A 72,089-nucleotide genomic window follows, 5' to 3' on the forward strand; every position below is an offset into this window, starting at 1 on the left:
TTTTTTTTTTTAATTCAGACAGAAAGTCACAAAAATTATACTCATCCTCATCAGTTCACTCAGTCCCATGTAATTAATTTTTTTTTTCATCTTGATCTTTTGTTAGCACTTTTATGAGTTCATCAGTTTTTCATTAGAGTTCTGAAAATGCTTATTCATTCAGTTCAGCAGTACAGTCAGTTACCAGAAACCTGTACTTGTCAGAGTCTTTTCCATGAGTTTCTTGAAGATGAAACCCTTTTATAGGAACATATTTGCAAAAGCATCAGAGTACACCCAGAACTGTCTGTAAATGACAAAAGACTTAAAAATGACCACAGTTAAAGATTTGATGAAAGATCATAATAATGCAGTTGACAAGAAAATTAGTTATTTCTGAGATATACATTTTAAAGTAGTAACTAGGATTATTACTTATAACATTATACCAGAACATATAAGATTTTTAGAAATTTCATGTAATGTCTGAAACATTTATATTAACATATTTCCATACATATTTCCATGCAAATACAAATATAAGATTTTTAGAAATTTCATGTAATGTCTGAAACATTTATATTAACATATTTCCATAAAAATAACCCAATGAAAGTTTAGTATTAGTTGCTTTGTTTATTTGTTTGTTTACACTGCAGGTTCTTATTAGGCATCAATTTTATACACATCAGTGTATACATGTCAATCCCAATCGCCCAATTCAGCACACCACCATCCCCACCCCACCGCAGTTTTCCCCCCTTGGTGTCCATATGTCCATTCTCTACATCTGTGTCTCAACTTCTGCCCTGCAAACCGGCTCACCTGTACCATTTTTCTAGGTTCCACATACATGCATTAATATACGATATTTGTTTTTCTCTTTCTGACTTACTTCACTGTGTATGACAGTCTCTAGATCCATCCACTTCTCAACAAATGACTCAATTTCGTTCCTTTTTATGGCTGAGTAATATTCCATTGTATATATGTACCATGACTTCTTTATCCATTCGTCTATTGATGGGCATTTAGGTTGCTTCCATGACCTGGCTATTGTAAATAGTGCTGCAATGAACATTCGGGTGCATGTGTCTTTTTGAATTACGGTTTTCTCTAGGTATATGCCCAGGAGTGGGATTGCTGGGTCATATGGTAATTCTATTTTAGGTTTCTTAAGGAACCTCCATATTGTTCTCCATAGTGGCTGTATCAATTTACATTCCCACCAACAGTGCAAGAGGGTTCCCTTTTCTCCACACCCTCTCCAGCATTTGTTGTTTGTAGATTTTCTGATGATGCCCATTCTAACAGGAGTGAAGTGATACCTCATTGTAGTTTTGATTTGCATTTCTCTAATAATTAGTGATGTTGAGCATCTTTTCATGTGCTTCGTGGCCGTCTGTATGTCTTCTTTGGAGAAATGTCTATTTAGGTCTTCTGCCCATTTTTTGATTGGGGTGTTTGTTTCTTTAATATTGAGCTGAATGAGCTGTTTATATATTTTGGAGATTAATCCTTTGTCCGTTGATTCGTTTGCAAATATTTTCTCCCATTCTGAGGGTTGTCTTTTCGTCTTGTTTATGGTTTCCTTTGCTGTGCAAAAGCTTTTAAGTTTCATTAGGTCCCATTTGTTTATTTTTGTTTTTATTTCCATTACTCTAGGAGGTGGATCAAAAAAGATCTTGCTGTGATTTATGTCAAAGAGTGTTCTTCCTATGTTTTCCTCTAAGAGTTTTATAGTGTCCAGTCTTATATTTAGGTCTCGAATCCATTTTGAGTTTATTTTTGTGTATGGTGTTAGGGAGTATTCTAATTTCATTCTTTTACATGTAGCTGTCCAGTTTTCCCAGCACCACTTATTGAATAGACTGTCTTTTCTCCATTGTATATCTTTGCCTCCTTTGTCATAGATTAGTTGACCATAGGTGCGTGGGTTAATCTCTGGGCTTTCTATCTTGTTCCATTGATCTATGTTTCTGTTTTTGTGCCAGTACCATATTGTCTTGATTACTGTAGCTTTGTAGTATAGTCTGAAGTCAGGGAGTCTGATTCCTCCAGCTCCATTTTTTTCCCTCAAGACTGCTTTGGCTATTTGGGGTCTTTTGTGTCTCCATACAAATTTGAAGATGATTTGTTCTAGCTCCGTAAAAAATGCCATTGGTAATTTGATAGGGATTGCATTGAATCTGTAGATTGCTTTGGGTAGTATACTCATTTTCACAATGTTGATTCTTCCAATCCAAGAACATGGTATATCTCTCCATCTGTTGGTATCATCTTTAATTTCTTTCATCAGTGTCTTATAGTTTTCTGCATACAGGTCTTTTGTCTCCCTCAGTAGGTTTATTCCTAGGTATTTTATTCTTTTTCTTGCAATGGTAAATGGGAGTGTTTCCATAATTTCTCTTTCAGATTTTTCATCATTAGTGTATAGGAATGCAAGAGATTTCTGTGCATTCATTTTGTATCCTGCAACTTTACCATATCCATTAATTAGCTCTAGCAGTTTTCTGGTGGCAGTTTTAGGATTCTCTATGTATAGTATCATGTCATCTGCAAACAGTGACAGTTTTACTTCTTCTTTTCCAATTTGGATTCCTTTTATTTCTTTTTCTTCTCTGATTGCCGTGGCTAGGACTTCCAGAACTATGTTGAATAATAGTGGTGAGAGTGGACATCCTTGTCTCATTCCTGATCTTAGAGGAAATGCTTTCAGTTTTTCACCATTGAGAATGATGTTTGCCGTGGGTTTGTCATATATGGCCTTTATTATGTTGAGGTAGGTTCCCTCTATGCCCACTTTCTGGAGAGTTTTTATCAGAAATGGGTGTTGAATTTTGTCAAAAGCTTTTTCTGCATCTATTGAGATGATCATATGGTTTTTATTCTTCAATTTGTTAATATGGTGTATCACATTGATTGATTTGCGTATATTGAAGAATCCTTGCATCCCTGGGATAAATCCCACTTGATCGTGGTATATGATCCTTTTAATGTGTTGTTGGATTCTGTTTGCTAGTATTTCGTTGAGGATTTTTGCATCTATATTCATCAGTGATATTGGTCTGTAATTTTCTTTTTTTGTAGTGTCTTTGTCTGGTTTTGGTATCAGGGTGATGGTGGCCTCATAGAATGAGTTTGGGAGTGTTCCTTCCTCTGCAATTTTTTGGAAGAGTTTGAGAAGGATAGGTGTTAGCTCTTCTCTAAATGATTCATAGAATTCACCTGTGAAGCCATCTGGTCCTGGACTTTTGTTTGCTGGAAGACTTTTAATCACAGTTTCAATTTCATTACTTGTGATTGGTCTGTTCATATTTTCTGTTTCTTCCTGGTTCAGTCTTGGAAGGTTATACCTTTCTAAAAATTTGTCCATTTCTTCCAGGTTGTCCATTTTATTGGCATACAGTTGCTTGTAGTAGTCTCTTAGGATGCTTTGTATTTCTGCCGTGTCTGTTGTAACTTCTCCTTTTTCATTTCTGATTTTATTGATTTGAGTCCTCTCCCTCTTTTTCTTGATGAGTCTGGCTAATGGCTTATCAATTTTGTTTATCTTCTCAAAGAACCAACTTTTAGTTTTATTGATCTTTGCTATTGTTTTCTTTGTTTCTATTTCATTTATTTCTGCTCTGATCTTTATGATTTCTTTCCTTCTGCTAACTTTGGGTTTTGTTTGTTCTTCTTTCTCTAGTTTCTTTAGGTGTAAGGTTAGATTGTTTACTTGAGATTTTTCTTGTTTCTTTAGGTAGGCTTGTATAGCTATAAACTTCCCTCTTAGAACTGCTTTTGCTGCATCCCATAGGTTTTGGGTCGTCGTGTTTTCATTGTCATTTGTCTCTAGGTATTTTTTGATTTCCTCTTTGATTTCTTCAGTGATCTCTTGGTTATTTAGTAACGTAGTGTTTAGCCTCCATGTGTTTGTCTTTTTTACGTTTTTTTCCCTGTAATTCATTTCTAATCTCATAGCGTTGTGGTCAGAAAAGATGCTTGATATGATTTCAATTTTCTTAAATTTACTGAGGCTTGATTTGTGACCCAATATGTGATCTATCCTGGAGAATGTTCCGTGCACACTTGAGAAGTGGAATGTCCTATATATATCAATTAAATCTATCTGGTCTATTGTGTCATTTAAAGCTTCTGTTTCCTTATTTATTTTCATTTTGGATGATCTGTCCATTGGTGTAAGTGAGGTGTTAAAGTCCCCCACTATTATTGTGTTACTGTCAATTTCCTCTTTTATAGCTGTTAGCAGTTGCCTTATGTATTGAGGTGTTCCTATGTTGGGTGCATATATATTTATAATTGTTATATCTTCTTCTTGGATTGATCCCTTGATCATTATGTAGTGACCTTCCTTGTCTCTTGTAACATTCTTTATTTTAAAGTCTATTTTATCTGATATGAGTATAGCTACTCCAGCTTTCTTTTGATTTCCATTTGCATGGAATATCTTTTTCCATCCCCTCACTCTCAGTCTGTATGTGTCCCTACGTCTAAAGTGGGTCTCTTGTAGACAGCATATATATGGGTCTTGTTTTTGTATCCATTCAGCCAGTCTATGTCTTTTGGTTGGGGCATTTAATCCATTCACGTTTAAGGTAATTATCGATATGTATGTTCCTATGACCATTTTCTTAATTGTTTTGGGTTTGTTTTTGTAGGTCCTTTTCTTCTCTTGTGTTTCCCACTTAGAGAAGTTCCTTTAGCATTTGTTTTAGAGCTGGTTTGGTGGTGCTGAATTCTCTTAGCTTTTGCTTGTCTGTAAAGCTTTTGATTTCTCCATCAAATCTAAATGAGATCCTTGCCGGGTAGAGTAATCTTGGTTGTAGGTTCTTCCCTTTCATCACTTTAAGTATATCATGCCACTCCCTTCTGGCTTGCAGAGTTTCTGCTGAGAAATCAGCTGTTAACCTAATGGGAGTTCCCTTGTATGTTATTTGTCGTTTTTCCCTTGCTGCTTTCAATAATTTTTCTTTGTCTTTAATTTTTGCCACTTTGATTACTATGTGTCTCGGCGTGTTTCTCCTTGGGTTTATCCTGTATGGGACTCTCTGCGCTTCCTGGACTTGGGTGGCTATTTCCTTTCCCATGTTAGGGAAGTTTTCGATTATAATCTTTTCAAATATTTTCTCTGGTCCTTTCTCTCTCTCTTCTCCTTCTGGGACCCCTATAATGCGAATGTTGTTGCGTTTAATGTTGTCCCAGAGGTCTCTTAGGCTGTCTTCATTTCTTTTCATTCTTTTTTCTTTAGTCTGTTCCGCAGCAGTGAATTCCACCATTCTGTCTTCCAGGTCACTTACCCGTTCTTCTGCCTCAGTTATTCTGCTATTGATTCCTTCTAGTGTAGTTTTCATTTCAGTTATTGTATTGGTTATCTCTGTTTGTTTGTTCTTTAATTCTTCTAGGTCTTTGTTAATCGTTTCTTGCATCTTCTCAATCTTTGCCTCCATTCTTATTCCGAGGTCCTGGATCATCTTCACTATCATTATTCTGAATTCTTTTTCTGGAAGGTTGCCTATCTCCACTTCATTTAGTTGTTTTTCTGGGGTTTTTTCTTGTTCCTTCATCTGGTACATAGCCCTCTGCCTTTTCATCTTGTCTATCTTTCTGTAACTGTGGTTTTTGGTCCCCAGGCTGCAGGGTTGTAGTTTTCCTTGCTTCTGCTGTCTGCCCTCTGGTGGTGGAGGCTATCTAAGAGGCTTGATGGGAGGCTCTGGTGGTGGGTAGAGCTGACTGTTGCTGTGGCAGTCAGAGCTCAGTAAAACTTTAATCCACTTGACTGTTGATGGGTGGGGCTGGGTTCCCTCCCTGTTGGTTGTTTTGCCTGAGGTAACCCAACACTGGAGCCTACCTGGGCTCTTTGGTGGGGTTAATGGCAGACTCTGGGAGGGCTCACGCCAAGGAGCACTTCCCAGAACCTCCGCTGCCAGTGTCCTTGTCCCCACGGTGAAACAGAGCCACCACCCACCTCTGCAGGAGACCCCCCAACACCAGCAGGTAGGTCTGGTTCAGTGTCCCCCAGGGTCACTGCTCCTTCCCCTGGGTCCTGATGCGCACACTACTTTGTGTGTGCCCTCCAAGAGTGGGGTCTCTGTTTCCCCCAGTCCTGTCGAAGTCCTGCAATCAATTCCCACTAGGCTTCAAAGTCTGATTCTCTAGGAATTCCTCCTCCCGTTGCCGGACCCCCAGGTTGGGAAGCCTGACGTGGGGCTCAGAACCTTCACTCCAGTGGGTGGACTTCTGTGGTATAAGTGTTCGCCAGTCTGTGAGTCACCCACCCAGCAGTTATGGGATTTGATTTTACTCTGATTGCGCCCCTCCTACCGTCTCACTGTGGCTTCTCCTGTGTCCTTGGACGTGGGGTATCCTCCTTGGTGAAGTCCAGGGTCTTCCTGTCAATGATTGTCCAGCAGCCAGTTGTGATTCTGGTGCTCTCGCAAGAGGGAGTGAGAGCACGTCCTTCTACTCTGCCATCTTGGTTAATCCCTCGGGACTATTCACAAAATATATTTTTGAAATAAATAAAAGGATAGAGTGTGAAATAAACAATCAGTCAGTTCTTATTGAAGTACTTTCACATAAAAGACCCTCAATTAAAAAACAAGCCAATGAATGAATTCTGAGGCAGTTGTGTTGAACATGACCGTGTCTGCTCTTGCCTTCAATAGAATGCCATTGACCTGTGCCGCTCTGGAGTGCTGTGAACAAATATATCCTTAAAACCACAGAATTTTCAATTATTTGCTTTACTAACTAACTAATTTGACAAGTATTTATTCAGTGTCAACTATGTCTCTGGCACTTTCTCAGCCCTGGGAATGCTGTGGTGAACAAAACAGAAAGGGCATGTGCTTGAAGGAAACGCCTAAGAAAGTACAATTGGGCTGAACACGTACTCTCTACCTGCTATTCACCTCATGCTGACCCTTTTGTAAAAGAAAAGACTAATCTCAAGTTAAGTGCAAAATGATATATAAAGAGTGTTCTATAAGGATGAAAAATCACCGACTAAAATTCATGTGTTAAATTCTGAAACGGACCTAGGGACAGGAAACTCACTGTTTTGTGAGATCACTTCACTTAGAACATATTTGCCCTTGGCTTCTTTGACAGTCATGTCTCCTGGTTTTCCTGTTTTCTTCTTCCCTTGCTGACTGGGTCTGTGCATTCTTGTTGCCTGGATTCCTCTGCTCGACCTGACTTCTAAATATTGCCACACACAGACACATTTGCACTTTTTCAGATCTGTGCTCGAGAGGCTCCTTCTACCATGGGTGTTTTGTATATGCTCTTCCCTTACCTGGAACTTTCTTCTGTCTCTGGCCTGGCCCGTCCTATAAATAGCAACTTTTATTTTCTCTCCCACCAGGTCAAATCCCTCTCTGATCAGGTCAAATCTTCCTCATTAAATAGCTGCCTGTTCTTTAGAGCACTTGTCACAATTACAATGTTAAATTTGAGTAATTATTTGATTAATATTTGTTTTTCACCAAAGACCATACATTTTCATGACTGCACTTGACCATTTTTGGTTCTCCCTGTATCCCCGGCACTAACCAGCATGAATCCTGGCACATCGTAGATGCCTAATAAATAATTGTTAAATGAGTGAGTAAATGAATAAATGCATGAATGACTCCTGGGAGGTTTTTTTGGTAAGTAATTCTTTGTTTTTCTAATTTTAATGTTTATTGGCCTACTAAAATGATGTCTTGAGTCAAATTTAGCAGGGTGAGTGTTCCTAATATGATCTCAAACATAATGGACATGTATTAGTATATTTGTTAAAATGTGAGCTGGGCCTACCAAGAATTTCTAGTATGGTTTTTACACAAGAACAGACAAATAGGCTAAAGAGTTTTAAAATTCAGAAAAAGACCAGTGCAGAAATAGGAACTTAATATATGATAAAATTGTGGACAGCACACACCACTGAAAAAAGAAGAAATTATTTAGTGGTGTCGTTAGGAAAACTGATTCTTTATTAGAGAAAAACAGAACTGATTGCCTACTTAACATCATGTACAGAGTGGCCTCCAGATGGGATAAACTTCCTGTGGTGACAAAGACATAAGTTAATGGAAGACAATATAGAACATCTATATGACCCAGGGGTAGAGAAAGATTTTTAAAATAACACCCAAAAAGCATATACCATAAAGAAAATTTTAAAAGATACATTTGATTACATTAAAATTCAGGCTTTGTATTCAACAAAGGACAACATGAATAAAGATAATAGGCGATAGATTGGAAGAATACATTAGTTATGACTAAAACAGACAAGGGAATAATATCTAGAATGTGCAAAGAATTCTTACACATGACAGGAACCACAATAGAAAAAAATGGGCAAAGGGTATGACCAGGCATTTTACAATAAAGGAATCCCAAAGCCTACAAAGTATATTTTAAGAAGCCAGAGAAGTGCATTTTAAAATCATAAAATATCCTTTACACCTGTTGGACTGACAAAAATTAGGAAGCTGATGCTTCCTTGTCAAAGTGACTCCCTGATTAAATCTAACTCTCCACCCTCCCAGCTGCTACACACTCACAGGTGAATGTGGTTGCAGATAAAACTCATATCCAAGTTCAGGAGTTCCACTTTAAGGCCATGATCAGTATCTTAAGTAGGCCCAGCAGTCTCACTCTATTTGCTTAGTCCATTCACTTCCCTTTTCTCACTGGCAATATTTTCATATCTCCTTTTTTCTGCTCAAACCTCCCAAACACCCTCCTTTATCCTTAGTTTCCTTTACTGATTTAGCTTTCTATTTCACGTACAAAATAGAAATTATCAAGGAACACTACAAGCTTCCCCACACCTACCCACCTGTCTGCATCTGTGCCATATACATTATACATGGGCATTTCTTCTATACTGTGGAAGAACTGCCTCTGTTCATGGCTAAGTTCAGCTTGTATACTTGGGCATTCATTCCCACCTCCTCCCACCTACTTGAGAACATTGCTCTAGCAATCCTGTTCCTTCTCTCCTATGTCATCATTTAATCCATCTCTATCTTCCCCAAGTGTATATAAACAAAACAAATTCCTAATTACAACATTGATTTGTAATTACAGGCATGGAAATGTAATTGCAGTTCATAGAGACAATTCTATGTAACTCACTCCAAAGAAAGTAATAGCAAGAAAAGTAATAGTAATAGTAATTTATTTAACTGTGGTTAATTTTTTCATCTATTTGGTTTTGGGGAAGCCAGCTAAAAAATATAGATATAGAGATAGATAGATACATAGATAGATAGATGATAGATACATAGATACATAGAGCTATAGATCTATATAGATATCTTGATGAAGATTAAAATGTGGTTACCAGGGGGTCTGGGAGGTAGGAAAATAGGGAAATCTGGTCAAAGGGTGCAAGCCTTCTTAAGTATATGAATTGATGGATGTGTTAATTAACTTAATTCTAATAATCATGTCATAAAATATACAGATATTAAATCATCACATTGTACACTTTATGCACACCAATTTTGTCAATAATACCTCAATAAAACTGAAAACAAAAACAAATCCAGTCATTCCCCAAACATTTACCTGGCTAGCTACCATGTCAGTGTTCTTAGCCTATGCCAACCCCGGTCCAGTCCCAGCAGAGTGGGCTTTCTAGGAAACACAGTCCAAAAAAAAGAAAACCTGTTCAAGTACTTCAAACCTTTTCCAGTGTTGAGGCTCAGGGCAGGCCATCCCCAAATATGCCACCATGGCGTAGTGATTATTTTGAGTTAAAGTTATTGAAGAAATGGCCAATGCAAGAGGGACACTCTAACCCTCCTTTCTGTCTCCCTGAAAGCAGGAAATAAATCTCCTGTGACAGGTGCCCTCCCGCATCTGGAGGTAGAAGGACACCCCTATCGCCAGAGACAGGGAATTTGGGCCGAGATCCTGTATAAACCAACCTTGTTACTTCTTTAATTTACTATCCCAAGCCCAAATTCCGTTTAGATTCTTTACTAATTAAGCACCCAAAACCTAAGTTTCTTTGTCCTGTCAATTCCTCACAAATGTATTGTTTCTTTCCCTAAAAAGTATAAAAGCTTTGGCCACTTCTTAGGTCCATTTCTATGACACTTCTGTGCATACAAATTAAAATATGTTTCTCTTTCTCCTGTTAATCTGTCATGTGTCAATTTTGTTATTAGTCTGGCGCAAGAACTCAAGAGGGTAAAGTGGAAATTGCCTTCTCCCCGACGCTAGCCTTTTCAGGGGGTATTCTTAATACCTAGTAACCGTCTTAAAAATGTTTTCTTCCCATGGCTAACATTCTGAGTGCCCTTTATACAGTTTGCTGCTGTTTCCTGAAAATTTAAAGGTACCTTTTTCCTACTTCTCACTTTCTACTCCTCAACAACCATCGCCACATAAATAAAATAAACCACCTCCTCATTCTCTGAGCTCTCCTTCTTTTTCATTTCTTTTCTTTCTTTTTTTAATAACAAATTTATCCAGGTATAATTCACATCTTTTCTCACATTCATTTTATTTCACCCAATAGAGTGGGGGATTGAGAGGGAGAGAAGGAAAGAGGTGTAAGGGGGATGTCTAGCCAGTTCTCACTGAGCAGAGAAAAGAAAAGATGCTTTGAATATTCATGTGGAAAAAAACTATTTATACCACTAGTTACTTAGATAGAAAGCCAAAGAAAAAGTGTTCCCTGCACTAAATGAACTTCCAGTATTTGGGGATGGATAACATGGGTATTAAGTAATAAAGAGTGGGAGGAGGAGGTGGAGAGCATCGAGTGTGTTCTTTCTTTCCAAATTTGAAACCAGAATACCTTCCTGGAACTCCCATAAATACCTCAAGTTCAGAATATCCCAAACTGAAGCCATTATCTTTCCATAACAAAACTGCTTTGCTTCTCTCCTCATTGTGGTTAATGGTTTCATGATCCTTGCATTTACTCAAGAAAGAAACCAGGGAGTCGTCCTAGACACCCTCTCACCTTCACATCACATCAGTCTCCAGGTTCATTGCTGTGTTTAATCCCTCATCTCTCATCTGGGCCATCATCAATGGTCTTCCAGCTCTACAACCCCTCCAATCCAAGCTCCCTAAGAGTGGTTTTTAAATTGTGTTGTTTGGAACTTTAGTAGATCTCATTTTTTGCTTGTTTTGTTTTGCGTTTGGTTGGTTGTTTTGGCTTTGTTTGGCTTGGGAAGCCTTACTTCCACTCCACCTAGAACGTCTTCTGCTTTGCTCAGGGAGCCTTCCCTACCTCCCCATGGAGGGGAAGCATTTCGAGTCTTCTGTGTATGTAGCAGCTTTCATATGTGCCTCTGTAATTGGTTCTCTGACCAAAGTGTTGTAATTATTCCATTTATAAATCTGTCTCCTCTGGAGTGCATTAAACTTCTATTCTTTATATACTCAGATAACTGCAGAATTCTGGGTTTGATTTATGTTTGGACAAAGAGTGTACTGTATTGTTAGTAACAAAGGTAGGAACAGCAGGAAAGCGCTAGTTTGTGCAGGAGTTAAATAATTTGCTTTTGAAGATACTGAGTTTGAGATTTCTGTGAGCCATCAGGCTGGAATAATTAGTAAGCAATATGGATGTGGAATTCAAAAGAGACATCCAACCTGAAGATGCAAACTTGATCTTTATCAGGATATGGATAGTTAGGGCAACTCCAAATGAAAGTCATCTGTCTGTTTAAATCATTGATTCTGCTGTGGAGAGAATGGCTCTAATGTGAGGAAGACTCTGTGTGTCTTCCACCTTCCCACAGAAATGTACCAGCTGAAGATTGAAATTTACATTGTAGAAGGATGTATGTAAAATATTTAACACAGATTCATAGGAAGTATTTTTTTCTTTTAGGATTGATAAGCTAAAAACACTTTCCATTGTAGTATGGACCTGAGAAGGCCATTTCAGGAGAAATGTTCAGGGGGTAATCACTGGTCAGCCTTACATTTAAATCCTTGCTCTACGAAAACCTAGCAGTCTGATCTTGTTTAAGTCAAGTAACCTCTCCCAGCCTCAGTTTTCTTATTGGTAAAAGGACTAATAAACACCTAAACTTAGAAGTATGTTATTAATATTTTCAATGAGATAACATTTGTGAAAGTATCCTGTAATGCTTGCACATAGTAGGTGCTCAGTAAATGTCTTCAACAAGCATTTACTGAGTTTCCTCCATGTTCCAGGCACTGTTTTAAGCACAAAGATCCCTGCCCTCATGGAGCTTACACTCAAATGTGAGGAGGGGAGAGAAAACAATGAACATAATGAAGAAGCAAATTATATTGTACACCAAATGGCAACATAATCCATTTTATATTGAAAATTCATGTAGTGTAAGTAGCCATAGCCTTTAACACCTGCAGGGTCCAGGAAAGTAATCAAAATAAATAAGTTAGGTTGGTTGAAAAGAGCAGCCCTTTTTATTATTCTGCTTTTGTGAAGATAAGAGCACAAAAAATACATCTCTTTTCTTTCCTACATCTACCTTCAGAAAACAATAGTACAAGTGTCATGATAAATGGCAATTGACAGCCTTCTTATCTGAGACATAAATGGCAAGCCTCATAGGGCTCTGGCACTGGCAGAGACCCTGGGAAAGTCACTTGTCACTTCCAAGCAATTGGTGGTCTTTGGGAATATGGACTCAGTGTTGCCAGACCCGCCAGTTTTTCAAGGGAAGTCACAAATTTGCATTTGGGGTGAAATATCCTGATTTTTAATATAACAGTTTATTCATAATTTTTTCAACTGTAAAAGATTCTCCTCTGCTCCCCCAAAACCCCCCAAAATTTGCAGGCCACATATGGCTTAAGGATGTAATCAGGTTTAAATCTCTGAAAAAAACTGAGGTTTTATTTATGTCACTTTTAAAATAAGCTTTAGCTCTGCACTATTTTATAAAACTTGGCATGTGAAAGAGTGTAAGCCACTCAAACTACTATATAGTCCACTAACTATTTTTTTTTATTGGAGTATAGTTGCTTTAGAATGTTGTGTTAGTTTCTGCTGTACAACGAAGTGAATCAGCTATATGTGTACATATATCTCTTCCCTCTTAGACCTCCCTCCAACCCCCCATCCCACCCATCTATGTCATCACAGAGCACTGAGCTGAGCTCCCTGTGCTATACAGCAGGTTCCCACTGGCTGCAAATCTTTATATAAGGAATAAATATTTTGCTAAGAATCTTACTGACCTGGAGCAGGGAACACTGGTTAAGAATAAGAAACAATATTTCTCCTGCATATTTGCCCCCAGATTACCTCCTATCATTATTAAATGTCTTCCTTAGTTACAGTGCCCTGATTTTGTTCAGCTGATAAACCACATTTTTCACTCTCTCTTGCAGCTAGGGATGGACAAGTGACTAAGTTCTCCCAAGGGTATGTAGGCAGGAGTTGTTGGAGGGAGCTTCTGGAAACGCTCCCTAAAAAGAATGTCTTCCTCCTTCCTCTTTTTTTCTGCCTCAGACTCAGATGTGATAGCTGGAGTTGCATGAGCCATCTTGTGATTGTGAAGCAATTTGTACAAAGGATAGTTGAGCAGAAAAAGTGAAGGCTCCTGGGACATTGATGATATTAAGAAGCCCCTGTAAGTCCAAGACTCTGAACTTGTTTTACATTAGTGAAAATGGACTTTTACCTATTTAAACCACTTTATAAGAAATTGATTCTTTACAAGAAATTGATTGAATTAAGAGATAATTAAGAGGTAGAGTGAACTACTTGTAGTTCTATGTGGGATGTTGGATGGGGGAGGGCAGAGGGGGAGGAGTCAAGGGTGATGCCTGGGGTTCTGGCTTTGGCTACTGGGAGACAATGTGCCCTGAGCAGGCAGGATCATGTGGCTCATGATGTCTAAATAAATAAATAAACTACTTTATTTCTGTCACCAAGTAGTCTAATACAAGTCCTGAGATCATTTTTAAAATACCTTTTTATATAGCCTCTAATGTGGAAGAGCAGAATTCCAACTAAGTCAATAGGCATGTGGAATCACCATTTGTCATACAGCAAAACCATAAAATTGTCTTCTTTGTCACCTGCTGAAACCTCCTCAACTTCCTGTGTTTGTTAAACTCATCTTTACTCATTTTGAAGTCTAGTTGAATTGGCATAAGAAATATTTTAGATTGTGATGTAATTTGTTGGATTAATAGGAAAATAAATTGTATTTGCTTTTACTTACCTATATATTAATTAACTGAAAAATGAGATCATGCCTCAGGCTATTAGAATGCAACCAAACATTGAATCCCTCAGACTTAAGGGAACACATCCATTTGATCACACAATTTATAGGGACAGAGACTGAAGCAGTGGAAATAGTATGCTAAATCTTAAAAGGTGTGTTTTAAAATTAGGGAAGATGTTTTCATTTAAGTTTTTAATTTAATGCATCAATTAAATACTAAATGCCATGCATATATACTATTGACACCCACAAAATAAACAAACAAACAAAAACTCTTGTCAAGCACAGGTGTAAGGGAGAGCACAGTGATGACTGAAACATAATCGCTGCATTGAAGAACGTCAGTTTGGCTTATAAAACCAACAAATAAAAACCTTTTTATAGTTGAGGGGATTGAAGTAAATGAGCTTCAATGACTTTTTAAAGATCATACAACAGGTTAATAGAAAAATCCAGACTGCCTCACTCCTAGAGCCATGCCTTCTGACAAAGTCAGGCTTCTGACAAAGTTAGGCTTCTGACTTTAGGGAGAACAGAAAAGAGTGTTTTCAAGTGAAGAAAAGGTACACCTTTTTGACTTCCATTAAATAATTAATATTTCATTTTGCCTTGAGACTGTTTAGAGAACACAGAACTATCTTCAAGAACAACCATTTTTGAAATCTTAGCCAAAAGAAAATGAGTTCCCAAGGCAGATTAAGTTGATTGAATCATGACTTAAGGAAAACAATTATTTCCATCCAGTCTCTGTTCTCTCCTTATATCAGATCAGACTAGCTACATTTAACAGAAAATCTAAAATTTCATTGCTTAAACACAGAAAGGTTTAGTCACTCAAGTGGACAGGTCCAGAGGCAGGAAGACCAGGGCAGGTTTGGAGGCTCCACAAAGTCACAAGGGATTTAGGCGCCTTCTATCTTGTTGCTCCACCATTCTCAACAAGTGGCTCATGGTTTCCAATCTGAAACATCATAAGATGGCTGCTTGAGCACCAGGCATCACATCTGTGTTCTAGAAGTCATGAAATTCAATTGAGGGATGTAAAAAACAAAATAAAACAGAACAAAAGCAAACAAAAAACCCTAAAAATCTCTTCCAGCTGAATCAGCTACTTTAAAACACCTACTCAGAAATTTCATACACAGCAATTCACTTGCTTCTCATTGACCAGAATCTAGGACACGTCACACTTAGTTCAAGGGATTGGGAAATAATGGTCTCTTAGTGAGGCCCATAGCCATTCTGAATGAAATCAAGGTCCATCTCTAAGAAATAGCTAGGTTAGGGGATAGTTGGTAAACAACCACAAGTCTCTGTCACAACTGTCACAAAATATCAAGGGACATGTGTTTGTTAGTGGCAAGTGTCCCCTTGATATTTAACTTCAAATGTATTTAATATTAAAGCATCAATACCAAATTCATATTTAATTTTAATAATTTGTTATCTATTTAATATTAATAACACATAAATATTAGATTAAAATATTAAAGTAACTCTGAAAATTTGTCTTCATTTCCTTCTGCCTGATTTCCCAGTCTGAAATGAAAAGAAATAATCGTGACAGAGTATGGTTACTCAGTAAAACACAACTGGTTCTGACAGCTTCCTAGCCACACCTATGATATTCAAAGTCAGCTACACCCAGAAAAATAAAAGCTTAAAAAAGTACATGGTGATGAACTGGCTCAGTATGAAAAGAATACGTCAAGTCACCTATTTGCCAAAATGATCTCAGGATACTGCGAGTGTGTTGCTTACACTATCCAGGTTATTCAGGTTGGTTTTTAAACATAATTTGGTAAATTTGTTGGATAGACCCTGACCAAAAATAATGTCAAAATGTGATTTTTTTTCCCTCAATTATGGGTTGGCAAAATATATTCACTAAGTAAAGTGGCAGTGAGTATGCCATGTACCTAAATTTGGTTACCCTATGTGCCATTGTATACCCTCCAATATATGGCACCATAAGGTACAAAGTATACAGAGAGTCAGTTATTCAGGTACAGAAGAACACAGAGTAGGGTGGGAGATTCTGCTGTGTGGGTGGACAGAAGAGATGTGGCCTTGAATTGGGGTCACCAGGTGAGCCGGGACAAATTTCCTTACCATCTGGCAGCCGTAGACCTGCTGCCTGAGACTACCAGTGTACTCACTCTAATTGGCTAATTGTGTTGTTCATCTATTAGTTTTTGCAGGTTCTAACCAAGGGATCATCTATGCAGTGCTTGTCAAATTTCATGTACAAAGGGATCTCCTGGGAGAGCTTGTTGAAATGCAGATTCTGATTCAATAGGTCTGGGGTGGGGCCTGAATCCACTTTCTTCACCTGCTGTCAGGTGTTATGAACAGCACTGAGTAGCAAAGACCTAGTACAGAGGTGAACTTGTACACTGGGAACACCTGCAGGGCCTCCCCCACAGAGTGTTTTCTTCAGTGGATCTGAGAAGGGACCCAAGAATTAGCATTTCTGGCACATTCCCAGGTCATGCTGATGCCTCTGGTCCAGGAATCACACTTCAAGAACCACTGATCTAGAATTTCATTATGGATCGCAAAGAGGTGAGAAATACGGTGGATGTAGAATAGTAACCTAGCTCCCTTACAGAATGCCTACTATGGACGAAAGGTCTTTGTGAAGTTGGATTTTAAATTTTATGTAAATGAACCATATAAATGTCATCCACTCTTTTTTTTTTAAGTTTTTTTTTTAAAATTTTATTTATTTATTTATGGCTGTGTTGAGTCTTCGTTGCTGTGCGAGGGCTTTCTCTAGTTGCAGCAAGCGGGGTCCACTCTTCATCGCGGTGCGCGGGCCTCTCACTATCGCGGCCTCTCTTGTTGCGGAGCACAGGCTCCAGACGCGCAGGCTCAGTAATTGTGGCTCACGGGCCCAGCTGCTCCGCGGCATGTGGGATCCTCCCAGACCAGGGCTCGAACCCGTGTCCCCCGCACTGGCAGGCAGACTCCCAACCACTGCGCCACCAGGGAAGCCCTTTTTTAAATTTTTATTGGCATATAGTTGCTTTATCCATTCTTAATAGTGCTTTCTCCTGCTATACGTAGTACTCTTTTCTTTAACCTAATTATGTAGAAAGACAAAGGCAGTTTCTGGTCAAATGAAATGTTCCTTCACATTTATTAGAAAAGCAGATAAAAGAGACCAGAAACATGTAGCAATATACATAATTTGTTTCATTACCCTAATCTAATTGAGGATTTTCAACTAGTACAGGACTTTTATAACTAACGCACACCAAAATGGAGTTAGCTTTTCCTCTATGATAATAAAAATCCTCAACTCTAGAACACCTATTGTGAACATTTTCCAAATAACATAGCATATTCCATTTTCTACAAGTAAACATATGCATAGATACCAAATTTTACAAAATATTTTTAATAAACCTAGGAGGAATTAAAAGCTCAGCAAAGTTAAGGAAGTATTTAACAAAGCTCATTTATAACAATTATATCAATTTTCATCTGTCTTGGTGTTTCCATGGAATTTTTTCACATGAAATAGTTTGAGATCTTGATCAAGATAGGAAAGTTTAATTGTACATTTTCTCTAACTATAGATTTAGTTCTTGAAAACAATTCAGAATGATTAACTTACTGACAATTAATTAACAATTAACTTACATGAAATAATCCATAAAATACAATGTTCTATTAACAAAGTAAATTTGTAAACAGTCCAGTAGAGTTTCATAAATTTCATCAATCATACAATTAACATTTCATTTTGAGTGTAAATAAAGAATGACTTTGAATTTCCTAAATAAACCAAAAGGCGTCATAGTTCCTCTGTGAGATAAATTTTAACGATATTTTGAAAACATTTTAAAATAGTCAAAACTGCTTAATACAAATTCATTTCCCACATTTTCTAATAATTTTGGTTATAGTTTTACAGTGTCTTCTCTTGCTGATTGAGAAATCAGCCTTTGGCCTTTAATTGTATTTTATGTTCAGATACAAATTTTCTCTTTCATTCTTAAATTTAAGAAATATGAAGACATAAACAAACATGTAAGTTAATGTTCGACTAGTGATTTTTAATTGCTTAGCAAGCATACTGCATCTACATTCAAGAATATAACAACACATTATTATTATATATTTCCAAAATTTTAATATTATATTTTAAAATTTCAAAACTGGTATCATTGTCAGAGTAACATGTACATCAAATAACAGATATCCAGAAATTGCATTACTCTCCAAAATTATTTTACTGACAATGGCTATAAAAATGGACACCTTTTAAAATATAATCTTACTTATTAAAACTACTTTGTTTTTCTGCTCTAATATCCAACTTCATATCAAGAAACACCTTTACTTAGAAACTGTGAGTAAGAATAAGGAGACTAATCACAAAATTTAAGAAGATCAGATACTCATTTGTTTCAAAGGTTAACTAGCTAATAGATTAAAAAAATTATTTTTGTCTGAACGAGAAATATCCTTGTGATATATACAGTTAATGTGTATAAATCTATAGAGTTTGGCACAAAACACTATTAAAATATTATTTAAATAAATGGTTTCTTTCTAAATTAATAAAATATAATGTCCTATTAAAATGCTATATATTCAAAATAGTTTATTAACTCATGTTTTCATTTTTCTTATCCATCACCATTCAAAAAATGTTTGGTAAGAATTGCGTTAATAGATTTCAATTTTTTAACATATATATGCCAGACACTTTTTCTGAAAGTGATTACCAATGCAGCCTGAGTATTAGGTTCCAGGTCAGATAGTCATTCAATCTTTAGCATACTCAAAGGGCGGAGCACTGTGTATGAGGGTTGTAAGCCTAATGCCTGCTGGGCTAGTTCCCCAAATGCTTGAAGATGGTGGCGTGTGTCACACTAGAGAGAGCATGTCCTTGCCAAGGTATTTATATTTTAAAAAAGTAATAATACATCATGGTGGGCAAACAAAACACATTTGTGGGTTTCAGTCAACCCATGGGCATCAAGGCTGCAATTCTTTCATGGAAATCCTCTCGCGTGATCCTTCAAAAAAAATCTCAGCAGCTCAAATTGCTGTGAGCTTGTTCTGGTCCATGTCTTTCCAACAATTCTAGAACCTGTAGGAACCGGATGATGCATCCACATGGACAGAGATCTCAGGATCGAGCTGGGAGCACCTTCGCAGGGTGAAAAATATAGTGGGAGATGAGCCTTATTTACCAGTTGGAGACTGTATCAAAGAATGTTTAAAGAATCCTTCAGCACAGAGCCATTCAGATAGAGGAAGCAATTCTCTTGCACCAAAGACAATACTTCTAAAAGCATAATTGTCCCCAAGACTGTGAAGAAAATATTTAATTTTCATCTAAAATAAAATTGTACTTTTCACTAGCTCCCCCATATACTCCTCCAGAGCATACCAAGTAACATAAGTTTTCAGATAGAAGGTGCAAGACAGCACATAGTACAGTCCTAGAAAGGGCAATATGTACATGCATATAAATGGAAATTAACAAATGAAACATTTATTTCTAGAGAACATGGAAGTTATCTCAGACAAGGAGAATTAGAGGGAGCTTCGTATTTATAGTATCCTTATCTATATGACTGGAAGTTTACCTCCAATAAACAAACACTTTAGCAGATGCTGCTGTCATTTTACATTCAATAAACTCCTACATGTGCATTCGTAACACATGTGCATGTGTTACTCTATTAAAAGGCACATTTATTCCTTTACACATGTCTTTGCTAAGGTCCTAAATTTGGGTTCCAGATGATCTAGAAACTCAAACCCCTCTTCTTCCGGCTGATCACTGCAGCAGCCAAACTGAACCGGCCACAGACTCTTTTCCTTCATAGTTAGAGGAGTGGACGTAGTCTGCAGACTGTTTATGCTCCTCGTCTTTTCCATACAGATACACCTCCTGTTTTGAAAAAGCACATTTTATTATTTTTTAAAAAACACCTAAATGTATTAGCATAAAAATAATGTCTTTGATTTACCTTTTACTGTTTAATTTTTAATCAAAGTGTGTTCTCTAATGGATTCCTACATATAAAAAATGCACATGATTGGTCTGTATTATATTCATTATTAAAACATAGCAAATATATAAATGCTCCTACTGAACACATGGACGAAAACAAAAGCTCCACATACATCACACAACTAGTTTACAATTTCCCATTTAAACATGAGATTGTATAACTGAAATGTATCTCTGCAACTTTTTCACATATTTGGGGGAAACTAATATAAGCTATGATTCTTACGTTTATACACTATTATATACCTATAATAATATAATACATTACCTGGCTAATATTAATCTATGTTGATTGATCTGAGCATAAAACAAGGAGCTAAAACCCCAAATAAAAGCTTAACGATCTATCTGGTTGATGGCGATAGTCAGGATTTCATAACCACATGGAGGATTCAACATACTAAAAATATTTATAATTTGTGATCTGCACAGTACTCCATAACGAATATTTCACTCTAGGTGATTTTCCTGGCAACTTTTAGGGAAGAAGCTATCAGTCTTTTTACACGTCCTAAAGTATAAAATGCCTACATATGCCACTCCTAGATCAAGTTTTGTAAACCTTATTTTAAAAATTGAACTTTACAAGATCGTTTTTCTCTTTGGGTTTGGCCCTAACATCCATCTATCTCTATGATAATTCAACATGAAAAAGGTGATGAGCTCCAGATGTATGAGGAGGAAAACTCTGGGGAAATCCTGATTTATAAGTAGTGTTTACTTTCATGTAATATGAACTTGAAGACACTGGCACTTACTTTGCCAAGCCGAGGTTGGGTGAAGCTGTGCCAGTCGGTGTATGTGTATCTGCTGGTGTCCGTCACTCCTTGTCCTACACCCTTGACAGATTCCAAGGTCTGATGTCTGCCTCCTTTGATGGGATCCAAAGTGTAGCAGCCTTTGACCACATCAAAACTTTGATGTGTTTTGACTCCCTGGCCACTAAGTGTGCCAACAGACATGCTTGTGTCACAGATGTTGGATTTCTGTGTGGGGAGTCTAATATTTGCTTCCTAAAATGAATAAATCAAATTGAAACTAACAATTTTCTTTCATTTATTTCCCACCATGGGCTAATCACTTACCTGCTGTGCCTCTCTATTCCCCATGCATGAAATCAGGATAATAATAGTACCCGTATCATAGGTGTTATAGGTTAAATTGTATCCCCTCCCCCCCCAACAAAATTCATATGTTGAAGTCCTAACCCTCAGTGCCTCAGAATGTGGTCTTATTTGAAGATAGGGTCGTTATAGATGTAACTAGTTAAATTAAGATAAGGTCATACTCAATTAAGGTGGGTCCCTAATCCAAAAGGGAAAAGCTGGACACAGACACACACACACACAGAATGCCATATGAAGACTTGATTTATGCTGTCATAAGCCAAGGAACTATCAGAAGCTAGGAGAGAGGACTGGAACAGAATCCTAGCACCTTCAGAGGGAGCATGGTTCTGTGAATACCTTGATCTCTAATTTCTAGCCTTCAGAACTGTAAGACAATAAGTTTCAATTGTTTAAGTTACTCAGTTTGCGGTGCTTTGTTATTGCAGCCCTAGGAAACTAATACAATAGAATTGAAGTTTAAGTGAATTAATACATGCAGGGCACTTGGAGCTCTGCTTGGCATAATAAGTGCTCAATAAGCATTAGCTGTTATTATTATTACTATTTTATATAATAATCAACTGTCATCATTGAACCACCATACAAAGCAAAGTGAAAACTGACTTACCATCACTTCTTCTCCGGGTGCTTCAGTATTTGATACAATTAAGTTTTGCTCGGCTACATCTTCTGGAAAACATTTCTTTACTGTACTCTTAGCAGTAACACAGATACATGTAAACAAAATGTCTAAAAAATAAAAATATATAAGTAAAATAGCATTTTTTCATGCTGGTATATATTAAATCATTTGAATCATTTGATTTGTTTTAAAGTTTCTTCAGAGAACTTTAAAAAATTTGTTCCATAAATAGAGATCTCTTTGGGTCATAAAATTTAAAACAGAATATTAACAAATGTATTAGTATACAGACCAGCTCTGTCTTAGTGAGGTTATGTTATTAGGCTAAATAAGATACAAATCAATAAAAAGGAAGAAAGATGAAGTGAACATAGTTTATTAATAGCTCTCTTCCCAGGTCCAGAATTAAATGCTTTCCTTATTTCCTCCACACTGAAATAGTAACTTCATTTGATTGGAATTTAAGCTAGTATTATTGGTATTTAAAATCCACACAGAACAACTCAAAGACCTTAGAATCATAAAACAAAGAACATTAGGCATAAATCAAACAGGAAAGACAATTATGTAAAATCAGTGCCTGGCTTTGAAGGTGTACATCAAGTGCTAAGAGGAATATCCAGTTTAACCTGGACACAAATCAATGAACACAGACAAAGTAAAGACTATGGGAAAAGTTTGTAAATGCAAATAGGCTGTATGTAGTCAAATAGATTGTTAAAAAAAGAAAGAAGGGAGGAAGGAAGGGAAAAGGAGCAAACAAAAGAAAGAAGACAGAGAGGAAGAGAGGGAGGGAGGAAGGAAGGGGAGAAGCCTGGGTAGTGATTTCCATCACCTTTGCATCTCCCAAAACCAGTTTGCAGAATGCAAAATCTTAGGATTCTTTGCATCCATTACTTTTCCTCAGTGGCTCACCATATGACCATTTCCCCCACGTTGGAGTCTTATTAAGATATATGCTAAATCACTTCATTAATATACATTAATAACGTTGAGCGTAAACATCTAAGTAAATTTTGAAACGACTCTTTCCACTAACTCTTTTTGTGCATTCACTACATGAACGTGACTGGTTGAGAGACTATAATATTTTGTATGGGAGAGAATCTTAACATTAATTTTATCCAACCTCTTCACTTCACACGTGGGAAAAAGCACTTAAAGAAGAGGAAATGATTTACCTAGTGTCTCACAGCTAATTCTTGGACGAACTAAGGCTACAGTTCTGAAAATTACTTTAAATTTAATCTGCTCTTACTGATAGATTTATTCTTCTATGACTCAGTACCCCAAGCCATAGAGTTCGTGCAAGATTTTTAAAAGGACACATTTATCAAAGGCTATAAATGTCATTGATGTAAAGAACTGCCATATGTTTTTAAAAATATTAGATAACATTTCAGCTAACACATTCTAGATAATTATACTTACATGACAACAATGCAGAACCCAACACCATGGCAAGAATAGCCCATCTTCCAAGTATTGCATTTGATAGCCTTGCATCGCTCAGAACTTTAGTAGTCATTCTACATTCAGATGGAATTGTACAGTCACATACTCTCACTGATAACATGTGTTTTGCAGAAACGCCATGTCTATCTTTTATTTGGAGAGGCACAGAATAATAGTTATAATCAAGATTTTGCAGTTCATGAAGAATGGCAGTTTTACCTATGTGAAAAAAAGACAGATTTTGATTTCTTGAAAAGCCAGGAAAATTAACTGACATTGCTCTATGCTTACCTATACTATTCTATATTTAATATATTATTCAAATATTATATTAAAATGGATTTGTATGTTTTCTTAAAGATATTCAGAACAAGAGTCTAAACATAAGTATATTATTCATTGCTTTAAAAAACAAGGTATTATCCTTTTCCTGGGATCAATAAAATAATTTACTAAAATTAATATTTATTTATTATAATGAACTAAGGTGAAAATCTAGACCACCATCTTAAGTTCCTATTGATTAGAAGGTTTAGCATAACTACATACCATCCGTTAATGTTTCTATTGTCCAAAGTTTGCTGGCAGAATTATCGAGAATGAATTGAAAAGGTGGCCCATTATCAGGTCCATCTTGATCTACAGGTTTGAGAACAGCAAAATCCTTATCATGCCGACAAATTGTCACTTCTTTTTCAATTTGTGGTGGGTAATCATTATCATCTTGCAAAAGAACTACTAATGTTCCAGGGCAAGATCTGTTATCTAAGAAAAACAAAAAATAGGATGTTTCTTCACTTAAAATTTATTTTCAGCAATCTCTATGATGTACAGTTGACATCTGCTTTCTACTAGTGGTCTCAACTGGAATTTCATACACTTTCCGATCCACAAATAGCATTGCTACCAGTACAAAATAGTGACATTACTCTTCCTTGGAGCTTGGTAGCTGTATCAGATGATATCTTGAGGTGCTTTTTAAAACTAAAAGGTATGAGATTACAAGTAATGTCACTAATGAATAACCAGTTAAGAAGAAAATTGATTTCTTACATCTTTCTTTAGGAAGAACATACTTTCATGCTTAAAATAAAAACACTTTACTTTTGGTCATAGTCACTTCCTTGACTTCCTCTCCTGACCTTTTTCTTCATCTACTCTTTGTTCAAACTTTGTAAAACTGATCATCAAACTCAGTAGGTGTGCTCCTTCCTGTGTGCAGCTTTGGCACATTCTATTGCCACTGCTGGGAATACGTTTCTTCTCTTCTCTGCCTGACAAAACCTTATTATCCTTTAAGAATCCATTCAAATATCACCTCCACATGAAACCTGCTGTGACTTCTACGGACAATGGTAGCCACATTCTCCTTCAATTTCTCAGAACCCTTGGTTCATCTTTGGCTCACGCACTGAACTGTGAACATGTTCATCCTAAGGGCTAAGTTGTATTCATCTTGAGAGCCTAGTGATCTGGGCACAGTATTTCTTGGCTAACTTAAAACTTAATACTAACACATTGAATATAATGCACTTACTGTTTTTAGACTTGTAAAAAAATTAATTGAATAAACTGTAAAAAAGTTTCACACATCCCCCGCCTGCCGCGAATTTAATCAATTTGCTTTTAAGCATAAGAACTGTTGGGCTTCCCTGGTGGTGCAGTGGTTAAGAATCCGGCTGCCAATTCAGGGGACAAGGATTCAAGCCCTGGTCTGGGAAGATCTTACAAGCCGCAGAGCAACTAAGCCCGTGCGCCACAACTACTGAGCCTGCGCTCTAGAGCCCACGAGCCACAACTACTGAGCCCGCGCGCCACAACTACTGAGGCCCACGTGCCTAGAGACCATGCTCTGCAACAAGAGAAGTCCACGCACGGCAACGAAGAGTAGCCCACACTCGCCGCAACTAGAGAAAGCCTGCGCACAGCAACAAAGAACCAACACAGCCAAAAATAAATAAATAAAATAAATTTATTAAAAAAAAAAGAGAGAATAAGAACTGTTACTCATCTCCAGCTCTCCACTATTATTGGCCTAATGTTTCACACATAAGTCTAAATAAATATTTTTAATTAACATAACGCCCATTACTGGTGTTTAAGAGATAATGAAGTTTAAAGAACATGTTCAAATTTTATCATTTGTAATAAAATTACAAACTACTATAAATGGTAAGCTTTCAAAATTGAAATAAACAGAAAAATAACTGATGAAATTTCTCACTTTTTTTGCTTTGAATGCTAGTCTAAATTTTGGTGCATAAATATTGAATTTATCATAAAGACTACCATAAATCATGTGTAAATGTAATCTGTTTTTTCTTTTTAGGTTGAAATAACAATTAAGCCATATTGGATAGTGTATTTCAGTGAAACTTTTTCTGCTGAATAACTAAAAAATTAATTTATTCAAAGTGACTTTTAAATTAATCACTTACATAAGGTAACTGCAGTATATACCTATTTTATCTGGACAAGTTTTACAATATCTAGAAATTAAAGAGAGATACAGGGGGCTTCCCTGGTGGTGCAGTGGTTAAGAATCTGCCTGGCAATTTAGGGGACATGGGTTCAAGCCCTGGTCCGGGAAGATCTTACATGCCGCGGAACGACTAAGCCTGTGCGCCACAACTACTGAGCCCACATGTCACAACTACTGAAGCTCGCATGCCTGGAGCCCGCGCTCCGCAGCAAGAGAAGCCACTGCAATGAAAAGTAGCTCCCACTCGCCACAACTAGAGAAAGCCCGCACACAGCAACAAAGACCTAACGCAGCCAAAAATAAATAAAATAAATAAATTTATTTAAAAATAAAAAATAAAGAGAGGTACAACTTTTATTTTTAAAAATCTGCAATAGCATATAAACATTTGGGACTGCCATAAATTTGTAAATAAATTTGAATACAAGTAACAACTTTAAACCCTAACAAAGAAGTGAATAATGGGAAAAAAGAAGCTTTTATTTTTTTAATTAAAAAAAAATAGTTACAGATACTACCTGTGAGTCAACATGTGTGCTCTGATTTTACTTTTTAAAATTTAAGCAGAGAACTATTTCTCTTTAAGGAACAATAGAAATCACTTTAAAAAAATCTAATAAAGAAATAGGGAGACTTCCCTGGAGGTCCAGTGGTTAAGAGTCCATGCTTCCAATGAAGGAGATGCGGGTTTGATCCCTGGTTGGGGAACTAAGATTCTGTATGCCACAGTGCAGCAAAAAAAAAAAAATTCTACCAACATTCATCACATAAATGATTATTTTCCATCACAGTCTGATTTAAGCATGTTGTTAAAAAGAGGAAAACTTGAAATAGTTAAAATGGATAGTAGTCAAAGCCGCAGCTGAAAACAAAGTCCTAGATGCCTTCTAAAACTATGAAAGACTGATTGCAAATTTTTTCCTTACTTCTGGGAAATAGAGCAAAAAATAAGTAATTACTGATAATAGTTGAAGATTGTGAAAAGGTAATTGAGTGTGTATGTTTGTCTACTTCTAAACCTTATTTTAAATTAAGCACATAAGCAAATGCCAAGTATCGGTGAGTAAGGAATGTCATAATCTTGGGGCTAGAAAGTACATCTTGTATTAACTAAAATCTAAACTTACATGTCAACAATAGGGACTCTGAAAAGCAAGAGTTCCCCATTGCTATTTAAAAGTTTCCAGGAACCAGAAGTTCACTGTTATGAATCAGCCCACTCCATGTACAGAACTCGTTAATTAACCACTAGAAAGTTTTCAGGTTCTTTCTTATCAAGCTATAATACACCTCCTAATCATTTCCAATTTTTTCATGGGTTATTTTGGACTATACACAAAATGTTTACCTCTTCCACATGACAACCCTGAAATATTTATTTTAAGAAAATTCTTTTTACAGCCGAATGTAACAAAGTATTTGTAAACATTTGAACTCAAGTTTCTATAATACATTAAAACTAACTGTTCTAGGTGCCTATTATGCACCTGAACTTGCAAAGCTCTTGGTAGTGAAATTCACAACCTGGACCTGGAGATTCACAGGGCTCTCAAACAACAGAGGAATGACAAATATCAGTACCTACACGAAGCAAACATGCCAAGATCTCTGCCAGATGCTTGGTAAAAAAGATATTTAGCAATGATAAGGGTCCCTGTATGAAAATGAGTTCAGAGTCTAGCTGGAGGAAAAGAATGTACATGAGAAACAATGAGAGCACCCTTTTATAGAGAAGACACATCACCCGTGATAATTACGATATTATTCCCAGGGAAGGAGGGCGTAAAAGGTGTTCATAGAGGAACTGAACAGGGACTTCCCTGGTGGCGCAGTGGTTAAGAGTCCGCCTGCCAGTGCAGGGGACATGGGTGGTTCGAGCCCTGGTCTGGGAGGATCCCACATGCGGCGGAGCAACTAAGCCCGTGTGCCACAACTACTGAGCCTGCGTGCCACAACTACTAAAGCCCACACCCCTAGAGCCCGTGTTCCGCAACAAAAGAAGCCACCGCAATCAGAAGCCCACGCACCACAACAAAGAGTAGCCCCCGCTTGCCGCAACTAGAGAAAGCCCGTGTGCAGCAACGAAGACCCCACACAGCCAAAATAAATAAAATAAATTAAAAAAAAAAAAAGAACTGAACAAAGACTAGTGAGAGCTACTACAGAAGATGTCACTGCCATTCATTTGAAGAAGCAAAGGGACCTGAATTTCAAACAGGAGGGTCAGTCTAATTCTAGGTGGAGGGTGTATAAAACAGTGCTTTCTAGAGTGAAAGCAGGGAAACCAGCCTGACGGACAAAAAAATTGACACAAAAAATACACAGAAATAAACCGGATTCTAAGAAAGCTGGAATACCTAGATCATCATAAAATATTTATGAGCATCAAAACTAAACATTCATTTGGAAATATAAGTAATTATATATTTGGCCCTTGGAAGCATATATTAAATGGATTAAAGTTCAAATAAACAAAATCCTTCATGACACCATACGGTCTTCCTTTAACATTTATAGCACCCTTATCTTTACTTCTTGAGCACATCCAGGTTATCCATGGGCCTGGGGCATAGAGTCACAAAGTTTAGATTCGACATTTCATTTCTTTGTGCTATGATCACTGTATTTAAAGACATTCTTTTGTCACCAAAAGACCAAGTTAATTTCTTATATCTGTTTTCCATATTTTCCTTCTCTCCAAAAAGTATTTCATTTTCTATCACCAAGCTTCTGCATTTCCGTGAGGTTTCCTCTCTTTATCCTTTAATCTGGGTGGGCAACTCTTTAACTGATTTCCACTTCTCATGATATCCATACATTCTTTGATGGGGAAAATTTTCATACCAGGGAATCTGTTATGAGAACATAATAATCCCTCAACTGATATTGTGTGAAAATTTGACATTGTCTTATGAATCCTAATTTTCATGGCCTAGTACTTGGAACTTAAAAGACAATCAACATTTGTGGAATAAGTGAGTAAATATAAATCCTTGTTTGACATCATAATTGTGTTCCTGAACCATTCAGATTTCACTTTTGCTTATATAGAAGTAGCAAATCACCAGGATTATAAAGGAGTGGCAATATGAACTATATTTCTCAGTTAATGTTTTCCCCATTCTTTAGTAGATTTTTTTTCCTACTTATACTGAAAGAATTACATTAAAAGATTGTGTGAGAGGTATCAAGAGGAAAGGAAGATCATATGCGCATGATTAAGTAATAATATTCAAATTGAGGCTTTCTTTCAGATTTTGAAACCTAAAAATTTTTGGCTCATGGGCATAGTTCTTTCAAACTGCTTGGTCCTCTCACTGATTATGACGTGCAACAGACTATTTCCATCCCAGGGTAACAGGAATAGACCAAGGCTGAGAGAGGAAGTAAGGAAAAAACCTGAATGGGACACATGTAGATGAACTGGTTTGCCCTTCCTCTATAAATCATAAGCAGCAGTATCTTCATTAGTTTAACCTTTGTCTCTCCTCAGAGAATCTATTGTTTTCGTAGATGTGGCTTTTAGTGTAAAGCTATAGAAAAAAGTATGGGTATAATATGTGAGAAAACATTTGTCTTTATCTTATTATCAAAATATCAAGGGGCAAAATGAATAAACATGAAACATTTCATGACTTACTTTCAACTTTTGTTTATTTCCGTGGGATTTGATATGTGTTTATTCCTACACTCGCCCATTCCTTCTAAAGAAATTCAGTGATGCTATAGAAAAAGACCACAACATTGCCGTACCAGCTTGTTTGTTTTGAACATCTAGTGTATAAAAATATGCTAACCATAAAAATAATGGAAACCATCTTAGATTAAGCAGATAGTCAAAAACATAGGCTGTCATAAAAGCCCAAGTTCATTCACCTTTATCATTAATGGAAATTTACCCCAAATGAGTGAGTGTGTAATTGGTGTGGTGGAATGCCATATTGTAACTTCTATTTATATTTTTTATCATCTTCTTTTAATATCTATTTTTATGATGTATACATTAGCATAGTAGTATATGTATATAAATAAACACACTAGTAAATATATGGGAGTGGTTGTGGACTGGTCTCAGCCTATCAATAACCAAGGTTGTAGCTGAACTGGCCCTTGTGATTGCTCTTATGATTGCAAGATGCCCTAAGGCATAACGATCAGGAAACATTGAAAAAAAAAAAAAAGGTTTATTACTTACAAGTCCTGGAAATTACATGGCACACATGGGGCCACACAGCAAGAGTAAGTTTGTGGGGAATGGACGGGGTGGGGCAAGGGGAGTAACACCTGGGATTCTGCTTTTATTGAGGTGGAGGCTGGGGCCTTGGGTTTCACAGGCTCACTATTGATGAATTTAAAACACAAAAGCAGGAATTTAAAGCACAGGAAGAGAAAAAACAAGCAGCCCGGAATGGTGAGTTATTGAAATCAACCAAGATCTCTAAAACAAAGGAGCCTGGGGAGATGGGGTAGAGGTCAGCCTGGCTCTTGATCTAGTTCTGTGGTTAGCAATGTGTTTATTTGAGATATCAATCAAAGCTTAAGTCAGGCACTTGCATAACAAAAAGAGAAGCCAACTGACAGGGCTTCCACTGCAAAGGTTCATATTCAAAAATGATTTACTGCTTGGAGGATATATTCAAAAGAGTTTTGAGATCTCTACTTTAGGACATTGGAAGGACATTTCTTCACAAAACAGTTTCTAGAATTAACCTTGGAGAATGATTGCAAACCTCAGCAAAAGACATTAAAAATCATCGTTTGACCATTTATTTAGGAAATAGGATAAGTGTTTTATTCCCCAGTAAGAGAGACTCAGAACAAATCTATCTGAACCCAACTGTTGTAGGTGGGTTGAATCCCTCCAGCAAGTTCAAATCAGTACTAAATCTGTACTCCTGAGAAAAATAGGGATCCTTGATGATGCCACTATGTCCATGGAAAAAGTCAAATAATATGGACCTCGAAACTGGGGCTTCGGCCATTCACCACCTCCAAGTTTTGCATTAGTGATGCACTGGGACCTAAAAAGGGTGGTTTCCAAGCAATTAAGCAATCATAATGCAAACATTTTTTGCATTAAATTTTGATCTGGAAACAAACAAATTTAAATTTAGCTCCAAGATTTCCTTAAAATATGTGCTATATTTATATTTTATTTCTAGAAAATTGCACTCACCTGCATCCATTGCAATCACGGAAACATTGTATTGGTTGTCTTTTACAAATGCTGATTCTCTATCTAGAACTTTTACAGTTTTCAAGTCACCAGTGTATTCATTAATTTCAAACCAGTTATCTTCATCTCTTATCTTCTTATACCTAGTTTTAAGAAATCAAATGTAAATGCTCAAACCGAAGAGCGGACATAATCTCAAAATCTGTCATTCTAAAAATACATAGAATGTTCCTAAATTTGAAATCAATTATCATCACAATTAAAAAGAAGGAAATTTTGAAAATACATTACCTTAAGCCCTCAGCAGTGCCGCTGTCCGGATCCACTGCTTCGTATCCAAGGAGTGTTGTGCCCACGGGGAGACCATCTTTACTCTTAATAACTTTTACTGGTGGTTGGCATTCGGGGCCCTCATCATGGTCTTTAACTTTAACAGTGACAGTTGTAATGCACATAGTAGGAGTTTGTGAGTTTGTTGCTTTAGAGAATTGTGCTTCGTTAAGTACACCAATTTGCAAAACCATTTGGCGATGGACTTCATAGTTCAATGACTGTTCGATAAACATACCATAATGAGTCTATACATAATACATATATATATAGAAGACATAACTATGATTCCAAGTTTTAGCACAAAAGGGAAAATCATTTTTATGTATAAAATGTTACCAAAAGTTGTTGCTAATGTATTAACGACGAATAATTAGCTTCCTATAGTGACAAACACTATCAAATGCAAAATTGTTGATTTTTAAGATTCAACCAATTTTTCTTCTTACTTTCCTTTGGAAAGGTCCTGCTTTCATTTTTTTTTCTATTACAAGTTTAAATACTAATAGAAATACAGAATAAGTGTTTGAATAAATTCATATGGACTATTTCTCATTATTTTATTATTATCAAATGGGATAACAGTGATAACTAAATTAGCAAAAGTCCCTCTAAGCTAAGTATATAAAATAATTAGATAGACTGTAACCAAGCAGGACCCTATGGGGCCTTCCCAGGGCAGACTTCTCCTCCATATCCTCTGCTTTAGCTCCTTTCTGCAGTACCTAGATAATAGTATCTGATGCACTTCCTGAGTTGTTTTGAAGATGTGAACCCCCCCCCCCCCCCCGCCAAAAGGAAGATGTTAACTACTTGTTGACCATGAGCTCATAGCCCCCAGGCCTAAGGACTGATAATGTTAACCCCTATGACACCACCCTGTTACCTCACCATCAACCAATCAGAGAATTGTGCAGGGGCTGATCACATACTCTGGGATACCCCTCCCTCACCTTGCCTTTACAAATGGTTTGCTAAAATCCTTAGGGAAGTTTGGAGTTTTTGAGCGCAAGCCACCTGTTCTTCTTGTATTGGCACCTTTACAATAAAGCTGCACTTTCCTTCACTACAACCTGGTGTCAGTAGATTGGCTTCACTGCCAGCGGGCGAGCGGACCTGAGTTTGGTTCAGTAATAAGACTACTAGGACATGAGATTTGGCTATAATGGAGCAGTTACTCTGAGTATCTGAGTCAAAAGATATAATCATATTATCTAGCAGCACCTTTTCAAAGTATATTATATACGAATTTGTTAGTTCATGAACTGAGTAACTAGAAAGAATCCCAAAACAATAAATGATTAGAGACTAAAATCTATCAAAATAACAAAAAAAGAAAGAAAGAAATCTAGAAAAAAGTCCAAAAATATTTTAAAAAGAAATTTAAAAAAAGAAAGGAAAAATAAGCAGTGTTATAATTAAAGGACATTTTCTAAAAGTTTTATAAGGAACGCAAAATTTATGCATATCACTTTTAAGAAAATACACTGTCTCCAAGAAATTAACAAGAAAAGATGTAAGAGGTTAGTGAGGAGTGTAGGTAGAAAGACTCAGAAAGAAAACAAGTTCAGTTAAAGTGATCACCCTCTGAGCCAGTAAATGCAATTAAATTTTAAAAATCCCAAAGCACTGGCTACCTCAAATATAGGGGAATTAATGGGAATAGCTGCTAAATATTTAGTAAATGGTCTGTCTTATAAAATACATTATAGAGTGGTAAAGGTATAATATGAGCATGAAGGGAATTGAAAAGTCAAGAGGTTGATTTTTTATTGATTCTTCCATTTTTCTCTGTCTTGTGTTTCATAAGGTAAGGAATTTAGATAAGTGGGTGTCTAAGACCTCTTCTAAGGCTAGTATCTATTTACTCATTCAACATGTCTCTCTGCCTTGGTTTTCCTCATATATAGAACAATCAGTTTTGTACCGGCCATGCCTTTCCTCTAAGAGAAAATGAGGATAAAATAATAATAATAAAAGGTTTATGTGTGAAACAATATAAATCATTTCAGCATTGCATTGCAACACTCTAGCTATGTACATACAGGAATTACTTTTATATATATATATATATATATATATATATATGTGCTCAAGTGTAAGTTAGAATCTTGTAAAGCATTGCTTGATACATATATGTGTATATATATTTATATATGTATATTTACATGTATATTTACATAAATATTTATATATATGTATATATATATATATTTTTTTTACCTTGACAACACACAAGACCGCTTCATTTGTATTTGGGTCTGTGCTAATTTTGAAGTTGCAGTTTTTATCTCCCTGTAGTATCTTGTATACAGCTTTTGAGTGAGGCGTGTTTGGCAAATCCTGGTCATACACCGCCATCCGTAAAATCTCAAAGTCAATTCTGTTTTCTTCTACTTCTGTAAAATACTGAAACAATTGTCTCTTGTTATTATAAATTAATGATTTTAATTATGTGATTTTGTTACTCAAAGTTATATTTAAAGACAAAGAAAGCAAAGTGATATGGAAATGTGCAATTTTACAATGGGAAGAATTTACACATTTAACACATAAACTCACTTCTTTCCTCAGTAAACTAATAATGCTGCTTCAAATCTTATCCATTCTTCAAAGACTAACTCATGTCTTAACTTTTCAACTTCTCTGAGGTGATTTTCCTAATCATTCAAGCCCTCAGATTTGTCTCTATTCTGAAGTACACTATTTACTTAGTGTATTTCCTAAGTAAAAGTTTACTCATATATAAACCAGAAGGAGCCTGTGTATAGATGGCAGTGGGCAACCTGTACTACTGACTCTCCAGCAAAGCAGAAGATGTAAACTAGTCCCTTCGTTATCTTATGAAGTTGAGGTGTAAAGAACACAGGCAGATGCCCTCTTCTCCTTCACCCTATAAAAGGAATTTAAGTACAAAGAATCTGATACCAGAGCTTGGCATCCAAGAAACATTGACTACATGAATGAACTCAAGAGCTAAGAACTTGTAGATGGCCAAGAGAGCAGCTATTTTCCTAGCATCCAGAAATAACTGGCAATTTGATTATTTTTACAGAAATCATATTTTTCTGCCAATGTTATTTGTAAGTGGTAGCTATTAAAACCAAAATGTTTAATCTCACAGAGCTACCAAATTCCAGATTTGTTTTTTGAAAAAGTAAGTGAACCTAGATAAATGAATACAGAGATACACTCACAGAAGTTTCTGTAAAACATGGTGAATTGTCATTTTCATCCTCAAGCGAAATAGTAATTGTTCCTGTATTAAATAAACCAAAAGGTTGGCCCCCCATGTCTCGCACTTCCATTATTAACTTGTACGTATCACATTTCTGAAAAAAAGGAAAAAGGTACATTGATGAACACTTATATTTCCTGTAACTTGTGATTCTCATAGCCATTTCTCAGGCTCTGACTATTTTACAAACATTCTTTTTTGATTTTTTTTTTCAAAAAAAGCCACCATAAATACAAATATAGAAATAGAGATATTTCAGTCAGTACAGTGGAAAGCTGATGTTTCTAATACAACATTTCAAAATGTAAATCTATTTTAGCATCCACACATCAAATCAGGTCAATGATCTCTAAGTGAGACCTTGTACCTTCCCATAGTCTCTGTAGGGACAAAGGAAGGGTCCTGAGAAGCCCTAAACATAGCCTCTACGGAAACATTCTTGGAGAGGTGGCCACTGGGGGCCTTACTGTAACTTCTTTGGGAGTTCATGATCAGTTTACACAGTTTAGTGATTGAGAAATTAATTAAGCAGTTCATTATTTCTCTATCCAGTAAACGTGTAGATGACACTTGTGTCTGGATGTACGGAGAAATGCTTTAGATTGTCTGGAATTTGCTGTAAGATTTTATATTTCAGACGAGTATGTAGAGTGTCAGGTTCATCGAGGTCTATGGCAGTCACTTTTCCCACTGAAGTTCCTGTTTAGATAAATCCAATACTGTCAACAACTTAAAATAGCGATATAATTGAATTACAAACAAAAATAAAATCAAGGCATTGCTGTGGCATATTCTCCCAAAAAACCCAGAATTTGACTGATTTTACAGATAAGTAGATAAGTATCTACATGCTTCCAAGTTCCCCTAACCTGGAAACTTCAATTAGGTGGCTACTGTGGATAACATGATTGTGTTCTGCATATGTGAGAACACCCACCCCACGGCTGGTTACAGTGGTTCTCAAATTCTTCCTCCCAATCCAGTTCATGGGCCATTTTTGGATGGGACCCTCTCTGTATATCTTGTTTCTTTTATACCCCATTTGATAATGTTAAAGGAAAAGCACAGCTTTGCATATGATAACAAAGGTTTTATGCTTTTATATTTTACTAAATGTGCTGAATTGTTAATACATACAAGACAAACATGCAACAGTCTGAATATCATCTGGACAAGCTTTATGGCTCAGAAATCAGAGTATTGGCAATGTTACTTTAGCAAACCATTTATTGTGGGAAAATAATATTAAATATGCACATAGAAACTAAGAACATATCTTGCGATTTTTGAGAATGAACTAGACTTGTTATGCCCTGTGGTTTGATGAGGTCACAATCTTGGGTCCTGAGAGCATCAAACCAGTTTAAAATGTTTTCAATTTGTTTGGAAAATAAGCTAAGTAAAGAAATGCCTATGTTGTTATAAGCCAGATCAGCATTGCCATACCATAATCTATTTCTGGGTCCTTGAAAATGTATTGCGACTTTATAAAGATTCAAATGCTCTATTGTTTTATAAATACATCTGGGACACATATGTACATGATCTAAATAGAAAATATAAACAGCCTTTGTCATTGTGGATTAATCTAACAAAGTTAGTAACTTTGTGTATCAGTTAGCTGCCTTCTACACGTGCCTAGAAAATGAGCACAAAAAGGTTTGCCTTTGAAGAGCCTATGATCTTATAAGGCTACAAAGTTTTATGTAGAATATCCATGAAAGTCAAGCATTTAAAAATGTTTTGCATAACTGTACCTAAAACATTAATGAAGAATTCAACTGAAGCAAAATTCTCATGTTTTTCCTAAGATGTGAACTTACCGGTTTGGCAATTCTCAGGCACACTAAAGACAGTCACTTTGTCTTCAAAATATGCGGCATTATCGTTATCATCTTCAACTTTGAATAGTAAGGGGAGTGGGTACTCAGGTGCATAACCGTCCACAGTAGTTGCATAGATGTAGATCTGAAAGGTAGACAAACACCATCAGCTAATTCTTGAATAAAAAATTAGGCACAAAATTCAACCTAGCGGTTGGGAAAAGATGTAATATTTTAAAAAATCATTGGCAAAGGCCTATGTCACTAAGAACTTACGCAACAGAGAGACAACACAGCAGCACAGACTATGCCTGCCCTATGGCTTCAATCCTTTCTCATTATTCTCTCACCAAGTACCACACACTCCAGTTGAAGGAGGCTACTCTGTTCCCTGAATTAACTGCATGCAGCTCTGCTTGTTGGAATGCACGTAGACTTCCCCTAGTCATGCTAATAACAAGTATTTTTTTCTAAAGTTTATACAAAATGTGATTCTAGTTATTTGTAGATTTATATACACATATAAATATCAACTATTTCTGGGTGATTCGATTGTGTTCTTTTCTCTGCCTGTATTTTCTCATTTTTCTATTAGTAACATGTATTTCTTGTGTAGTAAAAATGCTAATAAAATCATATATATATATATATATATATATATATATTCCAAACTCTATCTCAAAATGATATATCTTGGTCCCAAATGTGAAGATTTAATGCCCTTTTTCTTTAAATACCATCAAATTATTTCTGAAGTTTTCTGGTAACTGGTTGTTGAGTTAAACAGATTTTCTTCACTGACAGGAACAACTAAACTTGCCCAAAGTGAAGTCTGTGTTAACTCAGTTCTTCACCACAGCTAGCCTTCCTGATTTCCCTACCTTAACCATTTTCTAAAATGAACCAGGATTAAAATCTCAGGTATCTAACTCCTCCCCCTCTTTAGCCTTATATTATAGTCAGTTGCCAGGTTATAGAGATTACAGCATTTCTGTGTCTCCGTCATTCACTTCTCTTTTCTATTCTCAATGCTATTATCCTCATGTGACTCCAAATGTATCCTATCAACCTTCATATTGTATCCTACACACATGTCCTACCAACTTTCCCACAGTTGTCCTAACTGACCTTCTCCAAACTATGTAGCCCTCAGGAGTCAGATTCATTTCCACAAAGCACAATTTTAATCATGATATTAGCTAACCAGACTCTTCAATGATCTTCCTATCATCTACCAAAGTAACACAAAATCCTCACTGTTGTGTGGAAAGGAAACATTTCATCTTCACATGCTAACCTGGAGGGGAAGAAATTTCCACTCCAATCTCTAGGACGGAAGGCTTTGAAATAACCATTCATGTTCTCTCTGTTCCCTTTTCCACTTTTCCCCAAACAACCTCCAGCTGGGCTTTTTCAGTAATAAAACTTACACTTTGATTTCTGTCAGTCTGATCCCTGTATCTTAATAAATTCTGCACTCAGGGATACAGGAGTATATTATCACCACTTCACCACCACCACCATCACCGCTACCACCACACTATTCAGCCTTCCTATCAATCCCTCCCTCTCCCCTCATATTTGATGTATTTTTTTCTTTCTTTAAACTACTGTCATTTTGAGAGTTTTGGCTAGAGAAAACTATGTAATTGTTTTATGTCCCAATTAGTTTCCAATTGTCCTCCGGGGTGAAGCCTGAGACTTAGAATATTTGTGTGACTGAAGCACCTAACACAGTGCCTTACATTGGGTAATTCACCAATAAATATCTTGTTGCATTCAATTCCATCCATCTTTTTTTTTAGGAAAATAAACCACCCCTTAAGTTTGCCCTCTGTAAAAACTGTCATAAACATTCTATGGGACCACTTGTAATGAATTCTTCTACTTCATCACGTTGGTATTAAAACATCTCCCTATCTAACCTAAGTCCATCCTGCTGTAATTTACACTAATTTTTGCTAGTTTTTCTCTTCAATGGAAATGATCATCTACTTCTTGCTGTATAATCACTTGTAGTTTAAAATAGGTCCTGATGCTCAACTACAAATAAATATCATTATTCTACATTCCACTGATTTTCAGATGTAGTGATTTTGTTTCTGGTACTATTTCAGGTACTAGTTTGATTTTTCACTATTAATGTGCTGAGCATCTCCAAAATAAATAAAAATTCAAATAATTATTGTAAAGATGATTTAAACTAGAAAGGCAGCTGAACTTTAAACCACAGCCTGAATCCCTAGGAGAATCCACTAATATTCATATGATAAAGAAACTAATTATAAATATTTTCATAATTACTAAATCACTAAAGCAACAGTTTCAGAAAGCTCAATAAAACTAATGGTTTTGCAGTCTAGTTCCCATTATTCTATATTAAAAGCAATAATAATATACTTAAATATTGTTACAATACCTATAAATAGAATACTATACTCTAGTAGAATTAGTCATATTTTTAGCTAAGTTAGAAGAATATTATTTAAATTTCTTGTGTCTACTATTGTGATATTTCCCCCTTGAATTCTTCTGTAGCTTGAAGAACCTCATGTCTTTTAGCCCTTTTGCACTATAATTTGCCCTTATCTCTGTAATTGCTCTCATCTTTGGGAATGTGTAAACAGCTGTCAACGGAAGTTGGGGCTTGAATTTACCCTTGTAGAGAGGGGTATTGAGTGTAGACTGGGCAGAGGAAGGGAGAGAGCAGTGACACCAAAGCTGAGTGTGTACAGAATGTAACTAGCAACATGAATTTAAAGACAATGGATAGACTTGTGTGTCTGGAAAAGAAATCATATGTTACAAGATAGTAAGGCTCTGGCTGGATAGGTAAGAAGGGACCAGATAGAGCTGATTTTTCCCTATAAACTTATAAAACGTACAGACTCTCCTCAACATTCAAAGAGGAAGAGTGTTTGCAGCTGCTTTCTTTCATAAAATAACTTGGAATTATTGAAGAAAATTCACTTCTTATACAACTCTTCTCTAAAAAACTTGCAAAAGGGCCTTATATAAATCCCTAAAAGACTAGATGCATTGAATGGTTTAAAACAAATTCCTCCAACTGCAATAATTGTGTGACCCATCCAGAAAAATCTTTACCAGCCAAAATTAAACAATACAACATGGGGCAATAGAGCAAATGGGAGCACAGTAATGATATGTATTGAATTAGACCCTGTTCCCAATAATCAAGGAAATCAAATTATTTCGAACAACAATAATTTATTAACACTTAACATTCAAATAGGTTAGATAAAAGCAAAGAATTGGAAAATCCCATCAAAAGCCCCAGTCTTGAGGACAAAATTCTGGAATATGTGCATTATTTGATCTGCCATTAGAATATTTTTAGAGAACTTTACTGTTTATATGGTGATTTTGTCAGCATTATGGCATTTAATGATCACAACAGCTCTGAGGTAGATAAGACAACAATTAGCAGCCCATAAAACAGAGAAGAAAACAAGATTCTTGAAGTTGCGACTTGTCCAAGACTAAAAGCAAAAGTGGCAGATACTGAAGATCCACTAATTTCCAGAGAAATAAGCTTTCCAGTATAAAACAGTAAATGAAACTGATTTGATAGAAAAGCAAAGGCATACTATTTTAATTTTAACCTCTACGTTGACAGATAAGGCTTCTATTCCACATTGTCTCAAGTGATTTTACAACTTGTACCATGTTTACATCTGGTTTGTTATACTTTATGAATTTTGTTGATTTGCAGTTGGTGTTTCTTAATGTCAATTCAATCTTAAGCATGTTAATGGAAACTAGAGAAACACAAGTAATTCTGAAGGAAAATTACTCAAAAGGCCAACTTTGAGCAAAATTTCCAAACTATTTTATTCCTTTGTCCTTTAAAAGACGTCAAAAAGTAGTGAAGTAACTTATTTTATTTTATTTTATTTTAGGCCACACCATATGGCTCTTGGGATCTTAGTTCCCTGACCATATATATCCCCTCAGCAGCGAAAGTGCAGAGTCCTAACCACTGGACCGCCAGGGAATTCCCAGTAACTTATCTTAATTATAAACTATTCTCTTTCCCTTCCCTCTTGCAATGATCTTAATAAGAAGCCAAAAGAGACAGCAGATTGACCAGTGAGAAGCAGCTAAAGACCTCAAAAATCCATAAACAGCATGTTATCAGCAGAATAAGAAATGAAGTGTACATCACAACGTACAGAGCAGGCAGCTTTTTATTTCTCCACAAGAGTGACTGCTAGTGTTAGAGCTTTTCTTCCTATGAAGAAGCTATAAAAGCAGCAGAGAACTTATATATTTACATGCGCATGTATATAAATATACATATTTATCAATTATTTATTTGGCTTTTTGATAAAAAGGTCAAAATGTTTAAAGTAGTGATTAGCATACTTCTCCAATAAGACCCTATGTAAGCTATTTTTTAAGGTAAGAGTTTGATATTATTATGAGTAAAGTATATTTATTCTAGAGAATTTGGAAGGGAGCATAATATTATACAGAAAATGTTTCATTCTAATCCAAGCATTTTATTTAACTATGAAATCCCTAAAGTGGAACATTTATGTTGTTTCAAAAATGTCACTACCTTATATTGTGCTTTGACATCCTTAACATAGGGTCCTTAGCATGAAATATCAGGTCCTTCACACTCTGATCTTTACTCATTGCTCTAGCCTCATATTTCACAGTCTTCCTTAGCTTCAAACTACACTCCTGCCAGGGTTTCTTGTTCTTGTTGATTTCTTTTAAACCGATGGGTCTTTCTGTTGCTGATGCCTTTGCCTAGAACACTTAGCTACCTCCTCCCACTCCATGGCACCGTTTATTGACTTTTTTCATGGCTGCATTTCTGTGGCCACCAATTCCTACTCATCTTTCATATGTCTGCTAAGATATTACTTTCTGGACTGCCCGAGTATCAGTTTCCCTTTCATGTACTCCTTGAGCAAAGAATTCCTTTACTACACTCTTATAATTCAAAGATACCACGTGCTTAAACAGTTTCATTCACCATCACGCTGAAACTCACTGTAAATTTCTCTTGTATGTCAGATTAGGTATCAGAACACTAAGGAGATATGTGAAGCTGAAACAGAAAAACAAAGGATTTAATTTTCAGAAGAGTTAGAATTTTTCTTTGGAAAAGATTAGATGGAATAAGATGAATTGGTAAGTTCATTTTGCATGACTGAGGACAGAAATTGAAATTCAAGATATTTGTTGCTGAAGGACAGTCAGAGGGAAAGAAAGAAAAGAAGGTCAGTGCAACGCAAGAGGCTAAAGCAGGGGATCTTAACCTCAAGATACATTTAGAATCACCTTGGGTGACTTCAAATTTTCAATTGCCTGGGCCCCATCCTAGAACAGTTAAATCAGAATTTCTGGAAATCGGCTGATCATCAGGTTTTATTTTTGATTATCATGTGATTTATAATGTACAGTCAGGTTTGAGAATAATTGGGCTAAGTTATTATAGGGAACTTTAAACTCAATAAAATTCACTGTTATTGTCCCAGGATTATACAGATCAAAACCTGTCCTTTAACATTGTTATTATATTTTCTATCTCTTTCCCCCACTTTCTTCCCTTGTGACATCCATTATCTTTCTTCATCTATGGCACCAATAGAAATTTGAAGTTTATATTACACATGAACACTATTTAAAATATTAAAAGAAATAATTGATTCTTCTGATACATAAATAAATAGCTTGAAAATATTAAACCAGTAATAAAAAACATAATTCTGAATTAATAATGCAATCATCTTACCAGAAACTCTTGATACTGCTCACAGTCTATGTTTCATATACAAAAGATATCCCCCGTGTCTTTATTTATGAAGAACAGATTTAAGGGCTCTTTGTCTACTCCTGGTCCACTTATGGAGTAAAAGATGGTGTAGTTCTGTGCGGCATCAGGCTGGACCTGTAACAACAAGTGACAATTTAGGAAAGGAGCAAATATGTCGTGATAAATATTTTTAACCCAATCTCTTGTGATGGTTTATTTTGTATCACTTGCTCTCTTTCCTACATATCTATTCTTTCTTTCCTCTGCTTGTCTACCCGCTGTCCCCCATGTTTTTCAAATTCTTAATCATATCCTGCAAGGTGCAAAGCCACAAACTGTCATTTATTTGATCCCAAATTCTTTTGAGTTATCTGCATATGTATGGAAAACTCCTGGCGTTGAATATTCCTTTACAATTCTTATTCACTTATTCTTATTCCTATAAAGTATAGTAATGATTTCAGTGATTTTGAATTATTTGGAATGGAAATTTTGTGACTAAAAAAACAGAAATAATGCAACTTTCCTCCCACAATTAATACTTCATGAATTGCATAATTTCAAAACTGGCTTATGCTTACACTAGGTTATGTGGCAGCGATAGCACTTTTTTTGAAAACAGAAATACTGGCCTTTTTTTTGTGAGGATAAGTGCTAATTAAAGGGAGAACTGAATCATGCAAAATCTGTAGGCATGTCCTCTGTACGTGAATGCTAAAATCTGGCAGGGTATTCAGGAGAATCTGGATGCAGAACTACAAGCATCAGAAACTCAAAATATGCAACTTGTTTCTAAATTCTAAATGGGATTTTTGGAGGGAAGTGATAAAATTACACTGACTCTCTTCTATAGGACCCTAGTTCTGGTGAAGAGATGATCTTTATTAGTACCAACAGGTAGTAATTCAATTCAATTCAAATGGAAAGTTTTAAAAACAAAGAAGCAAAACTAACGTATAAAATCAAACAAGATGGAATGTACCTGCTGAACGTGCTGTGGAAATGGACCTAGTGAGTTCTCCATCAGCGAACACGGAATAGGCGCCCATCGCCTCTTGCTTCGCTTGAGGTCTGTATCTTTGGGATATCTCTTAGGAATCTGCATTTGATGAGAGGTGAAGAAATATAGCATTGCTTATCATTCTAGATACTATGATTTTCACATATATAGTAACGTGAAGAAAATAAGTAACGATTGTATATAACAATATCATGGATAATGCCCAAACAATTTCTATTTTTCATAAGTTCTGTTTTTTTATTAATAAGACACACACACACACACACGGATTAAGAACCAGTTTCACCTATTTCCTGATTTAATCACTTGTCACTTAACCAATCAGAACTTTATAGGGTTTTGGTGAAAGATGCTATCTTGAGAAATATTGATCCGCCTAAAAAGAGATAATCCATTAACAAATATTAAAGAATTGATTTTGGGCTTCCCTGGTGGCGCAGTGGTTGAGAATCTGCCTGCCAATGCAGGGGACACAGGTTCGAGCCCTGGTCTGGGAAGATCCCACGTGCCGCGGAGCAACTGGGCCCGGGAGCCATAACTACTGAGCCTGCGCGTCTGGAGCCTGTGCTCCGCAACAAGAGAGGCCGCGATAGTGAGAGGCCCGCGCACCGCGATCAAGAGTGGCCCCCGCTCGCCGCAACTAGAGAAAGCCCTCGCACAGAAACGAAGACCCAACACAGCTAAAAGTAATAAATAAATAAATAAATAAATTTATTAAAAAAAAAAAAAAGAATTGATTTTATTCCACTAGAAGTGGTACAATGAAAATTTGTTAAAATACTAGCTACTGTGCAAAGCATTTGTATACGTATATAAAGACACGCAGGTCAGCGTGTGTTCCAGCATATTTTATTTTATGTGATATGGAGACACCTTACAATTTGGACATAAAATAATATTTTGTAAGCCTTATTCTAAATGTATAACAAATGTAAAGTATATGTAATATGTAAGGATATTCTAAATTTGATGAAGAGTTCTTGTAATCAAAACAAATTTAGCTGGGAAAGTCTCTTATAAATCGAGTCCCTTATTAATAAATCATCTCATAAAACCAGATTCATCGTGCAGAGTTTGCTTAAAGTGAGATTTATGTGAATTCCAGTAAGCTTCTCCCTTCCCACTCGCTGGTTACCACCACTCACTGCAACAAGACGAGCTTAGAGTCAGGACGTTCAAACCAATCCGGTGGACCGGCCCTACGGCATTCTCTGAAGAGAGGGACCTCGTAAAATGTTCTATTAAGATGGGAATAAACTGTAGACGGTCTCATCTCCTCTTTAAAGAGAGACTCAAACCCATAGTTACTTGGGAGAAAGCCACTCAGGGTGGAGCACCACATCTCCAGCCAGAATCAATCTTCACTGACCCATCTTGCCTTGTTCTGCAGGTAGGTTGCTCTTATTGCCACACCTGAAAACATTTGATATTCTGACTTTGCTCCCTGGCTACCGCATTGTTCATTTTTACACCAGTTGTAAATAGCCCTATTATTCCTTAAAACAGTCTAGTCTTTATGTATGTTAATTATAAGTGGAATAGACAAACAAGTGAGCATTCAAGAGCAATAATTTTAGCACAGAAGGAAGTAGATGAGATGAAGGGCTCTTGTGAGCAGATTATTGTGCTTAAGTCTTGCCTAATATACCTTCCTTCCTCCTGCTTCCAGTACAATTTCTATCTCCTTCTGTTCCTGTCCCTGAGTGTCTGAAAGCAAAATGGAAACACTCTTCTTTTCAGAAGACAAAATGAGGTCATGTGTTGTGTAAATGGAGCCATCTTCTAGAATTCTGAAGTCAGGATCGCTTGACTGAATTAGGCTGGCCGAGTGGAGACACTCCTTCAGATTCACTGCAGGGAAGAAATTTCATTGTAATTTGTAAAGTGAAACAAGAATAGAACAAATTTTACAGGAATGACAACCTCCAGTTAGTGCATGAGAAGCAAAAAGGGAGAGGTGACACTTGGAATGTGTGGAGTAATTACTATTCTAAAACTTAGAGGCCATAAAAATTAGGTAATTAAATGGATGGAGTCACCGTTTCCACTGCTTTCATCATAAAATAATTTATGAACAGACATAAAATATTTTTAATGTCACTGGATTTATTGTTTCCACTTTAACTCATGTATATGTACAAATGTGTTGTTTTCTATTATATGTAGTAAACTGTATGATGTCAGATTTTGAATTTGTTTGCAATAATCTGTGATAGTTAAAATTATCTTGCAAAAAATAAGAAAACTGGTCTATACTTAAGTAATAGTTCTCAGTAATACTGCAAGTACTAATTCTATAAAATCTTTTGGAGGCTTAATAAACCCCAAGCTTAATAATGCTTAGTGGTTGTATCAAAATATTTCCTTTACTGATTCATATTTAATATATTTACCATATTTACTATGTGTCTTTAGAGTATAGACTGTGTACCTTTTAAGTGCTTTTAAAAGATATAAGGGATTAATTCAAAACCTCAAAGCGCTGGGCAAAGTATACAGAAGTATACCACTTCTGTATACAAGGTGTGTTTTTCTAGATGTAAACTTAAGGCTAATGAAAAATGTTGATGAAAGGAATGTTACCCCTGGACTCAGAACATCCAACCCATGCCTCAGGTATGGCTGTGATAGTAAGACTACTTAAATTTTTATTTGACTTTCAGAAGCTATTCTGTGAAATAGATCACATAAATTCTCGATGGGTACTTGGTCATTGTAATCAAACTCAAGCATAAATTTTATTTTGGGACATTTCAATTTTGACACATCTGTTTTACATGTAATCAATTAAAGAATGTTGGAAGCAGATCAGTCATAGGAAACTAAAACATGTTTCTGGTTTTGGTGCCTCTCTTTGTACTAAACTAAGATAATTTAGCCCTCTGATGTTTGCTAATTTTTCTGGCAAGAAAAGTGTACAGCTAACTTGGTACTTTAATTGTTTCTAACCACTACCAAAAAACAAGTAGTTTATCTTTCATTTCATGTCGAATTTTAATGCAAGTAGCTACCATATGGCTTTTATCCCAAACTTTACAAGAGCAGCTGGAAGCTAAATGTAGTAGTTAAAACTGCGAAATTCATAACATGGTTTCTCACCTTTGCCTACAAGTGCTTCAGCCTGAAGATGAGAAGGAACCTGAAGAGAAATTTTCTGACAAGCATCGCAAAATAATATTAAAACTTCAAAGGAAGGAAAAAAATCAGGAATTACATTTGATAACAAACTTTCACATTACAGTTTTGTCTTATTGATAAAAGTATTGTCAATTTCAGAAACAAATTAATCTTCCAATCCTTCAATATTTTTCATATTCATTTTAAAAGGAAACAGCAAAGAAAGTGGCTTTAGGGACACAACAGTCATTTAGTATCAATGAAAAAATTAAAATGAATAGAGTTCTTAGAACCCGAATTGTATTGCATTCTTTCAAGAAAATGTGTTACAAACCATTGACTCTATATAGAGTTTATCATCTCTAAGGCCATTTGTAAATGTCATTCTGATTTCTTAGCATGAAGAAAGTACTTAACTCTGGAATACAATAATCACATATTTGTACACAAATCATCATTTTCACAGCCCCAAGCAATTTGACCTGTAGTTAAGTCGAGAAAATATTCGAGGATGTTTTTAACCGTCTGAAGACCAACGTCCACAAATATTCACTGATGTCAAATTACTCCTTGGACTGGCTTTGCATAAACTTCAAAGTCTAAATGATCTCATTCACAAAACTAGTCTAAAAAGAAATGCATTTCAAAATTTAGAGAGTAGACTTCAACAGGGTAAAGAGTTTTAATTAAATTCAAGACACAAATATTGCTTTAAAAAGCTATATACCTAACTCAAGGAAAGAAGACAGAGACTACCTGAAAAATAAGAGAAAAGCTATCAGTTTAAAAGTGAATGTAAGTTCAAAACCTATTATTTTACTTATTTTTCTCGGCATTTTCTGTTTATTTGCTTCCTCTACTGTTTTTCCAAATGACAGTTTCGTTATTATTTAAATATAAAACAGAGCTAGGACAGGGATTTCTTGGTGGCATAGTGGTTAATAATCCGCCTGCCAATGCAAGGGGCACGGGTTCGAGCTCTGGTCCGGGAAGATCCCACATGCCTCGGAGCAACTAACCCCATGCACCACAACTACTGAGCCTGTGCTCTACAGCCTGCAAGCCACAACTACTAAGCCCGTGTGCCACAACTACTGAAGCCCACGTGCCTAGAGCCTGTGCTCCGCAACAAGAGAAGCCACTGCAATGAGAAGCCCATGCACCGCAACGAAGAGTAGCCCCCACTCGCTGCAACTAGAGAAAGCCTGCGCGCACCAATGAAGACCTAATGCAGCCAAAAATAAATAAATAAAATAAATAAATTAAAAAAAGAAAAGATTAAGAAAAAAAGTCTTGACCAATACAGATACTAATTAAAATGCAATTTAAAAAAATAGAGCTAGAACAGTTAAGTCAATTTTATAAACAATTTTTCTCTGAGGACATATTTCTAGAGTTATGGGACCCACTATTTGGGAGGAGGAAAGAAAACCATCAGCCATATTATGGATGTATGTTTCTTTTCTAACTCAGCCCAAGTTTATTGACTATATCGTGTCAGCCTATTTAAACAGTCTTTAATTTTACAATGACTCTGTTAGGCAGATAATACTAAAAACTGGAATTTAAAAAGTTGCATTTGTATTCCGCTTTAAATAACCACTTTTTAAAAAATGAGTCTTTTTATTTACTTGGCATAATATTTTCATTTCTATAATATTTTCATTCCTTTTTTTAAAATAGTGATTACTTCTTTTTATTATGAATTTATTTATTTTTGGTTGTATTGCGTCTTCATTGCTGCACGCGGGCTTTCTCTAGTTGTGGCGAGCGGGATCTACTCTTTGTTGCAGTGTGCAGGCTTCTCATTGCGGTGGCTTCTCTCGTTGCAGACCATGGGCTCTAGGCACACGGGCCTCAGTAGTTGTGGCTTGTGGGCTCTAGAGCACAGGATCAGTAGTTGTGGTGCACGGTATTAGTTGCTCCGCAGCATGTGGGATCATCCCAGACCAGGGCTCGAACCCGTGTCCCCTGCATTGGCAGGCGGATTCTTAACCACTGTGTCACCAGGGAAGTCCCAATGTTTTCATTCTTAATACCAGGGAATGAAGTACACAGTTACAAAGCTATTAAAAACCTAAGTGGAAGCCAAGTTTCTGTATTTTTCTTTATTTTTTTTTTTCAAGTTAAACGCCTTGCTTGAACTAAGAGCTCTGTCCTTCTTTTAGAGCTTTTACCTTCCTGGGTAAAATTAAGAAAGTCTTGGATATTTCACCTCTCCACCCAGAATCCTTTTCCTCTTCTCGTAGCTCAGTGGAACTAAGTATGTTAAACAAGTACAGCTTATTTACTAGTAGCAAAAGCAAACCTCAGAACCTCCTGGGTCAAATGGCTGAGGAGTGAATTCATTCCATCACTCCTTAGATAAACACCACAGCAAGACTGAACAGGGAGTTCCCTTGAAAAACTAACAGGTTGGCAGTGGAAATTTGAAGAGCAAACCAAACACCTGCCATCCCGGGTCACAAGTCTCTTGACTCTTCCTTGAATTTTTCTCAGATCTGTTTTTGTTCTCCCAGTCTACCTTCTCTGCCTTCCACTACCACCCTACTCTCTTTCAAGCCCAGACTGAAGGAAGGAAGTGCACAGTAACATGCTTGAACTCCCTAATCCTTTGCTTGCTACTCACCAGGAAAGAGAAAAGGAGCTGCTTAGAGAAGAAACTCCCTGGGGCAGTGGAGGCCACAGCCATAAGAAGTGGTCCCAATGGTCACGGATGGTGACTGGATAACGGGGCAGCTTGGGATGCACAGGGTGTCTTCAGCAGATTCCCGACAGCTGGCACTTGTACAGGATATTCTGCTGCCACCTTGGCGTGGATGAGCTTGATTTGGAGAAGAGTCAGGAGGCAAGTGGTAAAAATGACAGGAGGAGGAACAGCAGAACAATTGCTTTCCTCCTATTCTCAGGTCAGTCCTTCTCCTTCAATTCAATTACCTCGGAATGGAAAGACGTTTTCCTGTAAGTGGGGAGTGTGAGGCACAAAACACTCCTAAACCCAGCCACTAGCTCTTCCTCACAGCTTTCAAAATTTCTACGGCCACTTGACACATAGGCAGAAGCAACAGGGATCACCCTTAGTCCTCAGCCCTCCTCCCTTTCCCCCCATGTTAAGGCTCTGAAGTCCTCCCTGGCTGTTACCCACTCCCATGTCCTCCCCTCCTTCTTGGCCTTGTTAACCTGTCTTGGCCCTGGGTACAAACATAGATCGTGTGTGCACGAACTCCACTCAAAGAAGTGATGCTTCCTCAGCTGCCATTGGCAAATCAGGAATACACAGGCATCTGCAATCACATCCATCGGAAGTTATCTCCCCATCTAAGCATTTTGGTGTAGTCTGTCACACCTAGCACTGCAGTTCTGCCTGAGATCTGGCGCTCTGCTCCACAGCAGCAACTTCACAGATGTGTTGTGTCTACTCCTTATTATTGTCTGCACACTGTGGTTTGATTCTTTAGATGTCACAGGAATTTCCCACAGTGCATATTGAAGTTATACAAGTAAGTGAATAAAGAAATAGCTGGTATATAATTTTCTTATTGCAGTCTTTAAAATTTTTTAAATTCAGTTTATTTAAACTAAAAAAAAAAAAAAAGAAAAACCCAGTTCACCCATTTCTCCCACCATTTCCCATGCCCTGCTTCTTCTTTTAAACCACCAATCCATTCTCTGTATCTATGAGCTTGGCTTTTTATTTATTTATTTTTTCTTAGATTCCACATGTGAGTGAGATCATGGGTATTTGTCTTTCTCTGACCTACTTATTTCGTTTAGCATAATGCCCTCCAGGTCTGTTCACGTTGTTGCACATGGCAAGATTTCATTATTTTTATAGCTGAATAATATTCCATTGTATATATATACCATAGTTTCTTCATCCATTCGTTCATTGATGGGCACTTAGGTTGATTCCATATCTTGGTTTTCGTAAGTAATGCTGCAATGAACACAGAGGTGCATATATCTTTTCAAATTAGTGTTTTCATTTTCCTTGGATAAATACCCAGAAGTGGAACTGCTGGATATGGTAGTTCTATTTTTACATTTTTGAGGAACCTCCATACGGTTTTCCATAGTGGTTGTACCAATTTACATTCCCACCAACATTGCACAAGTGTTCCTTTTCTCCACATCCTCACCAACATTTGTTATTTCTTGTCTTTTTGATGGTAGCCACTCTAACAGGTATGAGGTGATATCTTACTGTGGTTTTGATTTGCATTTCCCTGTTGATTAGTGATATTGAGCATCTTTTCATGTACCTACTGACCATCTGCACGTCTTCTTTGGAGAAATGTCTATTCAGATCTTCTGTCCATTTTTAAATTGGATTGTTTGCTTTTCTGCTATTGAGTTGTATGAATTCTTTATATGTTTTGGATTATTAGCCCCTTATCAGATATATGACTTGCAGCTGTTTTCTCCCATTCAGTAGTTTGCCTTTTCATTTTGTTGATAGTTTCCTTTGCTATGCAGAAGCTTTTTGATTTATATAGTCCTGCTTCCTTGCATTTACTTTTGCTGTTTTTGCTTTTGGATTAGATTCAAAAAATCATGGCCAAGATTTATTTCAAGGAGCTTACCACCTATGTTTTCTTTTAGGACTTTATGGTTTCAAGTCTTATGTTCAAGTCTTACTCATTTTGAGTTTTTGTGTATGAAGACTGTGGTCCTGTCTCACTTTTTGGATTTGGCTGTCCAGTTTTTCTAGCACCATTTATTGAAGAAACTGTCCTTTCCCCATTGCATATCTTTGGCTCCTTTGTCATAAATTAACTGACCATATATGTGTAGGTTTATTTCTGGGCTGTTTATTCTGTTCCATTGATCTATGTGTCTGTTTTTATGCCACTACCAGAATTAAAAAAAAAAAAATGATATTAGGAGGTACTTCTCATAGACTGCATCCTGGTCAGGGCCCTCCTTGTCCTCCTTGAGGAGGTAGTGCCCCTTGGCCAACATCCTCCACCCTTAGCACACCCGCCCAGAAGTCCACTAAGGAAACCCCAAGGCCTGGGGAGCTTCTGTCTGCCCCTGTGCACCCGGGCCTCTGGCCTCTCCAAGCCTGGCAGGCGGGGCTGAGGATGCACTCCCTCAGCCTGCAGCTCCACAGGAACACGGGCCTGCACTGCTCCTGCTGCCAGGCCTTACTCACTGCATCACTGGACTCTTCCTTTGCATCCTTTGCATTCAGGCTCAGCTGACCAGACATGCGGGTCCTCAGCTCTGCTGCTGCTACTCCACTCTGCGTCTGCTCCTGCAGCCATCACCCGAGTGCAATACCATGCTATTTTAATTACTATAGCTTTGTAATAGAGTTTGAAAGCAGGAACCATCATGCTTCCAGCTTTGTTCTTTCTCAAGACTGCTTTGGCTATTCTGGGCCTTCTGTGGTTCCATACAAATTTTCGGACTGTTTGTTCTATTTCTGTGAAAAATACTATTGGAATATAAATATTAATTCTCTTCTTACTGCATTCTTTTTATTACTCATGAGGAGATTTTTTTCTTGAGAATCTTTATTCAAGAACACCTATGATCTAAGACCAACTCTTTTTAAAATCACTCCATTCATCCAAATTACTTGTACCTTACATGAAGGACATCCTAGTGTAAAAGTACATTATTCCATCGAGCTTAGTTTTGTAAACACTAATGACCCTTGCAATGGAAACTTTAGCATCATTTCTCCTATCACAACTCAATGAGTTCAATATCAGTCTCACACAACAGCAGTGATGGCACTTAGGAAAGGAGGGTAAATATTTTCAAATGTAATTGCTTAATTTGGGTTATAGAAAGGGAACTAAAATTCATATTTAGGGAATCCCCTGGCGGTCCAGTGGTTAGGGCTCCACACTTTCACTGCCGAGGATGTGAGTTCAATCCCTGGTCGGGGAACTAAGATCCCCACAAGCCGCGTGACGTGGCCAATAAATAAATAAATGAATAAATATATAAATAATAAAATTCCTATTTAATGAGCCACTGTTAAGCATCAGAAACCATGACAGGCATTTCACTGAATCCTCCCAAACAGCCCAGTGAGGGCTCCTTTTAGATAATGAAAACTTGAGAAAGTAAGTAACCCATTAATCCAGAGATGATGGAGAAGTAAACGTTTGAGCCCAGGTCTGACTGCCACCAAAGTGCTACTCTTTTCACTCTCTCATGCTATTTTGACAATAAATGTATATCAATATATTAAAAATGAGCAGAAAATGATGACCAAGCATGTGAGAATTCTGTCTTGTTGAACAATAAGTCTGTTTGAGGCCAGTGAAATGTATTCAGAAGCAGTTATAACCTATACCTCTTGATTACAGTCAATCATCCTAGAATACTGTGAGCATCTGGCCTTTTTTGTGAGCAACATTGTAGTCAAGTAAAATGGCTGTTTGACTACTTACTTTGTAAATGTTTATACTTGAAATTACTCTTCCTGCTCTTGTTACTTACATCTCTACCTCCTGTTTAACTGAAAAGAAAAGGTACAGCTCAATCCCCATGCTGCTGAGAAAGGAAAAATGGAAGATTTACTTTTGCTTATTTGACTGTGAATGTAGAAATGGAAATAATAATATAACTGCTTCTTTGGAATTAGAGGTCAAGAAGGCTTGGGAAATAAAACTTTCTGGAAAAAGAACTAGATGATGTCTTGTAGTATATTATTGCCAAAGGTACAACCACCAATAAATATTTACTTTGAATCTGCATTGGAATTTGATTTCTCAATGAGAAAATAAAATCACTTTAATTAGGGACTTCCCTGATGGTCCAGTGGTTAAGAATCTGCCTTCCAATTCAGGGGACGTGGGTGAAAGATTTAAGTCTAAAGACCCACCTGACCATTGCAGTTCTTTAGTTTTTAGCTTAAGAGGTGTCAAGAATATAAGCCTTTCTATAAATTTCAAAGAATGTGTCTTATAGAAATACAGTGACAAATTTCATAAAAGATATATATTCATAGCTAACTTGCAGAAAGTACTGGTTATGAATAAATTCAAGGCCTCAAAATAGCCTCTTACTCATAAAATTATTATCTCTGTTAGGTGATCCAATTTATTCTAACAGACTTTGGACTGGTAGCAATGCTTTATACATTAATAAAGCCCTAACAAGGCATTTTGGGTTAAGTTTACATGGCTGAAGATAACAGAAACTACAGGGGTAAAATAGGGTGTGTGGTCTTAAAATAGAAGATTAGAAGTGTATGAACAAATTAAAAAGAAGTCAACTATAGAAGACATCTGAGTCTCAGGAGTTTAATTCTCAGGGGAAAACCCCTTCAATTCCAATGAACTCATGGACTTTTATCTGGGTAAAAGGTTATTAAAACTTAGAAGCAACTCATAGGTATTGAGGATTACTAGCAATGATTTCTTAAGGCTGTTTACATAGAATACTGACTAATTGTACATAAAATGACTACTTCCCATTATTATCAAAATTGTTGGCAGACTTATGAAAAGAAATGTCAGCATAAATATCTGTATAATTTAGAACTCTATTCAGCACACACACCAAACTCAAACTGGCTTAAGAGAAACATAACAAAACAAAACAAAATTGTTGAGGATAAAGGGATTTGTTAGGTCATGTAATTGGAAAGTCCAGGGATCTCCTAGATTCAGGCATAGCTCAAGCCAAGTTATCAAATGGTGTCACCAAGATACTGGTTCTCTCTATCTCTTAGCTCTGCCTTTTTTGTGTTGGTTTCATTATCATTCAGTTTTCTCAGTGCAGAGGCAAAGATGGTCACCAGAAGCTCCAAGATTACATTCAACTGTTCAGTAATGCATAGTTGAAAGCGCATGTCTTATTTTTAATAGTTGGAGCAAAACACAATCTCACTGGAGAATCTTGTCCAAAAGGCTAAAGTCAAGTGATGGCCAGACCACATGGGCAAAAAGCCATGAGGAGGTCTTTCTCCAAAACAACTGTCAGCTACTTACAGAAAAAGGAGGCTAGACAAGCAAATTAAACGAAGCCCATTAAACTGACCTTTTCTTTATTGTCACCTCAATAATGCTGGTCAATTATCCATCAATCATTTATTAACACCTTTTATAGTCTAAGCACTACTGATGGTGCTGCTGATTGGAATCTGAAGAAAACATTATCTCTGCCCTCATGGAGCTTACAGTCTACTCTCGGTTTTGAAAATTAGTTAAAGTACTTCATATGATATGATCAGGATTGAAATCCTGGTGAAATAAACACAATGAATATTTTAGATTTTTATTTACTTCCTGATATTTCCTCCAATTATTAATTTCTTTGGTGGCCTTCAAAGTTAAATGTTTAAAAATTGTTCTTTTAAAATGAAGGTGGAATTTTACTGTCAATTATTTATATTACATATTAAAATCATATTTTTAAATGTTGATTTTTAAACGTTAAGAGTACATATCCCCTATCTAAACTTTGTTAAGATAGAAAATGAGGAGAGGAAACTTCACCTACGATCTAAAGGTAATTTTCCAGGGTATATCTTCCAGTCTAGTTTCTGTGTATAGAACTTTTAACATTTTTATACTGTGCTATAAATATAATTGTGTAGCATGCATTGTCCCCTTCCTAATATAAAACAAATATTTGTCTTATGTCATGACAAGCCCTAAATGGATTTGCTAGAAACTGTATTAAACTTATTCAGACAGTTGATTTACCCTCTGCATAATATTGGGTATTTAAGTTGTTGCCAATTTTTCATCGTTATAAAGACCATCTTCTCCAGATTTAGGAGTATCTTTGTGAGACAGGGTCCCACAAGTAAAAGTTCTAGGTCAAATGATTTAATGGGACTTAATAGCTTTTGGTATATAAAGCCAATTTGCATCACAAAAGCAGAGTACCAATGTACATTCTTACAATGAATGCAACAATAAATATCCTAGACAGGATCAAATGTTATCATTTCATTAAAAATCCTGCTATTTTAATCAGTAAAACATTATAATTTTAATCTGAATTATTTGTCTAATGATGATGTCTAGCACTTTTCACAACTGCAAAGCAATTGTATTTTTTTATTATGTATATGCTCTTTTAATATATTGGCACATATTTGGAACTGTAAGGAAATTGGCACATTTTGGAATAAACCAAACAAGTTAATAACTAAAACTCTTTCTTCAATGGAGCTTCTTGAGTTGAGAAGGTTATTACACTTAGCTTCTAGCCTTTTATAACTTTGTGATTGAATCTGATGATTGTGCAAAAGTATTTTTGCCTTATAAACCTATTGAAATGCTAATCTTCCCTGAGAAACTACTGGTATTTTCTGAAGTAACAACCATAAACTCAACCCAGAGATTTATAAATTGATTTGTTGGCTAGATTGAAATATGTGTTGTCATCTATAGCAAATGTGATACATAGTCAGAGGAACCATTTGTAATTTCTTTGCTCTTGAACTAAAAATGAAACCCATTCCCCAAGGTTCCTGCAGCTTGCTTTGGATATAACAAAAATAAATCTCTATTGATCAGATTCTGTATAGTGTTTCATGAAATGCCCCTAAGAATTTGTTCTTCCCTAAGTTTAATTGAACAAACAGACTGTCATCTCAGTGGTCCTGCTGCTGTTTGAGGGTCAAAGGGTGAAGATGAGGGAATAGAATGGTTGCTATGAACTGCTCTTCTTTCTTTTATATGGAAGATAATTAGGAAAATGAGAATGGGAAACACATTGCTCTACATGATCAAACAAAACAAGTTCTCCTGTTTGAATAGAGAAACACTTTGTAAATTGTTTTGTCTTTTGATAAAAGTTTCCCTATACAAATTCGAACTAGACTATTTCTGAGAATGTTTGTCTGTACTTTGAAGATGTGAATGGCTGCACGCTGTGCTTCTCCTGAGACAGATCAGAGGTCTCAGGTACAGTGAAAAAGTTCAGGTTTACCTCAACTTAGCCTAGACTGTTGTGCTGACTCTTTTGCTATTTTACCTCTTTTGGGGGGAGGGGGCCACGCGACATGCAGGATATTAGTCTCCCAACCAGGGATCGAACCCGTGCCCCCTGCAGTGGAAACATGGAGGTTTAACCACTGGACCGCCAGGGGAAGTCCCATTTTACCATTATTCTGAAAGGAAAGCACATTATGGTCTGTTTTGCTGAAGCCCTAGTGGTGTTATTTTCATTAATAGGATATATAAGAACTTTTAACTCATATAATGTATAATGTATAAAATAGTAATGGGATGGAGAAAGGGAAGATAGTAACCCATGAATGTTTTTGGACTAAACTAAAACATTAAAAATACACGTCTACACTTTACATTTGTGTTAACCGAGGTTTCCTTTGTGTGAATGGAATAAGAGTGATTAACATTAAACAAAAGAAACTACACCCTTTAAAGCATACACCCTTTATGAAATAGCCTCAATTAGCCACTGGGCTCAAATTATTATTGCATCATAGGTGCTTCTGCAGTCAATTGGTAACATACAATTCTCCTGCCATGGAATAATTTAGGAAAAGTGAGTCTAGAAAGTGCTGACTTTAGGAAGTCCCTGACCTAATTCGCAGAGTTTGGGTTCAGATTGGAATTGGCCCAATATTTTGCCAGGTCCTCAGATAGTGTGAGTTAGAATACGTTCCCTATTTTTTAATAAATACCTGTTATGTGTCTATCACACTGCTTGAGAATGTGAGAAAAAACAGAATTTGTAGGGGAGAATAATTATACCCTAAAAATGCTTACAGTGTTGTTAAGCAGACAAGATGCATATGTATCAAGGAGAGAACAGAACGAGAAATACATAACCGCATGCTAAGTATTGGTACAGAGTTTAAGTGTTTCCAACATTCAGAGAAAAGACATTCACAGAAGAGTAAGATAATCAGAAAACCAGACAATCAGAACATCTTAGCCAAATATTAGATGACCTGTGAGGAATTCAAGCATAGCCCAAGACAAGGGTCCTGAACTCAGATAAAGTAAATGTGCGTTAAAACAAATTAATGGTGCCTACCTAACCATAAGTGAAACGAAGGTTCAGAAAGAAATCAGTATATCTTGTAAGTGGAGACTTGAAAGGTAGACTGGAATTAGACAAGCAGAAAGAGGACGCAGAACACCTGGTATAAGAGAGGCACGGGAACCCAGTCAGCCCTCCACATCCATGGTTGCCGTTACCTTCTGTATCCGTGGATTCCAACCCATGGATACCGAGAGCCAATTATACTACATCATTTTACATCAGGGACTTGTGCATCCGCAGATTTTGGTATCCTCGGTGTGGGGGTGAGGTTGGGGGTTCCTGGAACCAATCCTCCTTGGACACCAAGGGACAACTCTAAATATGAACAGAGAACTGACCAAAATGGATTGTCTGGCACAGCTAGTCTAGATAGGACCAACTTTATCAACTGATAATCAGCACACCCCTTCTGTGTGTCAGGTGCTTTTCTAGGTTTTTCAGGGTACAGACATGGCCTCTTCTCATAGTGTCATAAAAGAAACAAATGAGGGAAAATATAACACTGCATGATGAAATAACAGCTATGAACAAGTGCCGTGAGAGTACAGAGAAGAGAGAAAGTCATTCGGCATGGTGGATAGGAAAGCAATGCCATAGATTTGGTATGTCACATAGGAGAAGGAGCAGTTTTAATGGCTCTTGAAAGATGAATTGAAGTTAAGCAGATAAAGGAATCCAAAGGAAGCACAGTCTTCAGAGAAGTTTTTAATCAAAACCAAAGAAGTGTGGAAGAGCAATGCTTATTCAGGAATGATGAGAAACTCCCAGGATGGAAGAACTTGAAGCTGTATCATGCAAAGAATGATTAAAGAAACTGGGAATTTCCATCCTACAGAAAAGTGGATTCAGTGGTGATATTATATAATAATTGTTTCCAAATATTTATTACATAGGGAAAATCTTACACTTGGTATTTTTGTCGTTTTTTTTTTTATGTTTTAGAACAGTTTCAGATTTACAGAAAAATTGCAAAGACAGAACAGAGAGATCCTATACACTTCACACTCACTTTCCCCTATAATTAATATCTTACATTAGTGTGGTACATTTGTTATAATTGGTGAGCCAAGATTAATACATTATTATTAACTAAAATCCATACTTTATTCAGATTTTTCTTTAGTTTTTACTTAACTTCTTTTTTCTGTTCCAGCATCCCATCAAGGATTTCACATTACATTTAGTAGTTGGGTCTTCTTAGGTTCTTCTTGACTGTAATAGTGTCTCAGACTCTCCTTGCTTTTGATGACCTTGATAGTTTTAAAGAGTACTGGTCAGGTATTGTGGGTCCTATGAGATTTGTCTGATATTTTTCCCATGATTGGATTACAGGAAAGTGCTATTTTTCATTACATCGTATCGAGTTACATACTATCAACATGACATAATTTACACTTGTTTTGAAACATGCTGAGAAGTAGAAAACATTCAAAAGGAGATAAAGATTTATACCATTTTTCTAGATTCCACATATATGTGTTATTTTGCAAAGCAGAAATAGAGACATAGACATAGAGGATACCAAGGGGGAAAGGGGTGGGGAGGGAGGAATTGGGAGACTGGGATTGACACATATACATTATTGATACTATGTATAAAATAGACAACTGATGGGAACATATGTATAGCACAGGGAACTCTACCTAACGCACTGTGGTAACCTAAATGGGAGGGAAGTCCAAAAGGGAGGAGATATCTGTATGTGTATGGCTGATTCATTTTGTTGTGCAGTGGAGGCTAACACAACATTGTAAAGCAACCATACTCCAGGAAAAATTAATTAAAAAAAAAAAGAGATTTAAATACATTAGTCAGAAGGACTCAGGATCAGAGAGAATGAAGTTACTTGCCTGAGTTCACATGGCTAGTAAGTATCTAGACCAAGGCTCAAACCCAACTGTCCTGATTTTAAGTTTCTTCTTCCACTTCATCAGGTTTTAGTAGATATTAAATGAGCAAATGCCATAACGTTCTGGCCAGGGGTGTGCTGAAGCTGCATGTCCTGGTTCTTTACAGCCAACTATGCACATCTCTTCCAAAATCTGCACTCAGAGACATCACGTTGGTAGCTTGAAACCAATTATGGTGGGAGTATTTACACCATGGCAAACATCATATGTTCTAAATCAGAGCATTTTAAAAATACATTTTTTTCTGGAGAGTTGGTTGTTAAACAACCAACAAGGAAAACATTGATTGTTTATTCTATTTGTTTTGTTTTGGTTTTACACAAGAACAATCTTACTCTATTTCCAATTGTGAGTAGAAAAAAGAAAAAGAAAGACAATATGTCAATATGTTTCACCTTCTCGTAGAAAAATTAAAACAAAATAAACATGTTGGAGCCTAAGTAAAAAATCTAACTACAGAGGGTCTGAAGATCCAAGTGAAAAATAGCCACAGGTAAAAGGGAAGAGTAGAGTGAAGAAGGAAAGAGAACGAGAACTCCATGGGTTCTTGTACCCAGATGTGTTATTTTGTCATTATTGTCGTTGGTGATAATGCTGTTCTATTCATTTTTGTTTGTTTGTTAAATCTGGAAATCCTAGTATGTTTGGAGCAGCGACTTGATATTTATTTCCTGAATACAAGTACCAAAGAAATCTTTCTGTGTGAAATGCATATTTCTAGATCTCCATGCTGATTTAAGAAGTACACATGTGCTTAATAGATTCTGTAAATTAGAATGCTGCTTCTAATATTTAAACTATGAAAATATAGAAGGAGTTCCTTCCTCCCTACCCCACCCCACTGACTTGGTAGTTGCAGTTTGATTCCTGGTTGAAAGACACCTGTCTAATAAGAAACAGCTTTTATAGACACTTACTGGGCAGAGTCACTTGAAACGTCTGGTCAGCAGGATGGAGCTCCCTTCTCACCCGCAATTAGTGGTGTTATCTCCCAGATGAGGATGAGGATGAGGTGTTGTGACGGGGAAGACTTGAAGGAAATTGAAGGAAAGTGCTTGACTGTAGGCATTCTCTACCCAGTGCTGTCAGACTCTAAGAATGCCATTTAAGAATCCCAAATTCATATGGATAGAACATGGTGATTCAGAGTTGGTGAGGAAAGTAGCATCTGATTGTGAAGCAATTTTTCCCAAAGAAAAATATCATTTAAAAAAGTCCTTTTAGGGCTTCCCTCGTGGCGCAGTGGTTGAGAGTCTGCCTGCCAATGCAGGGGACACGGCTTCGAGCCCTGGTCTGGGAGGATCCCACGTGCCGCGGAGCGGCTGGGCCCGTGAGCCACAACTACTGAGCCTGCGCGTCTGGAGCCTGTGCTCCGCAACAAGAGAGGCCGCGATGGTGAGAGGCCCGCGCACCGCGATGAAGAGTGGCCCCCGCTTGCCACAACTAGAGAAAGCCCTCGTACAGAAACGAAGACCCAACACAGCCATAAATATAAATAAACAAATACTTAAAAAAAAAAGTCATTTTAGTGTTTAAGAGTGATTAAATATACACAAATATTTAACCACTATTTAGTTGTTTTTTTTTAAATGTTGTGGGCATCTGTGACTGCATGTGTATAAAATAAATATTGCAAATTGGTGCTTGAATGCTCTGAAAGGGGTGGATGGCTAGTTAAACCCAATACACATACACAAACACACACATATGCACGGAAAAAGTATAAAATTTTAAAATGAAAAATAATTTTTTTTTCAATGAGGGGCAAGCAGGAAGATGAGTTTGAGGGAATTTTGTCATCAAGCAAAAAACAGACCAGTTGAGCATTGTTTTGAATTTTTATTGGATGTCCCCAGTGTTTCTCAAACTTGGCTAATTATCAAAAATACCCAGGGTGCTTATTAAAAGTACAGATTCCTTTGGTCCACCTCAGACTTATGGAATCAGATTCTTGCGGGAGTGGCACAGGAATCTACGTTTTTAGCAATTGTCCCTGGTGATTCTGACGACTAGCCAAGGATGAGAAACACTGCCTAGATCAGGGGTTCTCAACTGTGGCCGCACACTTCCATCAGGTATAGAGTTAAAAAAAAAGAATGCTGATGTCTGGGTCCCACCCCAGGCCAATTAAATCAGAATCTCTGGGATTGGAGCTGAGATATTTAAATAAACAAACAAACCAAACAAACATACCCTTCCAGGTGATTTTAATGTGCTGCTAAGAGAGAGGACCACTGGCCGACCTAAATAATAAGCTAACACGGGAATCAATGAACTTATAATAAGAAATGCCTGTTGTCCAATCTGTGGATGTCTTTAGAAATTTAGAAGAAAAGGTAGCAAGTTTGGGGGCACTTCTGACTACAAAGAAGTGAATCTATTTCTTCCTCTTGTCATTTTATGTATTCATCTTTAACTAGATAGAGAAGTGGAAGAAAGCGAGGAAAAAAAGTGGGAGAACTCTCATGTATATTCTGAGTATTTAAAATCTCTAAGGACATCTCACCCATTCCCCTAACAATTTAAACTGAGCCTACCTTATGTACACAAATATCTGCTTGTTATTTAAGAATTTTCTTTTTATTTTCATTACATAGTCTTGTAGAGAAATTGTGCTCCTTTAATTTTAATAAATTCCAATAAACATTTAAATAAATAAAAAGTCATGGCTATGATTCATATTGTTGGAGAAAGCCTTCTTTTAAAAAAATTAGGTTTCTTAAAATTTCCAGTTTAGATTGCTTGTGAATACCATTGTTACTTATGCAATAAAATATAGAACTAATGTAATTATCGAGAACAGCTTACAAAGCTGGCATATTTACCTGTATACATTTTCTTTGAACAGACAAGAGAAATGTCATGCTTTATATTTAATGAATTAGGAAGATTTATTTTGCTTTTACATACTTTGTGGTATATGCTAGTTTACAGGTTCTGTGAAACAAGGTGTAGTATTTTTCAAAAAATAGGCTTTATTTTTTAGAGTAGTTTTAGGGTCACAACGGTATTAAGAAGAAAGTACAGAGACTTCCCATACACCCCCTAACCCCACGTATTGTAGCTTACCCCATTATCAACATCCCCACCAGAGAGGGACATTTGTTACAACTGATGACACACTGATACATCATTGTTACCCAATGTCCATAGTTTACATTAGAGTTTATTCTTGGTGGTGTACAATGTATGGTTTGGACATATGTATGACATGTATCCTCCATTATAATATTGTACAGAATAGTTTCATTACCTTAAAATTACGCTGTGTTCCGCCTATTCATCTTTCCTCCCCACCCCCAACCTCTGAAGACCACTGATCATTTTACTGTCTCCATAATTTCTCCTTTTCCAGAAATGTCATATAGTTGGAATTATACAGCATATAGCCTTTCAGATTGGCTTCTTTCACTTTGTAATATACATTAATTTTCTTCATTGTCTTTTCATGACCTGATAGCTCATTTCTTTTTAGTACTAATTAATATTCCATTGTCTTGAGGTATTGCAATCTGTTTATCCATTCACTTACTGAAGGACATCTTGGTTGCTTCCAAGTTTTGGCGGTTATGAATAAAAATGCTATAAACATCCGTGTGCAGGTTTTTGTGTGGACAAATGTTTTCAGTTCCCTTGGATAGATACAAAGGGGTACCATTGCTGGATCAATTTTGTGTGGTAAAAGTATGTTTAATTTTGTAAGAAACTGCCAAACTGTCTTTAACATGGCTGCACCACTTCGCATTCCTGTTGTTCCTCATCCTTGTCAGGATTTGGTGGTGTCAGTGCCCTGGATTTTTGCCACTCTAATAGGCGTGCAGTGGTATCTCATTGTTATTTCAAGTTGTATTTCCCTGATAACATATGATGTGGAGCAAGTTTTCATATGCTCATTTGCCATCTGTATATCATTGTTGGTGAGGACTTAAGTTCTTTGGCCCATTTTTTAGTTGGCTTGTTTGTTTTCTCATTGCCGAATTTCTAAGCGTTCTTCATATATTTTTGGATACCAGTCCTTTATCAGATATATATTTTCCAAATATTTTCTCCCAAGGGAGTAGCATTTTTGTTTGTGTGTGTTTTTAGGATACATTGTCGAGTTATAAATGAATGTATATACATTCTGTATATTCATTTCTGTATATTCCTTTCATTTAATACGATAATGTAGGTATTTCCTAGTTTATGTTTGTATTAGTTTGCTAGGGCTGCTGTAACAAAATATCACAAACTGGGTGACTTAAACAACAGAAATTTACTATTTCATTGTTCACAAGATGTCAGCAAGGTGGTTTTTTCTGATGGAAGGATCTCTTCCAGTCCTCTTTCCTTGACTTATAGATGACTGTCTTTTCCCTATGCCTCTTCACATTATCTTCCCTTTATATGTGTCCAAATTTCCCCTTTTTATAAGGATACCAGTCATATTAGATTAGGGTCCATCATAATAACCTCATCTTAACTAATGGCATATGCAATGACCCTGTTTCCAAATAAGGTCACATTCTGAGGTACTGGGGGGCAGGACCTCAACATATGAATATGGGGGAACACAATTCAATCATAACAATGTTGAAGTCATTTATTCAACTCTTTCAAGCCAATGAAAAAGGACAATTACACCCTCTGTGTTTTCATGCCCTGTTAGTTATATATAACTCCACTTACGTCCAGGTGTCTGCTTAGATGTTGGTTACCAGGAAAGGTAACAAACTTTCCCTGGTTCTGTTACCCCCACCTGGATTGGTATTAGGTGTGTTTCTCATATAAAGCCTCTTTACCCTGATTAGCTAACTCCAGTTGACTGGCAAGTTTTCCTCCCTGGATGATAAATTCTTTCTATTCAGGGACTGTTTATTCCCAGTGGCTAGAATTATGCCTCCCATGTGGAGGGAACAAAATAAATATTTGTTGAATAAAAAATAACAGGATTAAGTATTGAGAAATTAATTTGTCCCTACAAGACCACACACTTCAGTAGTCATTCTTGTCTTGACTTGGCCATGCCCCATCTCTCTGTCTGGAATGCCCCCTCACCAGCTAGCTCATCCTCCTTTATCAAGAATCAGTTTAAATCTTCCTTTCCGAGATCTTCTCCTGGCCATCTAATTTAAAGCAGATCCCACGGTCCCCATTATTTTCTCTGCCAGACCCTTCTTTGTTTCCTTCTTAGCAGTTATTACAAACTAACATTGTATTTTACTTATTTTTGATTTTTGTCTCTTTGTCTATTGTCCCCATTAGAATATGCCCTTCATTAGGGCAGGGCCCCAACAGTCTTGTTCATCATCATATCCTCAGAATCCAGCAGTGTCCAGCACACAGATTTTGTCCCTTTCCCGACTGCTGTGGTTTTCCTGGGGGGAAAAAATAAGTATATAATGATTAGATTGTTTCTCTCCTCCTTTTAGGAAAAATTAACAGGCTTTTGTATTCTGAGTTTGGAATTCCTTGCCCAAAAATCTGTTATAGAGTTCAAAAAATTTATTTCAAGCAGAAAAAAGAGAGAGATAAAGAGAAGAAAAAGAAGGAAGAAGGAGAGGAAATATGGCCAAGCTCCTGGAATAATGCTCCCATTTAGCATAATAGGTAAAGTCATTTAGCCATTTAGTCATTTAGTCAGAATTTAAATGGTAGGTCTGCCTCTTACACTTGTGTACTTTGAGTTAAAACACTTCTCTGCAAATAAGTTGTTTAATCTGTGAAGTTTGCTGTCAACTGGATTAAATTAAAAAATATTTTTTTTTCAGCCTAGGTACATGTTTTGTGAATTTGGAAATATTCGAAATTGAATTTCCATTGATTTCACACAAGGCAGACAATTTGTTAGGGTATAATATTCTTGGTCACATTTTAGCTTATTTTCCGTTAAACTTATTTTGTTTCATTTTCTGCTAATTCTTATATTTCTGCCTGTACTCTTTTAGGATGCATTTTGTTCCTGAAGTAGAATAATTCTGCCAATATATTTCTAGGTGCGGGTCTTTTAAAATTTATTTCACCTAGAACAGAGGCAGTTCCATAAATCTTTACCCATTGTAATTTTTGTGGGTATGTCTTTTTCCTTTTTCAAAATTTAATTTTTTATTTATAACAAGAAAGTATGTACATTCAAATATACTGGCTAAAAATATAATAGTTTATTCCCTTTCTCCTCCCAAATCCCAATTCTTACTCCTTAAAAGTAACTACATTCAACTTTTAAAACCATTTCTTCTGCTATTTGCCACTGCATTGCTAAATAATGTGTTTATACAGAAATTATTTTCCAAATTTAGACTATTATTTATTGACGTTCTGCTATAGAAAATATGTGTTTACCTCTTACATCCCCCCCACCATCCACAATTCTCTACCTCCCAGCCAACTTCCTTCATAAACTTTGACTAAATTAATGTTCGATTCCACATTATTATGACTACCAACGAGCTCAGACATACCAAGTAGTAGCTCAGTTCCATTTATATCTCACAGGCATCCTTCCTGAATACCTCCATCCTGCCCCACGCTGGTCTTGCAGAGTTTTAGGTCTTCAGCACAGCTGATATCCTGAGACTTCTCTTCAATATTATCATGGGAATTTCCTTTGTCAGTTTCATCTCTTTTGTATGTCTGTTTTTTTTTTCTGTAAACTTGATAACCCAGTAGCAATGAGCACACCCAGTGCCTAGATCTTGATTTCTAAATTTCTAATAAAAAGATCCAGAAATCCTAGAAAACTGATTGATTGCAGGTCTGGGCAGGAGAAATTCAAGATGAGCATAGATGTCAATGTCAGATGTCAGATCTCAAGATGCTGAAAATAAGGAAATGTTTAGAAAAGAAAAAGGGACGGTGGCAGGTCAAAGCAGCGTAGGAGTCAACCTGAAAGAGCCCCCAAAGGCCAACCTTAGAACAGCCCAAGCAATGAAATAATTACACATTATTGGACTACAACCCAAAGAATAAAATAAATATTACAAGCCCATACTGATATAAATAACTGGACAAATACATAAATGGGGGTAAATAGACAATTCTTGTTTTACAGATGAACTCCTATTAATAAATGTGGAGGGAAAGAAGGAAATAGAAAATCACCTTTCAATGATCACAATAGTAACTGCCACAGGCAAGATCCACTCATGGAGGCTAAAATGTGTAGATGAAAGTTTTTATAAAAAAGAAAAATTATGACTTTATAATAAAGAGTCCTAGCAGAGACCACCTTAATCACACAACAACCAAGATTAACATCATCAATAATATATATAGGCTCCATGTAGCTTTTTGATACAATGTACTGAGAAAGGAATATCACCTCTGGCATCCTTCAAAAAATGCAGAACCTGTCTGATCATGAGAAAATAGCAGATAAACTTAAACTGAGGAACATTCTAAAATATAGTTGACGGGTATTCCTCAAAATGTTAAGGCAATGAAAGAGGAAGGAAGACTGAGCAACTGTTACAGATTGGAGGAATCAGGTGGTAAGACAACTAAATGAAACATTGCTTCTTAAATTGGATCCTGGAACAGAAAAGGGACACTAGTAAAGAAACTGGTGGAAACCACCCCCATGAATTCTGTAATCTAGTTAATATTATTGTACCAAGATAAAGTTCTTAGTTTTGATAATGGTTCTATAGTTATGTTAGATGTTAATATAAGGGAAAACTAGGTACAGGATATATGAGAACTCTCTGTATTATCTGCATAACACTTGTAAATACAAAGTGCATAACACTTTATAAATTTGTCTAACAATAAAAGATTTCAAAAATCAACCACCAAGCCAATAAACATAGACAAAAATGTCTTGCATTATTTGAATTGTTAGTACTCAAGTAAAATGGTCAAGACATTTTGATGTCTTTATCAAATATCATAGATGATCCTAAAAAGTAAGTACAGGGCTTCCCTGGTGGCGCAGTGGTTGAGAATCTGCCTGCCAATGCAGGGAACACAGGTTCGAGCCCTGGTCTGGGAAGATCCCACATGCCGTGGAGCAACTGGGCCCGTGAGCCACAACTACTGAGCCTGCGCGTCTGGAGCCTGTGCTCCGCAACAGGAGAGGCCGCGATAGTGAGAGGCCCGCGCACCTCGATGAAGAGTGGCCCCCGCTCGCCGCAACTAGAGAAAGCCCTCGCACAGAAACGAAGACCCAACACAACCAAAAAAAAAAAAAAAAAAAAAGAAGTAAGTACATTTCACGCAAACAGCATCCTGATATAAGGTTGCAGAGTTTCTGCTTTTGTTTTCATTTTTTTTACCTCTTCATTTGTATGAGAGAGAACATTTTAATAAAAATCATTTGACTTTTTTTTATTTTACTGAGGATATTAAATATTAAACTTTAGTTTTAGCTTACTAACTTAAGTGGAATCGCATTAATAAATAGAGTCAAACAATATTCTTAGGACATTTATTTAATGTAATCATTCTAATAAAGTAGCAGCTGGATTTGTTGAGAGAATTTCCTTTGAAATGATGCCTCCTAAGCTAGAAGTCTATTAAAAACAATATAACAATATGTTATAAATCCCCAATTACCCTCCATGCATAACATGGAGTTGTTCTTACTCAGGTTTTGCTTACAATGAACTCCAGTGTGTTTTAAATATTGTAAAATTAAGATGACATTTTCTGAACAATAATTTATTCAGGACTTACTGTCACTCCAAACCTGTGTGATGGGGATATGGAAGGCAAATGGCAAGAGGCTCTCTGTGTGAGCAGGAGGCAAGATGCTCTCTTTGTGTCTGTGTTAAGTCAACCAGGAACCATGCAGATCTGGGAGAGAAACAGATCTGGGTGAGGCTGAGAGATCTCAAGTGGAACATAAGATGTGTCCCATGCATTGCATTTATCTCTCCCTGTAGCATTTGGGGTCTCTAAGAGTAAAGAACCATTTGTATGTGTCTTTACATTTCTGGTACTTCATACCTCATAGTGAGGCGTCCAAAATGGTCCTTGAGTAGATTAGTTTCGAACTGAAATAATTTGACTAGAATTACTTTGTGTGACATCAGGAAAACAGAGAACTGTCTGAAACTGTTGAACAGGGGACCAATATCAGATTTGCATTTAGAAAGGTACAAGTTTAGAAGTTCTTGCACTTGTTCATCCTAATGAAGAGAGATCACAAATAAAGCAGTAGCAACAGGAGAAGAGAACAGGAGGAAAGGGAAGAGTCAAAGATGATTCTTGCATTGTTTTGGCTTATGTATTACTTACTGGGAGAGTACAGGAACATGAGCTCATTCAGGTGTGGAAGATGTTATAGTCAGTCTATCCAGGTCATATCCTAAGTAGGAAGTCAAAAATTGCATTTGGAATTTAGGACTGAACTCTTAAGTGGAAAGATAGATGTAGGAACCATTTACATTAAAACTGAAGCAGTTTGAAGACCCTGAAATGGATGAGCTCAATCAGAGAAAGTGTACCGAATGAGAGAAAAAGAAAATACAAAAGGGAACAGAGAATATATAGAGTCAAAAATTTGGACAAAAAATCAGGGAAATGTGAATCTGAGGAGCATTCAGGTAGGAATAAAGGAAAGATGTCTTCCCCAGGGAAGAGAGAGTTTTAAGGTTCAGTAGTGGTCACTAAGTTGTCAGGATTCCTAGCTCCAGACAAGAGAAATGAACATGAGTTAACATCACAGAAAAGGAATTTAATGAAGTGATAAGAGATACATCACAGAATCAACACAAAAGCTGATGAACCAGGCTCAGAAAAGTGGGAGGAGCCAAGGAGACTTCACCATAAGAAAACACAGTGAAGGCCCTGTCACAGGACGCTTCTACCTAAGATGCCACCTGCAGTGACAGGACATGACATTGCCGCCCTCATAGGGTTAGCCCCTGATACAGCCAGGAATATCTTCTTAGCCTTTGCTTCCCTTGCTCAAATATCAAATCCCTGGGAGAGAAGATCTAATCTCCTGGCTCAGGATGCCAGAAGGCAGGGAGACGGGATCCCTCCCTTTTGCTTTGCCTCCCATTAACACTCTGAACAGATGTATCCCCTACATCAAGAAGAATAACAGCTATTTCCAATAAAACTCTTATAATGTTCTAGGTCCTGTTCTGAGCACTTTATAGACATCAGCTTATCCTCGCAACCACCCAATGTGCTAAGTATTATTATTTTCCATTTTAATTGAGGTTAAGCTGAGAAATCCAGGAGCCAAATGACTCCCCAGATGCTACACTACTAGAAAGTGGCAGAGCAAAGATCAAAAGCCAGGCAGTCAGTCGGTTACAGATCTCTTTGGGGGCAGGGTCTCGCATGCTGACCTGCATATCTAGGTAAAAATAGGTTTGTTGATCAATGAAGCAAGAACAAATGTTGAATTCTTAGATTTAGATAATGATGCAGAGTGTCTTCTGAGATACAAGGAAAGGAGGAGAGAATGGATAAAAATGCCATAGAGGATGGTTTTGAGGTATTCCTTGTCTTGATTTAAATTTCTGCTCAGAATAAGCAAAGACATCGCTCCAAAAACAGTGAGATAGCAACGGAAGTCAGTGGCAAATGGTAAGCCTTTGCAATAACCACTGTGTAGAAAAATAGTAGAGTTACTCTAGCTAAAGCTTGGGAACATGAATAAGGTATGGGTCCTAATCTTCCTTTCTTGGTAATTATGCTTGAACAGTTCACCTGAGATGAAGAGACCATAAATTCAAGTTTGAAGTTTATTGGTCAGGACCAGCAGAAACCTAAGGGTCAAAAGGTAAGAGAGTAAATGAAGTGATGAACTGTAGTACCTAAGCTGGCATCGTTATTATAATTACCATCATAGTCATAACAGCTATCATTTATTGACTGGTTTCTATGTATCAGACACTGTTAAATGCTCTATGTGCATTATCTCAACCATGCTCATAGCAACTTTATAAAGTTGGTACTGTTATTATCCCATTTTATAGACAAGAAAACTGAGGCCTAGAGAGTTTAAGGTCACAGAGCTAGCAAGTGGTGGAGACAGGATTTGAACCTACTTGAAACCAGTAGAGCACCGTGAATGGGACAAAAGGTAAGAATCAAAGATTAGGAGTTGGAAAGCTGGTAAAATAAAAGAAAGTGAGAGGATTGAATTCCAGAAGATTGGTTACGGTCAGAGAACAGAATGTTTGAGTTTACTATCTTACCCCTCAAGTGGTTCTGAGTGACAAGCTTCAAGGTTCATTATGGGAGTACTAAATACACATGGTGCCCCTGTATGCACAATACGAAGCACAATCTTGAACAATGGAGGATGCAAACCAGTGGATGAGTAATTCTCTCTTTCATTCTCTGGCCAGAAAGTTCTGGGGGATGTTTCATAAGGCTTCTTAGATGTTGACATGGGACTGAGCACAAGTCACCTACGGTGGTAACCAACTAAGTAATGTACCCGTGTATTGGCTCTTCCCTCCCCCATTTTTCTCTCCTCTGCCCTTTACTTTGTCTCCCTGGAGTTGCTTCCCAAATAAACAACATGCACTCAAGGATCTACGTTACCTCAGGCTCTGCTTCTGGGACAACCCAAGCCAAGACAATCGGAAGTAGCCTTAGAAGGCAAAACTTTAAGATGAATGTTCCTTCCTGGGAACAAGCATTCTCTTTCAAAATCTACCCATTCTCTTCTCATTGCCTGTAGACCTATAATCAAAGTTGGGTCTGGTGTTAGAGTTCTTCAGAGAATCAGAACCAACAGAAAAAATATGTACCCAATAATGCGTGTGTGTGTCTCTGCAGATTGGAAGAGAAAAACAGATTTATTTTAAGGAATTGGCCCAGGTGATTGTGGAGTCTGCCAATTTTGAAATCTATAGAGCAGGCCAGCAAACTGCAAATTTAGGTAAGGGTTCATGTTGTCTTGAGTCCAAATTCTGCAGAAGAACGGTCTAGAAACTCAGGCAGGGTTTTTTATGTTGCAGTCTTGAGGAGAATTCCTTCCATTTCAGGGAAATTTTGTCTTTGCTCTTAAGGTCTTCAATTGACCAGATGAGGTTCACCCATATTGTGGAGGGTAATGTGCTTTGCTTAAAGTCTACTGACAATATTGTTATTATTGGTTCCATCTTATCATCTGAACAGTGTCGGTCTATTTGCAATAAATACTCAGCCTTTCAGCTTCCTTTCTCCTTTCCCTGTTGCTTATAAGGTTTCTCCATTTAGTAAGCAGTGTCCTTTATAGAGACTCGAAGAGGTGAAGAAGATGAATATTTCTGTGGGATTGTGTTGTGGTCCGTAAAGGGTCAATAGTGAGTTTTCTGATCTGAGAAACACACTTTATATCCCCCAGGGCCTCTGCTGCAGAACGCAGTATTTTAGTTGGAGTTTCCAAAGTCTGTCAACATTTGCATGAACAGTTGATGCCTTGAAAATATTCATTCTTCCAATTTAGTCATCAGCTATGACTCTCAATTTATTATTTTATATTTATCAGTAAAGTTGTGCATTTTTTCATATAGATTATGCAGATATCTTATTCAAGTCATTCCGAACCATTTTATATTGTATTCTTGTTGTTGGTAGTAAGTTCTCTTTCCACAAATCTACTGCACGTGTTTGTTTGGCTTGAGCTCTGAGTAAGGGCACTTGGGGAAGGGCGAGTGGGAGGTGAAGTCTGGCCATGGTCTCCTCACATCAATTGTGTGCCCTGGGGTGAAGCTGCATCTGCCAGAAGGAAGAGTTCCTTTATCTATTTCACACACAGGTACCTCCTGGACCCCATGTCCTGTGTGTGTGTGTGTGTGTGTGTGTGTGTGTGAGAGAGAGAGAGAGAGAGAGAGAGATTTTATTCATCTGTA

The 72,089-nt window shown here is 36.8% G+C and overlaps 1 protein-coding gene across 1 annotated transcript; it reads right to left on the bottom strand.

Annotated features, from left to right (window-relative positions):
• Positions 1 to 19,898: 19,898 nt before the first annotated feature.
• Positions 19,899 to 49,097, bottom strand: DSC1 (desmocollin 1). The gene is given in 17 exon segments (XM_059894359.1): positions 19,899 to 19,997; positions 19,999 to 20,097; positions 20,979 to 21,233; positions 21,958 to 22,079; positions 23,404 to 23,646; positions 23,977 to 24,192; positions 31,086 to 31,228; positions 31,377 to 31,636; positions 33,639 to 33,824; positions 34,613 to 34,760; positions 35,205 to 35,352; positions 36,477 to 36,621; positions 42,247 to 42,402; positions 43,250 to 43,366; positions 44,937 to 45,139; positions 46,388 to 46,471; positions 49,031 to 49,097. Coding segments are annotated over 17 exon segments (2,691 nt in total).
• Between the last annotated feature and the right edge of the window lie 22,992 nt (positions 49,098 to 72,089).

The sequence above is a fragment of the Balaenoptera ricei genome, chromosome 14 (genome assembly GCF_028023285.1).
Source record: "Balaenoptera ricei isolate mBalRic1 chromosome 14, mBalRic1.hap2, whole genome shotgun sequence".
In the NCBI taxonomy this organism is placed as follows: Eukaryota; Metazoa; Chordata; class Mammalia; order Artiodactyla; family Balaenopteridae; genus Balaenoptera; species Balaenoptera ricei.